The following is a 72089-nucleotide window of genomic DNA, read 5'->3' on the forward strand; positions in this document are numbered from 1 at the left end:
TGGATAAAGATAGCTTTATTATTTATTTAATTTTTCTTTAGAGAAGAAATATCAGATCTTGCTTGCATGTGAAAGATAGCTTTATTACTTGTTTAATTTTTCTTTAGAGAAGAAATATCAGATCTTGCTTGCATATGAAAGATAGCTTTATTATTTGTTTAATTTTCTTCAGAAAAATATCAGATCTTGCTTTTGCTTCCAAGAAGAAAGAAATTTTTTTTTTTCTCTTTTATTTGTGCAAGAAAAATCATATTCTCCTTATTTAAATTTCTTTTTTTCTGAGATTAAAAAAAAATCTTCTTTGTGTGATTAAATGATAACCATTTGTGTATGAATCATGTCCTTGTTTTTCTTCTCTCAAATTCATTACTGGATTGGGAATTTAAATGTAAATCTTTCTTACATTAAAATCTTACTTCCCTGTGAACAGAAAATGCATGTTAATAAAATATAAATCTCTCTGTGAATATTAGTTGAGAAAGAGGTATAAATCTCTCTGTGAATATTAGTTGAGAAAGAGGTATAAATCTCTCTGTGAATAATAGTTGAAAAGAGGTATAAATCTCTCTGTGAATAATAGTTGAAAAGAGGTATAAATCTCTCTGTGAATAGTTCTCTGTGTTATTCATCCCTGTGAATAAGTTCTTGTTCTCATTTGTTTTGCATTAATATTTCTATTACACACATACCTGGCTATGTATTTCTCCCTGTGCTTAAATAAATTGAAAATGAAAACTATATATATATATATATATAAAGAATTTATATTATCGTTACGAAGTTTATGCAAACACATTTTTGCGAAATCGTACGAAGCAAATTAACTTCGCATAGTGGACCAACACAGGAGGGGACGAGGCGGAGTTATTACCCGCATGGGAGTGGTACCGGGAGTGGTACCCTCCACTAACCTGCGGTCACTACTACGGCAGTGGCCGCAGGGTAGTGGAGGGGACCATGACGGTCCCCTCATCCCTGCAGGCCTACACCTGCAGGTCCGCAGTGATGATGGGACCTGTGGGTCCCTCCCCACTCCCCATTATTTTAAACAAAAAAAACCCCGTGCTTCTTTTGTTATTTAAATTTTTTTTATGAATATTAATTTACAATTTAAAAATTGTTAATATTTGCTTAGTTAAAATTTAAGTTTAATTGTTATAAATTTTAAGTTTGTAAAATTAAACTTAGGAAGTAAAATTTTAAGATTTAATTATTATAAATTTTAAATTAGTAAATCTAAACTTAGGAAAATTTATAAGTAATCAGGATCATTGTATAGTGAATTTGTAATTTCAAATTTATGTGTATAATTGAAAATCTCTCAACCCATTGGAGATTTGTTGGGTTACTTAATCGATAATATTTAGATTCATTTAAAACAATTAAGTCATAATATTATGATTTGATCCAAAATTGCCAAAAGTCTAAACTAATTGTTCATTTTGAACTAGTAATGCTATAATTAATTATTCTCGTGATAGAAGTAAACATTGCTTCATCTTGCATGTAAATGACACTATTGTTTTTACATCATCGAATTACTTATATATTAATTTGCATTCATGATCAAGTTACATTTCCATCATTTTTATGCAAATTACACGTTTTAATACGTGAGTTCATAATTGTCTTTATCGTGCAATCATATATTAAATAGTTTAGTTGTAGAAGAATGGTAATTCTATCAAGTAGTAATTGAATGCCATCAAAGTAGTTATTTCAATTAATTAAACCTTGCAATTACGTACATTCAATTCATAATTGTTTTCAAGCATGATGTTTTCATAGCTTATTAGTTAGAAAACTAAATAAAGGAAGTCAGAAAACCAAAACTTAGCAGCGTTCGATATATACAGTGCCTCTGGGTCACGCTTACGGGTAATGTCGTCTTGTTGAACTGCTGCACTTAACGCCTAATAAAGTTGCATCAACGACGTCTGTGGCATCGTCCCTATAAATTGTCGGGGAGTAATAAGGGACACTTGGAAGTTAAAATCCAAGGGGCGGGTAATCCCCCTTGGATCGATAATCTAATAAGATAATCCTTAAATGATTTTTACATCCATTGAGTTAAACCATAGTAAACCCCCTTAAGGTTGATTGAGTGAAATGCTTTTATGAAATTGATTTAATCTTGAAGAGTTGTTGATGATTGACAGTTTGGTCAAGGGTGATGCTTATGATAGGTATTAGGATCTAGTTGTTTAGGCCACAAGCAATAGGCCATCTTGAGCCTTTGCTTAAGTGCTACCACCGTGGGTAGCAACTGCAGAGAAACCGTCTGGGACATTGACCCTAGAAAGGGTTGCGTACCCACTAATCAGTTTATATCAAACCATAGAGTAGAAAATAGAACTACATACTTTACGCCTTGATCCTGTGCTGAAACGGGTATGTAGGCAGTCTTGGGACAGAGTTGTCCCTAGTACTCACGCGTTCATAGGTGGGGTCTAGGTTTGGTAAGAAGAAGGATTGAGTAGAATCCTAATTTGAAAGATAAGTATAATAAAAAGGAAAAAGTAATTCAATGCATACTCGGAAGGAATCACGTATGGATTCGCTTGACTTCCCGAGGCTTTAAGCCAAATTCCGAGGCAGAATTCAAGCTTGTATTATGTTATTTAATTACTCCTAAGGACAACGACCTCGGTGTACTCCTATTAGAAGAGTGTAGTACTTAGTGAGTGGCTTAGGACCCGAATGGTCCCGATGAGTCTAAGTCTCTGGCCAGAGCACCCCCTATCCTAATTGGATAGATGCCTACCCCATATGGGTAGATGCCTATCCCGTATTGGATAGATGAAACCTCCTGCCCCGTATGGATAGATGCCTAACCTATATGGTTAGATGCTCATCCTGGATGGATGAATGCCTAATCCTAATGGATGGATGCCCAGAGTATGTGATTGAATCAAACACAAATGATTAAATTAAACAAAAAAAAAAAAAGAATGGTCAATTTTGTTGGGTTAAACAAGGTGGGTTATTACATGTGGTATCAGAGCAAAGGTTCAAATCTAGGCCTTGTGCTCACTTCAATTTACACAACTAAGGGAATGTTTTACAATGGTAGAAATTAAATTTTAAAATCTTAAATCAAGAACTGACTACATAATTTAACTTTCAGGTAAAACCCTAGAATGGCTAGAGGAAGAGGAAGAGGAAGAGGAAGAGGAAGGGGTAATGGAAGCCATACTACCACTAGGAGACAAATGGAAGCTAACCATGAGGAAAATCATGAAGAAAACCATGAAGAAAACCATGAGGAAGACCATGAAGGGGATCAACATAACCCAGGGAATAACAAAGATGGGGTAGAGGCTATAATCAACCTTCTAACCGAACAAAGGGATAAAATCAACTTCCTGGAGCAATCAATGTAGGACCTTAGGGCAAGGCAGAATGACATTGAAAATCGAAGTGGTACTGAAAATGGAAACCTTGGTAGCAATCAAGGGAATATGATGGGCAATAGAAAAGAAAATAACATATTGGAACTCTCTAAGGACTTAAAGAAAATCACCCCTCCTAAGTTCGATGGGAGGCAAATTGGTGAAGGAGCTGAGAATTGGTTAAATTAAATGGAAAAGTAGTTTGAACTAAGAGATTTCAGCGAAACAACCAAGGCCTTATGGGGTTCCTATCAAGTCACAGGGGAGGTAGCTAGTTGGTGGACCAACACCAAGGAGCAAAATGGGTATAGCAGGGATACGATCACATGGGATCAATTTGTTCACCACTTCTGAGAAAGGTGGCTCCCTCAATTGTTCTTTGATGAGAAGGTGACAGAATTCCATAATCTACGTCAAGGGCCCCTGTCAGTCCAACAATTAAGTCATAATATTATGATTTGATCCAAAATTGCCAAAAGTCTAAACTAATTGTTCATTTTGAACTAGTAATGCTATAATTAATTATTCTCATGATAGAAGTAAACATTGCTTCATCTTGCATGTAAATGACACTATTGTTTTTACATCATCGAATTACTTATATATTAATTTGCATTCATAATCAAGTTACATTTCCATCATTTTTATGCAAATTACATGTTTTAATACGTGAGTTCATAATTGTCTTTATCGTGCAATCATATATTAAATAGTTTAGTTGTAGAAGAATGGTAATTCTATCAAGTAGTAATTGAATGCCATCAAAGTAGTTATTTCAATTAATTAAACCTTGCAATTACGTACATTCAATTCATAATTTTTTTTAAGCATGATGTTTTCATAGCTTCTTAGTTAGAAAACTAATTAAAGGAAGTTAGAAAACCAAAACTTAGCAACGTTCGGTATATACAGTGCCTCTGGGTCACGCTTACGGGTAATGCCGTCGTGTTGAACTACTACACTTAACGCCTAATAAAGCTGCATCAATGATGTCTGTGGCATTGTCCCTATAAATCGTCGGGGAGTAATAAGGGACACTTGGAAGTTAAAATCCAAGGGGCGGGTAATCCCCCTTGGATCGATAATCTAATAAGATAATCCTTAAATGATTTTTACATCTGCTGAGTTAAACCATAGTAAACCCCCTTAAGGTTGATTGAGTGAAATGCTTTTATGAAATTGATTTAATCTTGAAGAGTTGTTGACGATTGACAATTTGGTCAAGGGTGATGCTTATGATAGGTATTAGGATCTAGTTGTTTAGGCCACAAGCAATAGGCCATCTTGAGCCTTTGCTTAAGTGCTACCACCGTGGGTAGCAACCGCAGAGAAACTGTCTGGGACATTGACCCTAGAAAGGGTTGCGTACCCACTAATTAGTTTACATCAAACCATAGAGTAGAAAATAGAACTACATACTTTACTCCTTGATCCCATGCCGAAATGGGTATGTAGGCAGTCTTGGGACAGAGTTGTCCCTAGTACTTAGGCGTTCGTGGGTGGGGTCTAAATTTGGTAAAAAGAAGGATTGAGTAGAATCCTAATTTGAAAGATAAGTATAATAAAAAGGAAAAAGTAATTCAATGCATACTCAGAAGGAATCCTGTATGGATTCACTTGACTTCCCGAGGCTTTAAGCCAAATTCCGAGGTGGAATTCAAGCTTGTATTATGTTATTTAATTACTCCTAAGGACGGTGACCTCGGTGCACTCCTATGAGAAGAGTTTAGTACTTAGTGAGTGGCTCGGGACCCGAATGGTCCCGATGAGTCTAAGTCTCTGGCCAGAGCACCCCCTATCCTAATTGGATAGATGCCTACCCCGTATGGGTAGATGCCTATCCTGTATTGGATAGATGAAACCTCCTACCCCGTATGGACAGATGCCTAACCTGTATGGTTAGATGCTCATCCCGGATGGATGAATGCCTAATCCTAATGGATGGATGCCCAAAGTATGCGATTGAATCAAACACAAATGATTAAATTAAACAAAAAAAAAGAATGGTCAATTTGTTGGGTTAAACAAGGTGGGTTATTACATTATGCATATAAGAGGGAATATTAATAGGGAGGTACCTGAAGCAATATGATTTCACAAAGGGAGAATCACCTATCACACTCCTCACAAGAGAGAGAAAAGATTCACCTAATGTTGAGGGAATGCAGTGAAGTGTCCCTTGATTCCACTTGTTGTCCCATAGAATACTTTTCCTTGAGGATGCCAATCAATGGAGACTAAATGATTCACTTCCCTCATTCTTCACATTTTGAAATGTTATTTCTTGGGACACAAATATTTCATTCACTTGGGGATTTTCATTTTGAACATCTTCACGAAGGAAGAGTCTTTTAATTTTGGGCATAAACAAAATGACTTATGGATGAATGTGAGCAAGCTAGTATTTTTACCCATTCCACCTTCTTGGGGCGTAAAGGGAGAATTATAATAGTATTGGGAAACTCTACTTTATATTGGCCAGCATATATTTTTTTTTAGATATTCAACAATTGCCTTGTCAATCCACTCTTGAACTACAAACCCAATTTTGCCCCCAATGGATCCAATGGCTCCAATGGTGTGTGTGTGTGTGTGTGAGAGAGAGAGAGAGGGGGGGGGGGGGAGGTGGATGGAGAGAGATGAGAGAGAGAGGGGGAGGGAGGAGAGAGATGAGAGAGAGAGGGGGAGGGGAAGGGAGATGGAGAGAGAGGGGGGAGAGAGGGAAATTCCAAGATCTCTCCAAAAACTTCATCTTTGTGTGTGTGTGTGTGTATATATAGATACACACACACATATATGCATGTATATATTGTTGGATATTAGAGTTGTTGGGATATGTTGTTGTCATTTATGTCAACATATTCCTGTGTTGCAGATAATTGGTGTGTTGCAAAGAGTTGGTTTGGGTGATCTGTTATGGATGTGCTGATGCGGTTTATTGGATTTTGAGATACTTATCTCTAGTTGATTCAATATGATTTTCATGATGCTATGAGGTGATTTCATCAAGTTGTGTGGTCTCGTATGTGGATTGGTTTTTCAGTGTTATATGTTGCAGAAGTTGTGGTATTTGATTCATATTGCTCTAGAATGATGATATCTTGAGTTGCAGATTTGGGAGAATGTTTGGGACATTCATGTGTGTCCTTAGATTGAATGGTTCATGATTTGGAACTTCGCAAGCATATTTTTATGTTTGTCACTTAGTGTTCTTAAGCTCTAGTGATGGTGTTAATGATGATTCTTATTATCCGAATTGTTGCGGTGATTGTGGTGGAATTCACATTGCTTGTTGATGTAATATGATCATGTCCTATGTGTTTTGGTGGTCTGTGTTGATCGTGGTTCACGTTATTGAATATTTTATTGGTCCGGTGATATTCTTCATGTTATGTGACATATGCGGTGGTGTAGTGTGTTGCAGATGATCTTGGTGAATTATTTGGTGGTGTTGCATGTTTGAGGATTTGATTTGGGTCCATGTTATGTCCTTGCCAACATTGTATTCTGGTTATAGATTTGTGTATCATGTGATGTAATTTTGTAATTAGGTCTTATGTGTTGAGTCGACCTTAAGGTTAAGGTTGATGAATTGTATAAATAGGTGATGTAATCATGTTAATTATGTGTTTGTGGTTGTGTTTATGATTTGAGAGTGTGTTGTATGTGCGAGAAAGTGAATCTATCATTCGTAAGTGTGGAAGAGTAGAGAATAATTGTTGTGCAGACAGTGTGCTTAACCAGAACTCTAATCAGGCATTTGGAGATGCTATTCTTTCTATTCATGTAATCCGAATTTCCATCCGATCTTAGTAAGGCAATGAGCCTTTCTAGGGTTGTAGCCCTTTGTTGATTTGAGCAGTGAGCTATAGGCAGTGTGCCTAAATGCATGTGCATTCCCCATTGTAATATTTAAAATACTACTACAGAGTATCATCTTATTGTGGGTAGGTTCCCACCGTGGTTTTTCCCTTAATCGGGTTTTCCACATCAAAAATTTGTGTTATGTGTGTTGTTGATGTGGTGATTATTTATGTTATTGTTGTTCATGATCAGATCTAAATTTAAGGTTAATTTGGTTGAGTTTAGTGAAAACTGATTCGCCCCCCCTCTCAGTTTTCCTACTGCTTTGCTACCAACAATTGGTATTAGAGCTAGATCCTCTGGAAGGAGCTTGGTCGCTTGACGATATCCAGGATGGTAGTTGTTGTTTTCGAGGAGAGTCTGAGGTTTGATGGAACTAATTACTCTATATGGAAGCACTAAATGGAAGTTCACTTGAATTGTCTTGGAGAAGATTATTGGAAGATCACAAAGAATGCATACATTGTTCCTCCAAATGGTCGTGTTTACTGCAGTTGAGATCAAGGATGTTGAAAGTAATATAAGAGCTAAAGAAGCATTGTTGAGTGCCCTTATTGATGCAAAGATGACTAATGTGATGGGATTGCAGACTGCACATGAGATTTGGGTGAAGCTTGAAACCCTGTATGAAGGAGATAAACATGTGAAAGTTGCTAAATTGCAGAGCTTAAAAGGAAAGTATGAGATGCTGAGAATGGGAGAAGATGAGAATATTACATCCTTTATAGCTAAAGTGAATGATCTTGTGCCGAACATTAGATGTATCGGTGGAGTTCTTGAAAAGATGATATTGTGGCTAAAGTATTGAGATTTGTGCCTCTTGCTTATAAACATAAAGTTGTTTCTATTGATGAGATCCAAACTATGACAAGATATGTGTTGGCTAGAAAGTTTGCTACTTTTGAACTGAGCTAACTTGGTGAATCACATGGAAAGACTAAGACCTGCATTTAAAGCTACTGTATTTGGCAAGCAGAAGTATGATCCGAGAGAAAATTCAACTAGGGTGTCCAGATATGAAAGAGAAATGAGAGAGATGGAAAGAACAAGAAAGAGAGCTAGAAGAGCTTGAAGCACTTATTGCCAGAAGATTGCCTAAGGGAGTCGGTAAGTATGAAGGGAAGTTACCTTTGAAATGTTTTTTTCTTGCAATAAGATTGGTCATTTTGCTTCTAGGTGTCTTAAAAGAGCAAAACAAGTGTCAAAGTATGGCAAGCCTTACAAGCCTAACTGGAAGTATGGATATCAGAAGAAATGCTATTGTGCTGCTGATGAAGGTGTGAAATATGAGGAGTCTAGGAAAGGGAATTATGAAGATAAATTTGTGTTCATTTCTATAAGTGAAGATGATCTGATACCTACTGATTCTAGAAGTCGTACTATTGAAGAGAAAGCTTTGGCTGCTAAGATTGATGAGAAAGATGAATAGGTGATTGACAGTGGTTGTTCACATCATATGACAAGAGATAAAGGTAAATTTATAAATATGGAGAAATATGATGGTGGTTTGGTGAGATTTGGAGACAATAAAGCTTGTGTAATCCATGGTAGAGGTTCTATTTCTCTTGATGGTAAGCGTAATATTGATGATGTTTTATATGTTGAAGGTTTGAAGCATAATCTTTTGAGTGTTGGATAGATGGTTGATAAGGGATATGATTTGCAATTTAAGAATGGGAAATGTAAGATCTTGAATAGCTCCGATATAGAGATTGCATTAGGTACTAAAACTAAAGGTAACATCTTTCATCTGAATGTTGGTGAGAAAAGTTGTTTGATTGTTCAGATTGATGAGAGTTGGTTTTGGCATAGGAGAATGTGTCATGTTAACTTTGACTGCATGATTAAGATTAGTTCTACTCAAGCTGTTAGAGATTTGCCTAAGATAGTGAAGCCTACTAATCTGGTATGTAAAGAATGTCAATTGGGAAAACAAACAAGAATTTCATTCAAGAGCAAATTGTATGCGTCTAATGGATTATTAGATCTTGTGCATACTATTTGTTGGATTTTTCAAGAGATTGTTGGATTTGGTTGTTGTCATTGTTGCTGCTAGGATATGTTGTTGTCATTGATGTCAACATATTCCTGTGATCTATTCCAATGAGTTTGGGAAGATCTTCTGATACGATTTTGAAGTTTGGTTTTGCTGATCATTGTTTTGCAGAATCCGATATTTCCTCCGGTATATTTTGGTATGATCAGATCTTGTGCTGAGACTTTGGGATTTTTTTGGGATGATCTTGTGTATCTTCATTTCTGATGGTTCGTGATTTGGTGCTCCACAAGTTATCTTTTTTCGTGACAGTTGTCAATTGGTTGTGTTCTTGAGCTTTCTAGATGTTGATCGATAAAGATTTGAAAAGTGGTGTTGGTGCAGCCGTTCCAGATGGTTATAACATGTTTGTTAGTGTTTCCTATTCGTGTGCTATTTATTTTGGTGATCCATATTGATCGTTTGCGATTTTTTGGTGATTTATGTGAACCGGTGATTTTTGTGTTATGCGGTATTTCTGGTGGTGTAGCGTGTTGTGGTTGTTCTTGGCGTGATTTCTGGTGGATGTGATCATTTGGGAATTTGAATTAAGTCCATGCTAAGTAATGTAATCATTATATTGGTCCGGTGATCGATCTTTGTATCATGTAATGTAATTTTTGTAATTGTGAGTTGAGGGTTAGGGTTTAGGCGACCTTGTTATCAAGGTTGATGATTTGTATTAATAGGTGAGATACTTATGTAATTTAGGTGTCGGTATTGTGTCTGCATTATTAGAGAGAGGTGATTTTTTGAAAAAAGAGACTTATCATTTAGTGAAGTGTTGAGGTGAAATTGATGTTGCAGAGAAGACAATTGTGCTTAACGTAAACTGTCATCGGGCATTTGTAGATGCTATCATTACAGTTCATTTCTTTCAGATTGTTCTCTGAATCATATTGTAAGTTAGTGAGACTTCCCTGAGGGTTGTAGCCTTCTGGGAACATATCTTTTGAGCATTGAGCTCTAGGAAGTGTACCTGAATGCATGTGCATTCCCCATTGTAATATTTTCACATACTAATGCAGAGTATCGTCTTATTGTGGGTATGTTCCCACTGTGGTTTTTCTCTTAACTGGGTTTTCCACATCAAAATCTTGGTGTTGTGTGTTGTGTTATTAATTGGCTTATCTGATTCATTCTTGTAGTTGATCAGTTTATGTTTTCTAGTTTAATTTTCTTTGATTCGGTGAAGACTGATTAACCCCCCCGCCCCTCTCAGGCTTCCTTCTTGATTGTTGCTAACAATTGGTATCAGAGCTAGATCCTCCGATAGAAGCTTAATCACTTAAGAAGATCTAGGATGGCAGCTCAAGGTATTCTTTTCAAGAAAGATAGTTCGAGGTTTGATGGAAGTAACTATACTATAGGGTAAGTGCACCCAAGATGGTGAACAAAAAGGGGGGTATAAGTGGCCACTTTTTTTTTTTCTTTTTCTTTTTTTCTGAAAATAGGTAAACCTGAACTTCAAAGAGATATTTGAAGGTCATGCACTAAAAACTAGGAGTTGAGAAAAGAATAAGAATTGTAGTGCTCTGAATCTGTTTTCTAAACTACTATTTTTTAAAAAAATTGGATAAGATTAAGAGGGTCAAACCTTTCACGCACGAAAGACTATTCCTGATTTTTTCAGAAAAATATAACATAGTTGTTTTCATGCGCTGCACAAAATATATAGTTAGATTTACTAGTTTGCAAAACCCTTTGGTAGGATGATAGGTAAGAGTGAGATCTAGAAATTGTGTTTTTTTTTGTAATTTTTTGTTGAGTATTTTTTTTTTATGATTTTTTGAAGTGACCGCATCTTGAAAATTTGGTACCTGTTCATGCATTGGGTATAGCTTGCATCAAAATAATTGAAAATGAAAACTTCTTTCTTAAAAAGTGTATAGAATCTAGTGTAGAACATATCTAATTTATTTTGAATTTGGTCAAGTATATCAAAAGTTATTAAAAAAAATGGTAGACATGTGTTTGTGAGGACTGTTAAGGCATTGGTAAAGAAAATTAAAGTTTACTATGCTAATGTTGTCCAAAAATAGAAAAAATTATATGGTCAGAAAATTGAGAAGACGTCTGAGATTATGGTGGTAATTTTAGAGATACCCACTTGATCATTTGTAAACCTGATGATGACAAAGTCAAGAAATCATGTTGGAAGATGAAAAAATGTGTAAAGGGACAAAAATGGGGGGAAAATGGGCTTGCAAGCCTTAGGGTCATTTTCCAACCCTCTTACCAAGCCAAAACCCGCACGGGTTTTGAAAAACAAAAAGTACTATTCACAGTTCTTCATAACCTACACGGGTTTTGAAAAATAAAAAGTACTATTCATAGTTCTTCATAACTCGCACAAGTTTTGAAAACCAAAAAGTACTGTTCATAGTTCTACATAACCCGTACGGGTTATGTAGAACTTAAACCATTATTTTGTGTTTCACAAAACCCATATGGGTTATGAAGACATAATAATGTATGCTTCTAAACTTAGCATTTACTACACATATGTGCATACATACATATATAATATGTGTTTATGTATGTATAAATGCATATCTATAGCTATATATACATATATTAATATAGATATATATTAATATATGTTTGTATACATGCATGTCTCCCTTATTTTCCTCTCTCTCTCATCTTCCTTCCCCATCATTGTATTTGTCTAGTCTAAGCCCTAATTATCCTCCTTGAGTTCTATCTCATCTCTCTCCCCCTCACACTTCTCTCTCTATCGATTCTCTCACCCTTTTCTCCTTCCCGTTCTCTCTCTACCTCATGTCTCTCACCCTCTCATCCTTCTCTTTCTCTCTCTCCTTATCCCACTCTCTCTCTCTCTCTCTCTCTCTCACACACACACACACACACACACACACACATTATCCTATCCTATTCTCACCCTCTCCCCCTGCTCTCTCTTTCTATCCCCCTCCCTCTCCTTCTCCCACCTCTCCCTCCCCCTCTCCATATCTTACCCTATTCTCTCTCTCTCTCTCTCTCTCTCTCTCTCTCTCTCTCTCTCTCTCTCTCCCATTCTCCCCATCTCCTCCTTCCCTCTCCCTCTCTCCCAATCTCCTCTCTCTCTCCCCCTCTCTCTCCCTTCCCCCTCTCATCCCATTCTCTCCCTCTCTTCCTATCTCCTATTATCTCTCTCTCTCTCTCTCTCTCTCTCTCTCTCTCTCTCTCTCTCTCTCTCTCTCTCTCAATCAATCTCCCTCTCTCTCCCTCTCCCCCTATTCTTTTTCAAATCTCCCTCTCTCTCCCTCTCCCCCTCTCCTTTTCCCAATCTCTCTCTCTCTCCCTCTCCCTCTCCCTCTCCCTCCACCCCCCTCTCCTTATCCTATTCTCTCTCTCTCTATCCCTATCTCTCTCCCTCTTCCTATCCCCTTCTCTCTCTATCTCTAACTCTCTCTCCCTCTTCCCAATCTTCCTCCCTATCTCCTTATCCTATTATCTCTCTCTCTCTCTCTCTCTCTCTCTCTCTCTCTCTCTCTCTCTCTCTCTCTCTCTCTCTCCTTATCCTATTCTCTCCCTCTCTTCCTATCCCCTATTCTCTCTCTCTCTCTCCCCTCTCCTTTTCCTAATCTCTCTCTCTCTCTCTCTCTCTCTCTCTCTCTCTCCTCTCTCTCTCTCTCTCTCTCTCTCTCTCTCTCTCTTCCTATCCCCTTCTCTCTCTATCTCTAACTCTCTCTTCATCCCCCTCTCCTTATCCTATTCTATCCCTCTTCTTACTCCCTACTCCCTACTCTCTCTCTCTCTCTCTCTCTCTCTCTCTCTCTCTTAATCCTACTCTCTCTCTCTCTCTCTCTCTCTCTCTCTCTCTCTCTCTCTCTCTCTCTCTCTCTCTCTCTTCCTATTTGGTTCCTAGTTCTATATAACCCGTACGGGTTATGCAGAATTTAGACAAAAACTTATAGTTTTGCATAACCCGCGAGTTTCTAAAAAGTATAATGTTCCACGAGTTTTGAGGAACTTTTGATTTTTTATTATAAAATATAATGTTCCTCAAAACCCGTATACTTTTTATTTTTGTAATTATTTTGGGCTAGGCTTGGTGTTACCAAGCCTAGCACATTTTTGAATTTCCGGAACACGCACGGGTTATGAAAAAATTCTGTTTTTTTTTGCATGTGGCCACTTTTCTGTTCACCATCTTGGTGCACTTACCCTATATGGAAAAGCTAGATGGAGGTGCATTTTAAATGTCTTGGAGAAGATTACTGGAAGACTGTTAAGAATGTCTATGTTGTTCCTCATAATAGACCATCCACTCCTAATGAGGTTAAGGAAGTAGAATATAACATCAAAGCAAAGGAAGCATTGCTTAGTGCCCTGACTGATTTTGAAATGACAAATGTTATGGGACTTCAAACTGCACATGAGATCTGGGAGAAGCTTGAGATCTTATATGAAGCTGATAGCCAAGTGAAAGTTGCTAAGTTGCAGAGCTTGAAAGGAAAGTATGAGACATTGAAGATGGCAGATGATGAGAACATACATTCATATATGGCTAAAGTGAATGAACTTGTCCTTGGTATCAAGAATGTCGGTGGAAAGATTGAGGAAGATGAGATTGTTGCTAAGGTGTTGAGATATTTGCCTCCTACTTATAAACATAAGCTTGTTGCTATTGATGAGATCCAGAGTGTGACTATAGTGACAAGAGATGTGTTGGTTGGAAAACTTGTTGCATTTGAGCTAAGCGATTTCGGAGAATCACGTGGAAAGTTTGAGACTGCATTTAGAGCATCAGCATCGGTATCCGGTAAGCAGAAGTATGACCTTGATGAGTGGAGGATATCCATATATGAAAGAGAAAGAAGAGAGATAGCAGAGAAAGAAAATGAGGTTGATGAGCTTGAAGCACTGATTGCTCGAAGATTGCCTAAAGGTGTCGGTAAGTATGATGGAAAGTTTCCCTTGAAATATTTTTCTTTGAATAAGATAGGACATTTTGCTTCTAGATGGCCAGAGAGAATGGCTAAGTATGACAGACATGATAAGTTTCATAAGTATGATATGAATGATAGATATGAGAAGCATGAAAAGAATGATAAACCTTACAAGTCTAACCAGAAGTTTAGGAACCAGAAGAACTGTTATTATGTTGCAGATGAAGGTGTTATAGATGATGAATCAGAAGGAGATGAAGTTGTGTTTATTGCCATTAAAAAAGATGGACCTGTACCTGGTGATTCCACAAGTTGTCTTGTTGAGGAGAAATATTTGGTCACTAAGGTAGAAGAAAAGGGTGTATGGGTGATTGACAACGGTTGTTCACATCATATGACTGGTGACAAAAGCAAATTTGTAAGCATGGAAAGGTATGATGGTGGAATAGTTAGATTTGGAGATGACAAAGAGTGTGTAATCCATAGGAGAGGTTCTACTTCTTTTGATGGTAAGCATAATACTATGATGTCTTGTATATTGAAGGTTTGAGGCATAATCTTTTGAGTGTTGGACAAATGGTTGATAAGGGTTATGATCTAAAATTCAAGGATGGTAAATGCAAGATCTTGAATGCCTCTGGTATAGAGATTGCATATGGGATTAAGACTGAAGGTAACATTTTTCATTTGAATGTTGGCGAGAAAAGTTTTTTGATTGCTAAGATAGATGAGAGTTGGTTGTGGAATAGAAGGATGTGTCATGTAAATTTTGATTCATTGATTAAGATCAGTTCTACACAAGCTGTTAGAGATCTACCTAAAATTGTTAAACCTGTTAATCTAATATGTAAGGAGTGTCAGCTGGGTAAGTAAATAAGGATTTATTTCAAGAGAAAACCTTATACCTCTGATGGATTGTTGGATCTTATGCATACTGACCTATGTGGACCTACAAATGTTCGAAGTGTGCAGGGTGATAGATACTTTATGCTACTAATTGATGATTATTCCAGAATGATGTGGGTTGTCTTTTTGAAGGAAAAATCAGAAGCATTTGAGAAATTTAAAATATTCAAAGCTAAAGTTGAAACTAAGTCCGGATTAAAGTTGAAGTATCTGAGATCTGATAGAGGTGGAGAGTTTTGTTATGGTGAATTCAATTCAATATGTGAGATGTAGGAATCAAAAGACAACTATCTGCTCCTAGGATTCTGCAACAAAATGGGATTGTTGAAAGGAAGAATCGTACTATTTTGAATGTTGCAAGAACCATGTTGATTGAAGGAAATGTTTCGAGGGTCTATAGGGGAGAAGCTATTAGAACTGCAATTTATACATTCAACAGAGTTCATATCAAAGATGATATCGGTAAGACCCCTTATGAGCTTTGGATTGGTCATATTCCTACTGTGAAATATTTCAAAAAAATTGGTAGCAAATGTTATATTAAGAGAGATGAGGATCTTGGAAAGTTTGATGCTTGAAGTGATGAAGGTATCTTTTTGGGATATTCCACAAAGAGTAAAGCCTACCGGTGCTATAACAAGAGACTAAGAAAGATAGTTGAGAGTGGAAATGTGAAGGTGGATAAGAACCTTGGGAAGGAGATCAGAACTTATGATGATGGTCAACATGTTGTTTTAATTCCTATTCAGACTGAAGAGCCTAAGAAAAATGATCTGGTAGAGACCGTTAATTTGGATGTTGCTACTGTTGGTGATGATGTGCAGGAACCCAAGGATCAGAACAATCAAAATATTCTGAGGTATGTTAGATTGATCATTATGAGAATCATATTATTGGTGACAAGAATAAAGGTGTGATGACTAGAAGAAGGTTAGTTGCAAAAGAAGTATGTCTGATTTCTAAAGTTGAACCTAAAGATGTTGTTGAAGCCTGTAAAGATTAAAACTGGATAAGAGCCATGGAAGAAGAGTTGGATCGGATTGAAAAGAAAAACACTTGGGAACTTGTGAATAGACCTAAGGATAAAAATGTTATCAGTACCAAGTGGGTTTTCAGGAACAAACTAAATGAAGCCAATGAAGTAGCTAGAAATAACGTTACATTGGTTTGTAAAGGGTATTCACAACAAGAAGGGGTTGATTATGAAAAAAAATTTGTTGTGGTTGCCAGAATTGAAGCTATTAGATTGTTACTTGCTTATGCTGCTTATAAAGATTTCAAGGTATATCAGATGGATGTCAAATCTGCATTTTTGAATGGTGATCTAAAGGAAGAAGTTTACATTGAGCAACTTGATGGATTTTCACTGCCGGATGATGGAGACATGGTATGTAAGTTGAAGAAAGTACTTTATGGACTAAAACAAGCTCCCAGAGCCTGGTATGCTAGATTAGACAAATATTTGTTGAAATTGGGATTTACCAAAGGTGCTACTAATAGTAATTTGTACTTTAAAATTAAAAATGATAACATTTTGATTGTTGAAGTCTTTGTTGATGACATTATCTTTGGTGGTGATGATGATGTGAGTATGAAGTTTGTCACTAATATGCAGAAAGAATTTGAGATGTCTATGATTGGTGAGATGAAGTTTTTCTTAGGTTTGCAGATTGCACATATAGGAAAAGGTATCTTTATATCTCAAACTAAGTATGTAAAAGAACTATTGAAGAAGTTTGGACTAGCTGATTCCAAACCGGTTGGAACTCCTATGGTGACTGGTTGTAAACTGTCCAAAAATGATGAATCTCCTAAATCTAATTAGAGTTTGTATAGATCTATGGTTGGTGGACTGCTATATCTTACTCAGACTAGGGCTGGCATTATGCATGTTGTGTGTATGGTTGCTAGATATCAAGTTGATCTTAAGGAGAGTTGGGTCACTGTTGTTAAGAGGATATTCAAATATCTAAAGGGAACTATGGATTATGGTTTATGGTATCCGAAGAATGATGATTTCATGTTATGTGGTTACACTGATGTAGATTGGGTTGGTGATGTTGATGACCGACAGAGTACTACCAGTGGAGCATTCTTTTTAGGTAAGAAGTTGGTTTCATGGGCTATCAAGAAATAAGATTTAGTAACTTTATCTACTGTTGAAGCTGAGTACATTGATGCTACTAGTAATTTCACTCAGATAGTTTGGATGAAGCAGATGTTGAAAGATATCAGAGTTATTCATGATGAGCCCACTGTTATATACTATGATAATTCCAGTGCTATAAACATGTCAAAGAATCTGGTACAACATTCAAAGACTAAGCATGTGTCAATCAAATATAACTACTTGAGAGAGAAAGTCAGTGAAGGGAAGGTGAAGCTGGAGTATGTATCTACAAAGGAACAAATTGCTGATATTTTCACTAAACCTTTGCCTATAGATACATTTGTCTATTTGAGAGACGAGTTAGGGGTATTCACCCCTCCTGATGAGAATTAGATGCATTGAGTTGCATCGATCCAGTGGAATTCAGAGCCTTATTATTTTATCTAGATCAATGAGTTGACATTGCTCCTCTACTGGAGTGGTCTGTTGATTTGGTTGTGTATCCCAGGGGGGGAGATTCATGATTATGAATTGGGAGAGAGTTTGATTTTATGTTTTGGAGATCTTTGGCATTGTTGTCAAAGGGGGAGAGAGATCATGTGAAAAATTTCTTTATCTATTTTGATCTTAGGGGGAGTTTGTTGGTGATATCTTCTTTCTTTACATTGACTGTTTCTCACATTCATATATTGTCATCAATGCCAAAGGGGGAGATTGTTGGATTGTTGGAGAGATTGTTAGATTTGGTTGTTGTCATTGCTGCTACTAGGATATGTTGTTGACATTGATGTCAACATATTCCTATTGTATGTGTCATTTTTGGCATACATTATTTGGCACCTATCGTGGTGCTTAACCCCATTTTTAGACATTTCTAACTTTTTTCCGCAAGATGATCTACACGAATTTTTTAACACGCATTACCTCGGTTTAGCGCATATGCAATTTCTTCTAGCGCATCTGTTCTTTTCTGTAGCACAAATATTATATTTTATAGTGCACCTGTGACCTGTTTTGGTGCATATAAATAATTATGTGGCGCATCTGACACTTCTTTTAGCACATCTGGCACTTGTTTTAGCGCATACAACACTTCTTGTAGCGCATAAATCTATGTTTTAGTGCATACAAAATAGAGAGCAAAGGGGAATTGATTAAAAGGAAGAAAGGGGAATTAATTAAATAAAGTGACAAGACAACAAGGATCAGAACAACCAACAAATGGCATTAAATGTGGGATCAACCCGCAATAGAGAAGAGCACTTCAAGCATACACATGAAACATTGCATTAGAGTTAGAAATCAAAACAAAACAAAGCAATTTAATAAATCAAAACTCTTTCAAATCATTGCATTCTCCTCTATCTCTAAAGATCTCTAAGATTCAAGGTGGCCCTCACTTGGAAGAGCACTTGATCGTCAAGATGACAACCTAGAGAGCGAGATTTAAATGATTCTAGGATCAAAATGGATGCAACTATGATCCTAGTGAATGATCTAGATATGAAACTAGATAATGATATGGTGCAAGATATTGATATGAAGCTAAAACTAATATGAAAATGATACTAAAATGAAGCTAACATGATATGAGATTAACATGATGTATCTAAGATTATAATGCTATAAAAAATGATCTAAAATGTTATTCTAACAAAAAGAGATAATGTGCTTAATGTAATGAGACTATAATTTAGATGCATAAAAACTTGATGATGGAGAATGAAGAATGAGAGCTCTATTTATAGGGAAAATAGGACAATGGAGGGTTGAGATTGAATAATCTCAACAAGGGCTAGGATTGAAATTTATCAATCCATGTGAGGGATTCAATCCAATCCCAAGTTGACAAATGTCACCTTGAGAAGGCTTGAGAGGAGATATAAGAGGCATTAAATGCTTGAGGAGACATGGAGGTTACCTTAGGAGGTAATGTTATGGTTAGGTTAGTGGATAACCAATGGATAAAGCCTTTACCCAAGGGGTAAACTCTTGTCCAAGGGTTAAAAGGATAACTAGGGTCAAAGCCATGAATGCTTGACGAGACCCTTGGGTTAGCTGAGGGTTAAGTTAGAGAGAAAGTCTCTAACCATGTGGGAAGGTTGAGTTAACCATTAATGGTTAGGAAGACTTTGGGGACAAATTTTTAAGAGTCCTTCCAAATCTGGGGAACTCAACAATTTAGCTTCTTGAAGGAAATAAAGTCTTAAATGCATTTAGAAGACTTTCTTCCAAATTTGAGAAGTGACCTCCTCAAATTTAGGGAAATGAAATGATTAGAGGGATTAAAGATAATTAAGATAGTTTAGAAGAATCTAGAAGGCACTAAAAGAGGTTTAGGAGGCAAGTGGGAGATGTAGGAAAATGCAAGTGGGAAAAAGAATTTTAATTAAAATAAAATGTTTTATTTCAACTAAAATAGATGCAACTTGCATAAATACAAGTGGGAGGATTTTTATAAATAAATTAGATTTATTCATATGCAAGGGTCAATTTAATTAAATGTAAATTTAATTAAAAGGAAGAAAGGGGAATTAATTAAATAAAGTGATTTATTTAATTAAAGGCTAGAAAAGGTTTAGATGAATTTAATTAAATAAATTGAGTAATTCATTTAATCAAATAAATGAAAATGAAGAAATTAATTTACTAAGACTCAATTAATAGGGGGGATGGGGTTTAAATAAATATTAAATATTTATTTAATAAGGTGGTCAGATTTATACGTCTACATTTTGCCCCTCTTTGAAGTGACGTGTGTGCACATGTTGATTCAAAGAAAATTGTTGGATATGCTGCCAATTTGTTTTGATATGATGTTGTCGCCAAAGTTGTCGATATGATTCTTTGGATATGAAGTTGATTTCGATATGAAGCACTGATGTGGTTTTGTCGATATGGAGCTTATATGAGACTGATATGGAGATTCGATATGATAATGTTGTCGTCAAAATTGTCGATATGATGCCCTAGATATGAAGAATTAATTTGGTATGAAAAGTTGATGAGACTGGTGTCGATATGAGATTGATATGAAATTGATGTCGAGATTCGATATGATGCCCTAGATATGAAGAATTGATTTGATATGAAAAGTTGATATGAGACTAATGTCGATATGAGACTAATATGAAATTGACATCGAGATTCGATATGATGCCCAAAATATGAAGAATTGATTTGATATGAAAATTCAATATGAAGCTGGTGTCGATATGAAATTGACATAGAGATTCGATATGATAATGCCCCCTCAGGAGATTGTTTGTGCACTAAAGGCATGAATGATCTCTCGAAAGAAGAGGAATGTTATTTGAAAAATAGAAGAGTGGATAGTTGATGACATGCATGGGTTTGATAAGATTGATTGGATTGATAAGATTGATCAGATTGAGATTAAGTCTAGTTTCAGGAATGACACCTCCTGTATAAGACAAAGATGATCGAAACGTCTGGTTTTAGGAACGATATATCCTGTATAAGACTTGATCAAAACATCTAGTTTCAGGAAAGATACATCCTATATAAGACATGATAGATGAGAGTTGGATGAATGATTAAGATATGAAAGTGAAGAAAGATTCCATGATGATGCGATAGATATGCATGCGAGGGATGAAATGATGAATGTGACTAGATGATAATGATGAGATGTATCTTGAAAATAAGAAGTATGGTGTGAGATGTAAATGATAATGATACTGATAATGATAATGATAATGATATGAGATGTTTACTGAAAATGATATGTAATAATGACATGATGATTATAATGATAATGAAATGATACTAATGCAAGATTAAAATGATATTTAACCTAATGCAAGATTAAGATGATAATGATGTGCAGCTAATGCAAAGCTTAATATGCATTCTCGTTCTCAATGTTGCCATCTGTTTTGATCAAAGTGCCAGTGCTTCCTTTGTTTTCATCATCGAGCCTTGATTTGTTGAAAGTTGATACAAGCATCATGGTATAATTGAACCATAATGACTTGAGTATAACTTACATGGATTTTGATATTGCAAGATGACACAAGCGTTGAGGTATAATTGAACCAAGGTGACCTAAGTGTTGTTTGCGTAAACAGACAAGAGTTTACCTTTGTCCTATACAAATCCGAAATGTCTTTACTGATATGTTACCTTATCACATCGTAAGACAAATTTGCATAATAGAAGGCTTCACTCCCAAACAACAGACAAAGAAAACATCACATTCCTTCCTCGCTTCTCTAGTCATTGAGACATCCTTGAGTCACTTAGGAGATATGATAAGAAAAAATTAACAACCATAAGTAAGCATGCATGGTATTGGAAAAGTATTATTGTCAAGTAAAACATCTTGCAAATAGATCTTTTGTTCAATTCCATGATATCTAGTCTTCTTGCATTGTCGTTGTCATTTGTTGGTTGTTTTGATCCTTGTTGTCTTGCTACGTGTTTGGTCTTATGTCTAAAACCTCAAGGCAAAATGCCCCTAGCGAGGTTAGGATTTTGCCCCTTGCTGTCGATACTACTTCGATATGTATACTTACACTGATCACCAAGCCATGGCAGGATATGATACGGATAACTAATTCCGATAATCAAGGACATTGACTACGCTAAATATCTCCGGGATAACACTACGTGTACATGTGTTATGCGAAGGTTATTGTCTTAGATCAAATGGAGCCAAAGACATGATGCGATTATTAATAGATAGACGAGTTACTCTCTCACAAATGGTGCATGTTGCCAGGGTTTCACCACTTGTTTTTATTGCACTTTTTGATTTGCTTTTCAATTTTTTTGTAAGATGAAACATGTACTACCATCAATTGATAAAGATAAGGCTAACTAGGACAAAATCCAGTAGTCATACTAATCTATGCCATTATTTTTATTTGTTCAATGATTGATAAGAATGATTGGTTTCAAAGAGTGAGTACCTCGTATAAGACCGATCTGTTTGGTTTCGAGTGTACCTATCCCTGTATAAGACATGTTGATGTTGATGTTGATGTTGATGTTGATGTTGATGTTGATGTTGATGTTGATGTTGATGTTGATGTTGATGTTGATGTTGATGTTGATGTTGATGTTGATAGATGGATTGATTAACAAGACTCAATGATTGATAGGAATGTTTGGTTTCAAAGAGTGAGTACCCCATATAAGACCGATCTGTTTGGTTTCGAGTGTACCTATCCCTTTAAAAGACATGTTAATGTTGATGTTGATAGATGGATTGATTAACAAAACTCGATGATTGATAGGAATGTCTGGTTTCAAAGAGTGAGTACCCAGTATAAGACCGATCTGTCTGGTTTTGAGTGTACCTATCCCTTTATAAGACATGTTGATGTTGATAGATTTCGAGTGATGAATTGATTAACAAGGCATGTGATCAGTTTGATTGCAGAATTCAAGAGTTTTCCTGTTGTTGATTTGATTGATGGACCATGCGTTCATGCTTTGATTTTCAAAAAAAATTTGTCGATTTTTAGTTTTTGAACATTTATGATTTTGTTGGATTAGAAGAAAGATGTATTTGTTTGCCCCAATGTATAGCAAGACAAGGAATATTATGAATGGATGACTGAACCGTTGAGGTGGAAATGGATAGGAGAAAGACGAAGGCAGCTCATGAAGGGACACATCAAGAGCTTTTTAGAAATCGTGTTTTGTCCATAGTTTTGATCAAGATCAAGGATGGAAAAGGGGATATGGATAGAGATAGGATATGGATAGGAGAAAAAAGATCATAGATAGCACTGGATGATGGAACCAATGAATAGATAGGATAGATGGTATGGATAAAGTGAAGCAAGATCATAGATAACATTGGATGATAGAAGCGATAAATAGATAAGATAGATGGTATGGATAAAGTGAATCAAGATCGTAGATAATGACGAATTTAGATAGGGTAATGGATATTAGAGGAAGGATAATGGGAGATATCATAAGAAGAATAGAGTGGATGAACTTTGCCCCCAAGTACAGATGTCTCTATTCGCAAAAAAAAGTGATATGTGAGATTGTCACAACACCTAGCACCACCTGATAAATGTTCATGAACATTTCAAAGATAGAGACCCAACCCACACTTGGAACCTCCGAAAAATTCAACCGAACATGTCTAGATGCTAGGAAGCATATTCAAAAGGGAAGAAGAATCCCAAACTAGATCAATGTATTTAGTCTTTGATTACCCATGTGTGTGCAAGTGGGTTTATTCTGGCTCATATGATCATTGTAATCTTTAGAATCCAATGTGGCTAGCTACATGAGTTACCCTGACTTCAAAAGCATATTGGATAGAGCCTCTCTGCCAACGGGCGTCCATAGCCCTGATGAGGTTATCATTGTAATCTCACAAATATTGCTCCATTGCCAGCCAGGTGTCCATAGTCGTGATGGAGTTATTTGCATGTTCCCATAACCAAGCATTTTGATATTGCATTTCATTACATTTTTTCTGTTTTTATTTTTTTGATATTTCTTTTCTTGATCATGCTTTTGATATTTTGATATTGTCTTTTTGCGTTTTATTTTTCTTGCATTGGCTTGTCAGTGATGAAACTTACATGGGTCTGATAATTACAATGCCATTGAAGCAAGATTTTAGATTTTTCACTAGCCATGTCTTTGACTAAGAGATCACAATGATTTAGAGCAATTGATTAAGTGTATGAGATATAGTAATCAAAAGATGTTAGTACCAAGATACGATAAGTGGTTCTTTTCTGGATTGAGTGTGTATCCCAACCAAAAGAAAATGTTAAAGAGGAACAACCTTGGATTTTGAAGCATTTCATGAATAGATATCTAGGAAAAGGACTAAACATGAGATTCGAGCACGAGCAAGCATGTGACAAAATGACATAAATGCCTATTTCATAGATGAAGGATTTATGCAAAGGATTGAATGAAATGGATGGAAGGATAGAAAAGAGGTGTTGGGTAATAGATAGAATGTTTGAAGATTTGTGTGGGGATAGATGGAAATGCATTCAAGATGAGTTGGTGGCCCTCACCTAGAAGAGCACTTGATCCTCAACATGACAACCTAGAGAATGAGATTTAGTTGGTTTTAGGATCAAAATGGATGCAACTAAGATCCTAGTGAAAGCTAAGATGATGAATTAAGATGAAATGCAAGATGCGAGACTAAATGCTCAAGATGATAAAGATATGAAACTAGGTTAATTCCAAATTGAAGATTAAATGCTACTAGATGAGTTAATTAAGCTAGAAAAGGATATACATTTAAGCTAAATGAAACTAAAATGCTATGAGATGAATGCTTAATGCTTGAAGATAACAACGAGAGCTCCTTAACTTGCAAAATGACTATAAGTTTGATGCACAAAAGACTTGATATATGGAGAATGAGGAATGAGAGCTCTATTTATAGGGAAAATAGGGCAATGGAGGGTTGAGATTGAATAATCTCAACAAGGCCTGGGATTAAAAGTTATCAATCCATGTGAGGGATTCAATCCAATCCCAAGTTGACAAATATAACCTTGAGAGGGCTTGAGAGGAGATGCAAGAGGCATTAAATGTCTGAGGAGACATGAAGGTTACCTTAGGAGGTAAGGTTATGGTTAGGTTAGTGGATAACCAATGGATAAAGCCTTTACCCAAGGGGTAAGCTCTTGTGCAAGGGTTAATAGCATAACTAGGATCAAAGCCATGAGTACTTGATGAGACCCTTGGATTAGCTAAGGGTTAAGTTAGAGAGAAAGTATCTAACCATGTGGGAAGGTTGAGTTAACCATTAATGGTTAGGAAGACTTTGGGGACAAATTTGTAAGAGTCCTTCCAAATTTGGGGAACTCAACAAGTTAGCTTGTTGAAGGAAATAAAGTCTTAAATGCATTTAGAAGGATTTCTTCTAAATTTGAGAAGTGACCTCCTCAAATTTAGGGAAAGGACATGATTAGAAGTTGATTAGGCTAATTAAAAGGGTTTAGAAGAATCTAGAAGGCTCTAGAAGAGGTTGAGGCAAGTGGGAGATGTAGGATTTTGCAAGTGGGTGAGGGAAAAAAGAATTTAATTAAAATAAAATTAATTTATTTTAATTTTGGTTGCAACTTGCATTTGTAGGATTTTTCAAGTGGGGGATTTTTAAATAAATTTAGATTAATTCAAATGTAAAAGGGGTTTTAATTAAATGTAGATTTAATTAAAATGGCTAGAGGGGGAATTAAAATTTATGTAAATTTTATTAAATGGCTATGAGGGAAATTTTAATTAAATGGCTAGGATAGAAGAAGGGAAATATTAATCAAAACTTTAATTTGATTAATAGGCTAATTTAGAGAAGTAGGGATATTAATTAAATCTTAATTTAATTAATTGGAAGAAATAGGGATAATAAAATGAAAAAATTCACTTAATTCATTGTGCAACTTTTAGGTGTCTACAATTTACCCCTCTTTGAGTCAACGTGTGACCACATGTTGATTCAAAGAAAAATGCTCAATTTTTTGTAAAAACTTTTCAATATAATATTGTCACCAAAATTGTCGATATGATGCCCCAGATATGAAGAATTGATTTGATATGAAAAGTTGATATGAGATTGATATGAAATTGATATGGAGATTCTATATGATACTGCCCCCTCGAGAGATCGTTCGTGCACTAAAGGCATGAATGATCTCTCGAAAGAAGAAGAATGTTATTTGAAAGATAGAAGAGTGGATAGTTGTTGACATGCATGGGTTCGATAAGATTGATCAGATTGATTGGATTGATTGGATTGATAAGATTGATCAGATTGATAAGAATGAGATTAAGTCTAGTTTTAGGAATGAAACCTCCTATATAATACAAAGATGATCAAACGTCTGGTTTCAGGAACGATATATCCTATATAAGACTTGATCAAAACGTCTGGTTTCAGGAAAGATACATCCTATATAAGACATGATAGAATGGATCAGATGAAATGGATTGATAGAATTGATAAGATTGAGATCAAGTCTGGTTTCAGGAATGACACCTCCTGTATAAGACAAAGATGATCAAAACGTCTGGTTTCAGGAATGATAGATCTTGTATAAGACATGATAGATGAGAGTTGGATGAATGATGAAGATATGAAAGTGAAGAAAGATTCCATGATGATGCGATAGATATGCATGTGAGGGATGCAATGATGAATGTGACTGGATGATGATGATGATGATATGCCATGATATGATAATGTAGATTTTAATATGATAATGATAATCAAATGATACTAATGCAAGATTAAAATGATATGCAACCTAATGCAAGATTAAGATGATAATGATAATGAAATGATACTAATGCATTCTCGTTCCCAAATGTTTTTATCTGTTTTCATCAAAGTGGCAATGCTTCCTTTGTTTTCATCATCGAGCCTTTATTTGTTGAAAGTTGATACAAGCATCATGGTATAATTGAACCATAATGAACTGAGTATAACTTACATGAATTTTGATATTGCAAGATGACACAAGCGTTGAGGTATAATTGAACCAAGATGACCTGAGTGTTTCTTGCCTAAAACAGATAAGAGAAAAACCTTTGTCCCATACAAATCCGAAATGTCTTCAGTGATATGTTGCCTGATCACATCGTAAGACAAATTGGTATAGTATAAGGCTTCACTCCCAAACAACATACAAAGAAAACATCGCATTCCTTCCTTGCTTCTCTAGTCATTGAGACATCCTTGAGTTACTTAGGAGATATGATAAGCAAAAATTTAACAACCATAAGTAAGAATGCATGTTATTGGAAATGTATTCTTGTCAAGTAATACATCTTGCAAATAGATCTTTTGTTCAATTCCAATCAGTTAAATTCCATGACATCTAGTCTTCTTGCATTGTCGTTGTCATTTGTTGGTTGTTATGATCCTTGTTGTCTTGCTACGTGTTTGGTTTTATGTCTAAAACCCTCAAGGTGAAATGCCCACAGCGAGGTCAGGATTTTGCCCCTTACTGTTGATACTACTATGATATGGATATGTACATTGATCACCAAGCCATGGTGGTATATGATTTGGATAACTAATTCAGATAAATCAAGGACAGTGACTACGCTAAGTATGTCTAGGATTGATAAGCATTTGCAAATTTCTAGTTCAATGGCTCAGATGGGTGGATATGATATGTACAAATAGATGGAGGAACCACTCTATCACAAATAGCGAGCCTGTTTCTAGGTTTTCACCACTTGCTTTTATTGTACTTTTTTTATTTTTATGATTTTTGAAAGATGAAATATATACTGCCATCAATTGATAAAGATAAGGCTAACTAGAACAAAATCTAGCAGTCATACTGATCTATGTCATTGTTTTGATTTGTTCGATGATTGATAAGAATGTCTGGTTTCAAAGAATGAGTACCTCGTATAAGACCGACCTGTCTGGTTTCGAGTGTACCTATCCATGTATAAGACATGTTGATGTTGATAGATTTAGAGTGATGAATTGATTAAAAAGACATGTGATCAATTTGATTGAAAACTTTGAGAGTTTTCCTATTGTTGATTTGATTAATTTGATGGATGGGCCATGCGATCATGCTTTGATTTTCAAATTTTATTTGATTTTGTCGATTTTTTTTATTTTTATTTTTTTGGACATTTTGATTTTTAGAATTTTTTTGGATTAGAAGAAAGATGTATTTGGTTGCCCCAATGTATAGCAAGACAAGGAACATTATGAATAGATGATTGAACTGTTGCAGTGGAAATGGATAGGAGAAAGATGGAGGTAGCTTATGAGGAGACATGTCAAGAGAGTTTTTGAAATCATGTATTTGTCCTTAGTTTTGATCAAGATCAAGGATGGAAAAAGGGATATGGATAGAGATAGTATATGGATAGGAGAAACAAGATCATAGATAGTGAGGGATGATGGAAGAAATGAATAGGTAGGATAGATGGTATGGATAAAGTGAAGCAAGATCGTAGATAGCACTGGATGAATTTAGATAGGGTAATGGATATTGGAGGAAGGATAATGGGAGATATGGTAGGAAGAATAGAGTGGATGAACTTTTCCCCAAGCATGGAGGTTTCCATTTGTAAAAAGGCAATATGTAATATTGTCACAACATATAGCACCATCCGAATAAGTTTTCTTGAACTTTTCAAAGATAGAGACCCAACCCACACTTAGAACCTCCGAAAAAATTCAACCAAACATATATGTAGCAACTAGGAAGCATACTCAAAAGGGAAGAAGAATCCCAAACTGGATCAAGGTATTTAGTCTTTGATTACCCATGTGTGTGCAAGTGGGTTCATTTCGGCTCATATGATCATTGTAATCTTCAGAATCCAACGTGGCTAGCTACATGAGTTTCCTTGACTTCAAAAGCATCCTAGATAGAGCCTCGCTACCAGCAAGCATCCATAGCCCCAACAAGGTTATCATTGTAATCTCACAAATATTGCTCCATTGCCAGCCAGGCATCCATAGCCCCAATGGAGTTATTTGCATGTTCCCATAGCCAAGCATTTTGATATTGTATTTCATTGCATTTTGTTTTTCTTGATATTTATTTTCTTGCTCATGCTTTTAATCTTTTGATATTGTCTTTTTCCTATTTATTTTTCTTGCATTGGCTTGTAAGTGATGAAACTTACATGGGTTTGATAATTACAGTGGCACTGAAGAAAGGTTTTAGATTTTTCACTAGCCATGTCTTCGACTAAGAGATCACAATGATTTAGAGAAATTGATTAAGTGTATGAGATATAGTAATCAAAAGATGTCGGTACCAAGATACAATAAGTGGTTCTTTTCTGGATTGAGTATGTATCCCAACCAAAAGAAAATGTTAAAGAGGAACAACCTCGGATTCTGAAGTGTTTCATGAATAGATATCTAGGAATATGATTGAACATGAGATTCGAGCATGGGAAAGCATGTGACAAAATGACACAAATGCTTATTTTATAGATGAAGGATTTATGCAAAGGACTGAATGATAGGGATTGAAGGAATGGAAAAGAGGTGTTGGATAATAGATAGAATGTTTGAAGATTTGTGCGAGGATGGATGGAAATGTATTCAAGATGAGTGTTGGTACACAACTCGAGAAGTGATGAAGAGATGGAGGAAAATTGAATTTTGGGACAGGGGACCCAAAATAGATAAAGGAAATGATGGAAGAATAGTTTTGGAAATATGTTTAAATACATGATTGAAAGAAGTTCAAAGATGTGTTCCTTTGTTGATCATTAATATGGATCATTTGAGGTGATGGAATGGTGGATGGAGGGAGGTAAGGACCCAAGATGGATGGAAGGGATGGAGAGTTTGACTTTGTAATGAAAGGACCTAAAATGGATTCGGAGGATGAGAAGTTTGACTTTGGAATGAAAGGACCCAAAATGGATTTGGATGATGAAAGGATTCCTTAATCTTGATCTTGACTTGGAGTAGGATCATTTGTGATTGTGCTTTTCTCTTGATTTTGAATTAGATTAGTGAAGGAGATGGAAGGGATATCATGCTCTTGCTTAGGAGGTGGATGTTGAATGGGACTCTGCTCTTGAGATAAAAGGGGATCATCGTGGATGGAATACCAAAATCTTAGGGGATCATCATAAGATTCTTGATAGGTGGGATCTTGAAAAAAAATGGGATTAGATTAGAGAGCCATGATATCTTGATCTTGATTTAGGCTAGGACTCATTTCCTTTGAATAAGCTTTGTCTTTTTCAAGTGACAAGGGATGGTCATATGAGTGATCAAAGTTTCAGTTTGGATAGGTTGATGTAGAGAAATTTACTCCTTTTGGTAAGGGCCCTAAGACTAGGTCGTCTCTTCTTCAACTTCATCTTTTGATGAAGACTTCTTCTTCTCAAAATACGGGGAGTGGTCATACAAAATGATCAATGTTGATGTTGATGGTTGATATGGATACTTTGTTTCAGATACTCAAGCTTACTTATCAAGTAGAGGTTTAGTTTGATAGGCCCCTATGACAAAGCACGACAAATGATATGGATAAAGTCTCCTAATATGGAAACTTGATTCTACTAACTTGAATACCTAGCTAGGTATTATTGTCATTGAGATAGTTGGATGATAAACTCTTGATCACTCAAATGGATACTCCTTAATTTCGTTGGATGAAATCTTATCCTAAAGATAGTTGAAAAGTTGATAACCGCCTCAAAAAGGTGCTTTGTTGGATTTGGAAAGTCCTTTCTCTCTAAGGTTTCTCTTTGCTCTTTGTTTTGAATTGATTGTTGTATTGGTTGATTTGCAAGATATTTTAATGTTCATAACAAGAAGACATAGCACACATGAAAACAATGATCATCCCTATGGTAAACATTGAGTGTATGTTTTTGTGAGGATATTTTCAAATCCCCAATGTTTTCACTAGTTTGATTTACAATAAAGGACACATCAGATAGACACTTTATTCAAAGGTCATCAACAATATGATAACCCACTAGTCTCAATACTCCGTCAACTCAAACAACCTTGTCACCCACTAGAGGGCGCCCTCTTTTTTGGCTTTTTCCAGAAATTAACCCAAAGTGAATTGCTTCACAATTGGGTAGTTATCTTGGGAGATATATGGTGAGTAATATTGGGGGCGGATTCTTCCCATATTGCCAATATATGGCAACTGACTCGGTTCAAAGCTTCTAATGCTAAGGTTCATAGTAAGGATTCTGTTTGGCGCAACAAATGATAAACTTAATTAAGAGGCTTCCCAACCTTTAGAACAAAGGCTTTTCACATCACAAGGATACTAGGGGAAGGCTATCAAATACACACTTTCATTGGAGGGTATTTTCATCAGCCTCCACATTTGATTGTAATGGGTTGATAAACTTGGTGATAAAGTTGTTACCCACTTGGGTCGTACCCTTCTCACTAACCCTCTCAAGGCTTCGGGAAGGCAGGCCCTCTAAAAGATTTAATGCTTGAAAGTAAATAAAGCAATGAAAAAGTGGGTTTGGCTTTTTGATCACCCAATTAAGGGGAGAGCATATGCCTACCACTTAAGACAAAGCAATCAAAGTTCTTTTTAACCTTTTCAACGCAATTGTTGGCTAAGTCCTATTTGGAGATGTTGCTCCAACAAGCATGGTGTTCTTTTTATCCCACAAAGCAATTTGTTGTCTAGCTAGGAAATTAAAATCCTAGTCAACGTAAAGTAAAGCATGTTTACTTGAAATGGAAATCGCTTTGCAAAAAAAATGGAAAGATTGATCGTTCTTTTTACCTTTGCAGAAAAATGAAAATTTGTTGTTCTTTTTAAAGCCCAAATTTGAGGTGTGATCCTAATCTTGCAAAAAATCAAAATGTGAGATTTGTTGTTCTTTTTATCCTTGCAAGAAAGAAATATTTGATTCTTTTTAAGCACCAATTGAGAATGAGGTCTCTTTTAGTTGCACCAAATGAAAATGTAGTTCTTTTTACCTTTTGCAAAAAGAGAAAAATGAGTTCTTTTTACTAACTTAGAAAGAAAGTAAGAAAGAAAGAACTAATCTAATTCCTTTTTGAACCTGCAAAACACTGTTAAAACCCGCACAAAACTAGTTAGTAATCATCAAAGATCAATGGTGGGCTAGACAAGCCTAACTTTCTAACCGGTTACAAAAAAAAATAAAAAATTTAAAAAATATATAAATAATTTTTTTTCTCTTTGTTTTGTATGCGCTAAAACAAAGATTGTATGCACTAGAAGAAGTGTTGTATGCACTAAAAGAAGTGCCAGATGCGCTAAAAGAAGTGTCAAATGCGCTAAAAGAAGTGACAATTTTTTTATTTTTTTGTCTTCGTTTTGTATGTGCTAAAACAAAGATTTTATGCGCTACAAAAAGTGTTGTATGTGCTAAGAGAAGTGCCAGATGCACTAAAGAAGTGTCAGATGCGCCACATGATTATTTATATGCACGAAAATAGGTCATAGATGCATTATAGAACAAAATATATGCGCTATAGAAAAGAACGGATGCACTAGAAGAAAGTGCATATGTGCTAAATCGAGGTAATGCGTGTTCAAAAATTCCTATTGATGATCTTGGGGAAAAAAAGTTAGAAATCTCTAAAAATGGGGTTGAGCCCCACAGTGGGCGCCAATTAATGTATGCCACTAATGTGGGATCAACCTACAATAGAGAAGATCACTTCAAACATACACATGAAACATTGCATTATAGTTAGAAATCAAAACAAAACAAGTTAATGAATCAAAACTCTTTAAAATCGTTCCATGCTCCTCTATCTCTAAAGATCTCTAAGATTCAAGGTGGCCCTCACTTGGAAGAGCACTTGATCCTCAAGATAACAACCTAGAGAACAAGATTTAAATGATTCTAGGATCAAAATGGATGCAACTATGATCCTAATGAATGATCTAGATATGAAACTAGATAATGATATGGAGCAAGATATTGATATGAAGCTAAAACTAATATGAAAATAATACTAAAATGAAGCTAACATGATATGAGATTAACATGATGTATCTAAGATTATAATGCTATAAAAAATGATCTAAAATGCCATTCTATCAAACAGAGATAACGTGCTTAATGTTATGAGACTATAATGTAGATGCATAAAATTTGATGATGGAAAATGAAGAATGAGAGCTCTATTTATAGGGAGAATAGGGCAATGGAGGGTTGAGATTGAATAATCTCAACAAGGGGTAGGATTGAAAGTTATCAATCCATGTGAGGGATTCAATCCAATCCCAAGTTGACAAATGTCACCTTGAGAGGGCTCGAGAGGAGATGTAAGAGGCATTAAATGTCCGAGGAGACATGAAGATTACCTTACGAGGTAAGGTTATGGCTAGGTTAGTGGATAACCAATGGATAAAGCCTTTACCCAAGGGGTAAAATCTTGTGCAAGGGTTAATAGGATAACTAGGATCAAAGCCATGAGTGCTTGATGAGACCCTTGGGTTAGCTGAGGGTTAAGTTAGAGAGAAAGTCTCTAACCATGTGAGAAGGTTGAGTTAACCATTAATGGTTAGGAAGACTTTGGGGACAAATTTGTAAGAGTCCTTCCAAATTTGGGGAACTCAACAAGTTATCTTGTTGAAGGAAATAAAGTCTTAAATGCATTTAGAAGACTTTCTTCCAAATTTGAGAAGTGACCTCCTAAAATTTAGGGAAATGACATGATTAGAGGGATCGCAGTTAATTAAGATGGTTTAGAAGAATCTAGAAGGCTCTAGAAGAGGTTTAGGAAGCAAGTGGGAGAAAAAGAATTTTAATTAAAATAAAATATTTTATTTCAACTAAAATAGATGCAACTTGCATAAATACAAGTGGGGGGATTTTTATAAATAAATTAGATTTATATATATGCAAGGGTCAATTTAATTAAATGTAAATTTAATTAAAAGGAAGAAAGGGGAATTAATTAAATAAAGTGATTTATTTAATTAGAGGCTAGAAAAGGTTTAGATGAATTTAATTAAATAAATTGAGTAATTCATTTAATCAAATAGATGAAAATGAAGAAATTAATTAAATAAGATTTAATTAATAGGGGGATGGGGTTTAAATAAATATTAAATATTTATTTAATAAGGTGGTCAGATTTATACGTCTACACCTGAGATCTATTCCGGTGAGTTTGGGAAGATCTTCTGATCCGGTTTTGAAATTTGGTTTTGATGATCACTGTTTTGTAGAATCCGGTATTTCCTCCGGTATATTTCGGTGTGATTAGATCTTGTACTGAGACTTTGTGATATTGTTTAGGATGATGTTGTGTATCTTCATTTTTGATGGTTCATGATTTGGTTCTCCACAAGTTATCTTTCTTCATGACAGTTGTCGATTGGTTGTGTTCTTGAGCTTTCTAGATCTTGATCGATGAAGATTTGAAAAGTGGTATTGGTTCAGCTATTCTCGATGGTTCTAACGTGTTTGCTAGTGTTTCCTAGTCATGTCCAATTTCTTTTGGTGATCCACATTGATCATTGTGCAAGTTTTTGGTGGTTTCTGTGAACCGGTGATGATTTTCGTGTTGTGCGGTATTTCTGGTGGTGTAGCTTGTTGTATTTGATCTTGGTGTGATTTCTGGTGGATGCGATCGTTTAGAAATTTGAATTAGGTCCATGCTATGTAATTTAAATAATTATATTAGTCTGCTGTTTGATCTTTGTATCGTGTAATGTATTTTTTGTAATTGTGAGTTGAGGGTTAGGGTTTAGTAGACCTTGTTATCAAGATTGATGATTTGTATTTATAGGTGAGATACTTATGTAATTTAGGTGTCGGTGTTGTGTCTGCATTATCAAAGAGAGGTGATTGTGCGAACAAGAGACTTATCATTTAGTGAAGTGTTGAGGTGAAATTGGTGTTGCAGAGCAGATTGTATACACCGAAAAATGGTCTGAAGATAGTTAATTAAATACACAGTTATTTGATTAATTCCCCTTCACAATTAATTGAATTCACAAGCAATTTAATTGATTTCTCTATTCATCTACTAGTAAATAAATCTACATGATTTATTTATATAGTTCATTTCATACCCCCCTTTGATTAATTAATTCTAAATTAATTAATTTCCCCCCATATAAATCAATTCTTCTAATCCCTAATTAAGATTAACAAACTCAAGTTTGTTGAGATTAATTACCATTTTCAATTATTTGAATTTTTAAATTTAAATGAGCACATGGCTCCTAACTTTTAATCACCTAACCTAACCATCCCCTAACCTAACCCATTCCACCTAATCCTGGGTCTAACTAACCTTATCCTATCTTGCACATCCTAACCTCCTTATCCTAACCTCCCATGGTGTGGATATTCTCCCCTTGAGACACATGGCACTTTTGCCACATATCTCCTCCCTTGGACACTTGCCCTCTCATGAGAAAGGCTCCTTGACACTTGTCACCACAGAGATGACAAGTGTCCCTTCCTCCAACCTCTTCTCCAACTTCCTCAATCTTGACCCTTAATATCTTCATATCAGATCTGGACCGTTGATTCCTACCACCTTAGCTTTGGCCTTGGAATTCCTATAAATATCCCCCATTTTGGAGCAATAAGGATCCCATCTCATACCAATTTAGGCATTGTTACTATAGGCATATCCATCCCTTGCATTAGAAGCTTTAGCATCATTACTATAGGCAATTTCATTTCAACCATCTAGTAATTTAGCTTTTGGTTTAATCATAGCATTTTAATCTAGTTTCTTAAATCATGCATTTCATATCATCTCCATAGTCAATCATGATCAAATAGCTACTCAACTCCCGCTGGGAGCCCATCAATCCAACACCTTCAAGGTCCTTAAGAATAGAGGAAAATGGGAAATTTCAAGGAAGGCTTATGGTTTGCATTTCTAATCTAGTTTTTAATTAAGCTTTTCAATTACATTTTATTATCTCATTATATGTGTATGCCTTCTATATACCACATTTTTGGCATCACATTAATTGGTGCCCACCGTGGGGCCTAGCCCCTTTGATCTTTAACAAGTTTTCTTGTAGAAAATTTCATTGACAGGTTGATTAGCTCTTTCGAAGTGCATATTAGCTCTCTTGGGCTCCCGAATCGCGTTCTTGGTCTCTATTGTGGCGTTTTGACATCTCAAATGATGTTTTTAGGAGACTTTTCAACTCTGTTTTCATATTTTTCTGTACTTTAGCACTTTCAGTTTGTACTTTAGTGTTTTTGGTATGTATTTTGGCATTTTTGGAACATTTGTCAGCATTTTCAGTTTGTTTGACAACGTTTTTGGTGTGCAGAACAGTGTTTCTGGTGTAAAGTATAGCGTTCCTGGTGTGTAGAGTAGTGTTTCTAGTGTGTAGAGCAGTGTTCTTGGCACATATGATGGCGTTCTTGGTCAATTTGATGGTGTTTTTAGTTTTTTATTGATTTTGCAAATATTGTATGTTGCATTCCTCGTTTTTGCTTCTGGACTGTCACTTTCCCAAACCTAATTTGCAGATTGTTGGTTTTGCAGGTACTTATTTCACTGTGAAAGACCTGAGTCATAAACTATTACACCATCAAAGAATGCAATATAAACTACTAACTTTGTTTGCAGCCGTGGGATTTTGCACTTATATTTGTTAAATTAGGCACATAGACTAATTACAATGGAAATGAACAAACATGTCTTATGTGTTTTGATGATAGGCGAGTATGCTCTCACCTTTCTTAGGTGATTAGAAAGCCAGACTCATCCTTTGCTTTCAATAGTGCATATCTTTAGCTGGCCTGCCCTCTCAAGGAGCTAATAACTCTTAAAGCCCTTAAGGCCGGTGAGAGGGGAACGACCCAAGTGGGAACGGCTAACGCCAAGTACTCCAACCCACTATAAAATAAATGTGATTTGATGAAAATCAAGTCAATGACAATGCTCGAGAATAGCTCTCTTTCATACCTTCGGGTATATCAAACCTTGGTTTTCAAGGCTGGGAGACCTCTTAATTGAGTTTATACCCCGACGCGACAAACAGATCCCTTACTAGTTCCAAGTAAATTAGAAGCTACCCAGTTTACCTCCGAACATTATTAAATTCTTAGTGCATGGAGGGGGAATAATCTCTCCTTAAGATACTCACCATATGTCCCTCTTGAGAGTATGTGCGAACTCCCCTTTTGAGACCTTATTGCTAGGCTCATAATGGGACTCCACTAGCTCTCGCAAAGGCAAAAACACGGGTGCCCTTTAGGGGGTGACAAGGTTGTCTGAGCTTACAGGGTACCAAGTTGTGGGCTAAGAACTAATAATGAAGCCAATCTCCTTAAGATAGACTGATTGATGTGTTTTCAATTGTTCAAGACCCGTGAAAACTTGGGCTTTCTTTAAAGCTTCTTGAACATACACTTGATGTGTGCTTTGGGACAAAAATACAATTTGATTTCTGTGTTTGTAAGTCAAGTCAAGATCTCATCCATTGAAATACAACAAAAATTGCAAATTCAAACTTCAAATTGTCAAACGCACAAGTTTCATAGCAGATTAACTCTTTCAGTCCAAACAGTCGCACCTACGGTCCAAACAGTTGCATTCACAGTCCAAACATTAGCTCTTTTGGTCCAAACATTAGCTCTGTCGGTCCAAACAGTCGCATTCACAGTCCAAACATTAGCTCTGTCAGTCCAAACATTAGCTCTGTCGGTCCAAACAGTCGCATTCACAGTCCAAACATTAGCTCTGTCAATCCAAACAGTTGCATCTACAGTCCAAACAGTCACACCTACAGTCCAAACGGTCGCATTTCCAGTCCAAACATCAGCTCTCTTGGTTTGAATGTCAAATTTCTCATATTTCAACATTCTCTCCAAGGTTGAGCACATTAGAGTTTATGGTCTAAACAACAGAGTTCCTGGCCTAAACAGCAGAGTTCCTAGTCTAAACAACATAGTTCTTAGTCTAAACAGTAGCTCTCTTGGTCTAAAGGTCAGCTCCCTTGGTCTAATCAACAACTCTTGTGAGTTGAATGTCAAATTTCTCATGTTGCAGCATTAGATCTCCTAGTTTGTACTTGCTAGGTCTAAATATCAATTCTCTGAGTCTGAAAATCACAAAGTTGGGTCAAAATTGCAATCTCCTAAGTTCAAACACTTAATTTACTAAGTCTACACATTATCATTTGAACTTTAGAGTCACTCTATTGCAGAACAGAGTTCCTGGTCATTCTGCCAGCGTTACTGTTCTATCTCTCAGCGTTTTTGGTCTGTTTCTCAGTATTTCTGGTAAGTTTGTCAGCGTTTCTGGTCAGTATAACAGCGTTTCTGGTAAGTTTGTCAGCGTTTCTAGTCAGTATAGCAGAGTTCCTGGTCATTTTGTCAGTGTTTCTGGTAAAATACATCAAAATCAGAAAACAAAAACAACCCATTTCTCAGACAGCCAAACATAGAGAGTAGGTCATCTTCTTGGGTCATTCAATTAGGTTATCTTCTGTCAAAACATATTCAAGAGCTAGACACACAAAGGTCTCAAGTATTCACCTCAAACAAGTTTAAAGATCTAACACCTTAGAGTGCAACATCACATTTTCTTTGATAAATTGATCATTCAAACATAGTTTCTCCTCAGGATCTATCATCCTTTAATCATGAAACTACAACACTTGATCAGAATAACCTCATTCTTTATCATAGGATATATCGTTCCTGTTGAACTTGGTCATATCAGAAATCATAAAATCTGCACTCCAAAACTAAGATCGAAAAAACTTGTAAACAAGCAAATACTTGAAAAGATCATTTCCTCAACAATTGACCACTTATAACGACACACTACTCAAGATTTAAATCTCGCAAAACATTCAAAACACGTGTATGCCCGTTCTAACCAGGGCTCAGAGATGAAAGATTGCAGAAACAGAAATAGAAATGTTTGAAATAACTGAAGACTATAGAAACATGGAACATGAAGATGAAATACAAGTTGAAGAGGAATTAATAGAACAACATGTCAGAGACATAAAAAAAGATCCTCAATTTGATAAATTTATGCAGAAAATATTGGAGGGAGAAAAAGAAAAATATTTCCTAATGTTAGCAAAATCTGGTGCTAAACTCCCCCAAGATTTTGATGTGAACAAATTGACACAAAAGAGAAATGACCCCCCCCTTAATAACGAATAATACGAGGATATTTTTGGTCTCAAACTTAATGACACATCAATTCCTAGTAACACTAGAACCAATGAGGAAACTTACATTCCCACAAGGAATGAAGTAGAAATTCTAAATAACGCTCAATCCAACGAGGATACAAGAAGGGGTGGAGATGATACAAGAAGAGATCAAGATCCTCCTAGAATGCAAAATCATGGTTATGCAAGAACAAATCATGTTGATAATCCTATCACAACTCTCGCACAACAAATACAAACACTGCAAACACAAATTCAAGATATGCAAAGAGGAAATGTTAGAAGATACTCACTTCGAGAATCTAAACATGAGACCATTTCCTATAGGTTTTGAAACTCCTAGATACGAAAAATATGATGGAAGCACTGACCCCCAAGATCATATATGAGAATTTTGCACAATGAGTATGGAGTTTGCACATGAGGATACCTACTTGATGAGATTATTTCCAAAAAGCTTAACTGGACTAGCTATGGAATGGTTCTCCAAACTTACACCTGGAATCAGATCATTCTCAGAATTGGTGGATAAGTTTGTTTCACAATACTCTTACAACATACAACATGAAGTAACAATGCTAGACCTATGTAACGCTAAACAAAAGAGTGGAGAACCTTTCATGATATTTTTACAACGATGGAGACGGTTAGCTTCGCGGTATCCTCGTATAGTGCCAGAGTATGAAAAAATAGACATATTCATCGACAACTTAAATGATCAAATGAGTTATTACTTTAAAATGCAAGGAAATCAAAGTTTTGGAAAAATTATTGATAATGGAATCAAAATGGAGGAAGACATGATAAAGAAAGGTGAGTTGAAAATATTCAAAGAAGGAGTTCACCCTCCTAACAACACTAACAACAAAAATCAAAATGATAAGCCAAAGTTCTGGAATAGAAATCGCAATGTCATCAATGATGGGATAGTGGATAACAATAATGTGAAACCAAAGTAGCCAGTTTTTAATTTATCCAATCACTCATCAACAGCTCAACAAAACAACAATCACCAAAAAGCAACTATCAAAAATTTATTTCGAAGACAATTTACAAACATTGGTGAACCTCTTGGATCCACATTAAAAACACTTATCGCAAACAAATTGATTACTTTGGCAAAAGAAAGAAACTTTGAACCCAAGGTAAAACCTGCTTGGTGGAATGACAACAATTATTTTGATTTCCATCGAAACAAAGGACACCAAACAGATGCTTGTCAACGATTAAAACATGTCATCCAAGATTTGATTGATAATAGAATAATAGCTGTGGATGGACATACAACAAACGAATCTCACACAGCTTTCAAAACTCCACTTCCTAACTATGAGAAGGGTGAATCATCAACAGGGCAGAATGGTAAAGGTAAAGCAAAGGTAAACTATGCTCATACATATGACAATGTGGTAAATGTGATCATGGTTAAAGAGAAACAACATCAAGAACCCACTCATGTCATCACACGAAGCAAAGCCAAAGTGGTTTTGCCAGGTCCTACAACTAACACGTCATCCACTACCAAACAATACAATCTAGTGGATCAATTACAGAAAACACTCGCACAAATATCCATCTTAGAACTTTTAAAGCTTTCACCTGCACACAAAGAAATTCTAGAAAAAAAACATTAATCGATACAACAATATCCAAAGATCTTGATATAGATCAATTCCAAACCATGGTGGGACACCTCACAACCCCTCACTGCTTATCATTTACCAAAGAAGACGACATGTCCTTGCAACATCCCCACAACGCTCCTTTGCATATTGAAGTCCTCATTCACAAAATGTGAGTTAAACGTGTTCTAATAGATAGTGGAGTTGGCCTAAATATTTGTTCATTGAATCTTGTTCGTGCCTTAGGATATTCAGAAGATGCAGTTGATGTCCGAAAAAGGATCACCATAAAAGCCTATGATGAAGAAGAATGTTCCTGCAAGGGAATTGTGATACTACCCATCAGAGTGGGACCTTTGCAGAACGACACAGCATGCCAAGTTCTAGACTTGGACTTGTCAAATAATGTACTCCTGGGAAGACCATGGATACATGACTTGGAAGTTGTCCCATCAACATATCATCAGTGTGTCAAATTTCCCTACAATGGAAAAGAAATCACAATCTTTGTAGATTCAAATCCATTTCAATACTGTAACAATCTAAAAATGGCTCAAGAAGTCATTGTTCCTCATAACAGGGAGGCATCATCTTTGAACACACAATCCAAGGAACAATCGTTTACCTCTATTTTACCAAGTATGGAAAAACAAATGCAGCTACGAGATCGAGGGAACGGAGAATATTCAATATCACAATTACCACTCTCTCCTAAATCCTTTGGAAAACCATCAAACTCTAAACAACAACCAATTGTGAAACATCTTCCGATATTTGATGGAGCATTCATTAGTGTTGGAACCTTATCAGAGGAGACAAAAGACAAAGATGTGCTACAGTGGCTATACAAAGATGAAGAAGTTCAACAAAAGGTCAACAATGTCAGAATACCTACAAAAAAATATGGAAAAGGATTCAACATTCTTCAAAGGGTGGGATACACTGGAACAGGTCCTATAGGAAAAAGAAAAGAAGGTATCTTAGAACCTATCCAACCTCATACTCAGTAGGCTACAGACAAAGCAAGCTTAGGGTATGGACAAGTTACTCTACCAGAAGACATATTTTCTAACCAACAATAAGAAGAATATGAAAATAGACAAGAACAACTTGCAATTGAAATGGAAGAAGCATCTGCTAAGCAACAAGCACAAACAAACATGAAATGGCAAAAGAAACAATCCTCAAATCAACAAGAGAAACAAACCAATGACACCTCCCAAGCATCATTAACTCTCAATCAAAACAAGCATGAACCTAGTACTAATCAAGGAGAGTTGATAGTAAAGTTGACAGAACTCAATCTCAGTCTAGAAGAAGTTTAATATGAAAGAAGAAAAGATATAGCCAAAAAAGAAGAAGAAATTCTATATGAACAAATCTGTAGATTGTAGGTTGCAAGTGATACAAATTCTAATGAATGGGAATGGGATTCCTATCACTCTGAAAAATTAGCTGAAGAAAATTGCTTTGAAGAAGTTGTAGGAGTCGATGTAGTTCACACGTATGCAGGGCAAACGTTAGGAACTAGTTCACTTGAATTAGAATCATAGTCGGCTGACTTGAACTTAATTGAGGACGATCAAGAACTTCTTGTATAAGGTTTCTCCATGTTCTCTCTCATGGATGGTTTCTCCGGATACAATCAGATTAAAATAGCACCCGAAGATCAAGAAAATACAACTTTCACATGTCCGTGGGGTACTTTCTGCTAGAACATCATGCCTTTTGGACTAAAGAATGCAGGTGCCACATATCAGAGAGCTATGACAACGATATTCCATGACATGATGCATACATTCATGGAAGACTATGTGGATGACATCTTGGCCAAATCATACAACAGAGAAGAACATATCAAGATACTGGAAAAGATCTTTGATTGGTTAGAACAGTACAAGCTATGACTAAATCCTAAGAAATGTGCCTTTGGTGTCGCTTCAGGCAAGCTATTGGGATACATTGTTTCAGCTAGAGGTATCGAAGTAGATCCAGCTAAGGTCAAAGCAATCATGGAAATGACATCTCCCAAGAATATAAGTCAACTCAGATCACTCCAAGGAAGACTCCAATCAATCAGAAGATTTGTGGCTCAACTAGCAGATAAATGTCAACCATTTACTCATCTATTGCATAAAAATGTTCATTTCAAGTGGGACCATCAATGTGAGGACGCATTCAACAAGATCAAGGCATATCTCATGCAACCACCTGTTCTAATATCACCAATTCCAGGAAAGTCGTTGTTACTCTATGTATCGACCACTGAAGTATCATTAGGATTTTTGCTCGCACAATAGGATAATGAAGGAAAAGAGCGAGCCATCTACTACATCAGCAGAACACTAGTCGGATACGAGCTCAACTATTCCCCAACAGAAAAAGCATGCTTGGCGGTAGTTTTTGCTTCTAAAAAATTAAGACACTATCTATTATCTCACTCCATCAAGTTGATAGCTAAAATCGATCCATTGAAGTATTTACTTAGCAAGGCAACATTGACAGGACGACTAGAAAAATGGATCATGATTCTAAGTGAGTTTGATGTTGAGTATGTAGATAGAAAAGCTATCAAGGGACAAGTCATTGCAGACCAACTAGCTGAGGCACCACTTCAAGATGATCATCCTTTGCAAATTGAATTTCTCGATGCTAATATCCTAACAGTCACCACAAAAACATGGCATTTATACTTTGATGATTCATAATAACAACATGGATCAAGAGCAGGTATTCTATTCATCACACCACAAGGTCATACAATTTTGAAAGCATACAAATTAAGCTTCCCATGCACCAACAACACAACAAAGTATGAAGCTTTGGTTACAGGTATCAAAATGGTTGTAGAATGGAACATTACACAGCTTCAAGTCTTTGGAGACTCTCAGCTCGTCATCAATCAAATTAATGATTTTTACCAAACAAAGGATGACAAATTAATGCCTTACAAAAAGATGGTAGATGATTTCAAGAAGTATTTTGTAGAAATAACTTTTGAGCAAATTCCAAGGAATGACAACAAAGCAGCAGATGCCATGGCAACACTTGCTTCTCTACTTCAGACACAGGAAAATCAAGAGCGTTATGAATTCCTAGTAGAAGAGTTTTTTTACCCCGCTCATAATTGTCTTGATTCCCAAACTATTTGTCACCTTGTTGGGCATGATTACTCCCGCTATGGCCAAACTTACACATACCTGAAAGATAACACCCTACCTCCCAATTTATTAAAGAACCAAAAGAGGAACTTTATTCGCCAATCCTCCCATTTTAATCTTGTCACAAATACCCTATTTAAACGAGGTCTGGACAGTACTATTTTAAGATGTCTCGAACAAGAAGAATCTGAGAAGGCCTTAAATGAAGTCCATAACGACATTTGTGGCACTCTTTCAAGTGGTCTTGCCCTTTCAAAAAAACTCATACGCTTGGGCTATTATTGGCCAACTATGGAACAAGATTCTTTTCAGATAGCTAGAACATGCAAACAATGCCAGATCCATGAGAATTTGATTCATGCACTGACACAAGAACTTCATGCTTTGGCAACATCTTGGCCTTTTTGCCAATGGGGTCTTGATCTAGTAGGAAAAATAAATCCTTCTTCATCTAATGGTCACAAATTCATCCTCGTAGCTACAAAATATTTCACAAAATGGATTGAAGCAGTACCTCTCACAAATATCACAGGGAAACAAATTGTTGCATTTATCTTGAACTACATCATCTGTCGCTACGAAATACCCATGACCATTATCAGTGATAATGGGCGACCGTTCAAGAATCAGGATGTATAAGAACTATGTGATAAATTCAAGATCCAACACATATTTTCAACACCCTACAATCCACAAGGGAATGGGCAAGTAGAAGAATCAAACAAAACTATTCTGAAAATCCTCAAAAAGACAGTGAATGATGTTGGAAGAGATTGGCATATTCAATTAAACCCTGCTCTATACCATACCAGTATTCGCACGCCAACAAGTGCCACACCTTTATCTCTGGTTTATGGATAAGAAGCAATACTTCCAATAGAAGTAGAGATACCTTCTCTACGAGTATCATTAAAAGGTCTTATTCCAGATGAAGAACACTGAGTATCTAGACTGCAAGAGTTAGAATTGATCCATGAATGAAGACAAAATGTCTTTGATCATTTAAAGGTATATCAACAAAGAATGTGCCCAAGTTATAATCACAAGGTCAAACCACGAATCTTTCAAGTTGGAGAACTAGTACTAAAGGAAAATCCACGAAACTAGTCAGATCAAGAAAAGAAAGGAAAATTTGAACCAAACTGGTTAGGTCCGTTTGTGGTCACAACAGTATTTGGGTCAGGAGCATATCATCTATCAACACAAGACGGGGATTAGCTTGAGGAACCCATCAATAGCATGCATCTGAAGAAGTTTTATGTCTGAAAAAGAAGAAAATCAAAAAATAGTGAAAAAGCAGAAAATCCAAAAACAATAAAAAAGCAAAAAATTCAAAACAGTGAAAAAGCAGAAAATACAAAAACAGTGAAAAACAATGAAAACCAAAAAAATCAAATATGAGAAAAAGTGCAATAAAAACAGATGGTGAAAACTTGGCAAATAGGTGTTATCTATCAACTAGCTCTTCCATCTATTGGTTCATGCATCCTTCTGCTTGCATTCTTTTCCTTCAGCTTTGTTCATATCCATCATAAATCCTTTGTACATACGCAGGCATCCTTGGTGATTTCTCGTCATGGTTTGGATCTTTGACTATATCATAATAAGGTTTGTTTCTAGGCTGGGGGCAAACACCTGAACCTGGCTGGGGGCAAAAAGTTTCCATCATTTTGAGCTTAATCAAATAGGTAGAACAACAGTTAGACAATGCTTGTCAAGCGAAAAACTGGGACACATCGAACGTTGAACATAAGATCACATTGTCAACCATTAACTATCACATATCAATCTAAACATGACAAAACACATATCAATGGATGATATATCTTGACTCATGATTTTAACACTTTGGCAATAATGGTTCAACTATTTTATTTTCATTTTTGCTATCATGATTTCTGAGTAACTCCAGGATGTCTTTAACTAGAGGAACGAGGAAGGAACGTGATATTTTTTTGTCTATTGTCTGTAAATTAATCACTAATATGTGAAAAGTTGTCTTAGGAAATGATCATCAAAGTATCATGGAAGACATTTCGGACTTGCATATAGAAACGGTTAATACTGCCTGTTTTACGCAAGCAACACTCAATTCATCTTGGTTCAATTATACCTCTATGCTTGTGCTAACTTGCAATATCGAAACCCAGGAAAGTAGTGCTCGAGTCATCATGGTTCAATTATACCATTGATGTTTGCACTCACTTCCCACATTTTAAAGGCTTAATGATGAAACAAAGCAATGACTCCATGACCGGTCTGATCACTGCATTTCATTTCATTTTTGCATTTGCATTTTTTAAGTAGATTTGCATTTCATTCTACATGGGATCACAATGCTCATATTTTCCAAGGCCAAAGACTGACATGGTGTTATCTCTCTTATTACGTGATTGAGTACATTGGACAATAACAAAAAAAAAAAATCAATTCATTCATCCCGCATGATAAGTTAGTTCATCTCATGTAACCATTGTATACTAAGGCATCATTCATATAAAGCATCAAATCATTCATTCATTTAGTTAGATCATTGCATGGCATTCATCTAATCTCAAATCATATAAAGTAGCACCATTTCATTGCATTGCGTCCATCTCATATTAACATGCATAAGAAAATCATAAAAGTATCATAAATATAGAAAGCATTGCAATGCACATACATCACATAACACTTATAAGCATCACCATACATATTTGCATTTGCATACATCATGTAAATACTGCATCATCATGTATCCATCATCTAGGATTCATAAGCATATAGAAATTAAAGCATACATCATGAAAGTAACCACACAACATAATCATATATCAAATAGAATGCATCTATCATCTCATAGGTCATGTAGAGCGCATAGGATCAACTGCATATCATATCATAAAAACAAGATCAATGTCCAAGGTACAATGATATCACAAAATATATGAGATACATCACAAATATACATCACGAGAATCATCAATATCTCGTCACAAAAAGGTGTGTACATAAATGGATCAATGTCCCATATCAGTGTGACCACTAGGACGCGAAGCAGAACTCTGTCCTGATGCGGCAGGTAGAGTAGCACTAGCTGGTACCCCTGTACCTGAGTCCCCACCTAGGGGAGCTCTTTGAAGTGGCCTTGTCACTCCTCGACTCTTAGTCTAGCTCTGTCCTATAATACTCAGCCTCTCGGATCCCCTGGCGCATCATCTTTAGGGCAGTCTTCTATGAAATAGATTCTCTTGACAACTGTACCTTTGCCTCGGCCTGCCGACGCCTATCCCTAGCTGTGTCTCTCTTGATTATAAGAGAAGCCATCTGAGTCTCTAGCAGGGCCATCTGAGAGTCCCTCTCTACTAGTCGACTCTCTAGTTGTTGAACTTGAGCCTGTAAGTCTGTAATCTGAGCCTGTTGCTGATGAGATGACATCCTAATGAGGATCCGTCAAGGTGCCTCTGCTTGTGGCTACTCAGCCTATGATATTGTCATAGGTACCTGCTCAACCGGGGGAACCTCCTGCTCTGGAACCTGATGCCCCTGATCCCTTGGACCTGATCTCTTGTGTTTGACCACCTGGGCCATCCAATCTATATATACATCTTTGGCAGATCTAAAACTGCTAGCTCCTAGTGTTCTTGTTGCTGCCATTGACACTGCTCGACCATCTCCCCCATCACCATCTCCCCCATCATCATCTCCTCCATCGTCCAGCACCATGATCTTCTACATCTCCTCCATATCCATCTTCATCTCCGCTATCATCTTTGCCTCCACCTCCTCCCTCCCCACCATCCCTTTGTCATCTAGGGGCTCTGCGTCGTGGTCTCTCATCATCCTCATCTAAAACTGGCTCTAGGTCATCTGGATGTGTTAGCCTCGGAAACCTGTGTACAGTAAATGCACGACATACTCATGTGCCATCCCATTATCCATCACACCTAGAAGATAATCCCAATTCAGAGGCCCCAATGATCGATACTCTACACATGCCTAGTCATATGAAATAAAAGGCCCCGAAGTAGCCACATCCAATCTTTGGCGAGTATAATGAGTTGTACCCTGTGGTATCCCCTATATCCTGCCATACTATCTCAACACCCTCATACAAGGAAATCGCTCGATGACATAGGGTGTCGATCCAATCAGATATCACGTCATGAATACATACGACATCTCCACTACATCCTTGAGCCAAATTTCACAATCCTTGTATGGTCTCCATATCACAATATCCAGATCATCCAAGGTCCGTCGCCAGTACTCTAATTTTCCCAGCTTTCGCTGGACAATGATACCTGGATGCCCGTCAGCATAAGGCCTGCCTACAGGTCTCTCTTTGTCAGCCAATGGTCATGTGATAGGTAGGTGCTCCCAGACCCATATCTGAAGCACGGTCACCCCTGTTGATAACGCAGTTGATCTCTGGTACACAACTCGGTGCAGGTCATGATACAAGTGCGCCAACATACATGACCCCCATCCAACAGATAATCCCTTTGACCTTTGATCAAGACAAAGGAAACCTCCAATAAATCCAGCAAGCACAGTCGGTAATGTGGCATATCCTAGCTCTAGCATCTCCTGCCACGCAATATCGTATCCACCTATCTCATCATCCTCAAACACTTGACAAAGTGCATCTGTCCCACCCCACTAGCTGAGATCGTAATACACTAGCTCGCCCATCACAGGAATGCGCAATATCTGGTAGACATCCTCGGGTGTCACCGTCATCTCACCCGTCAGCAAATGAAATGTGTTATGCTCACTATGCTAGCACTCTGCTAAGGCTGTCAATAATCCCTGGTTTATCAAAGGTCGAGGCATGTTAAGAAGGGAAGATAAACCACACCTGCCAATGTGGTCTCGCTCTGCCTGGCTAAGGCGAGGTATCATCATCCATGTCTTCGGGAAGCGCTCCTGAGACTGAAGAACAGTAAAGTGCTCTTGCAATCAAATCATCTCATTATATCAGTTTCTTGATTTATCTATCTATCAAATCAATCTATCTTGCTCAATCAAGATTTTTATCAAATCTCGTTGGGTCCCTATCAATGACACTCATCTATCATGAGGTCATTATCAATCCTATCTCATCTCGCACGTACATCAAGATAATCAAAACTGATCATCAAATTTATCAATCAGGAGCGTCTACTTTTATCAATTAGATAGCTAATCAAATCTTACTCTATCAAAATCAAATCAAATTGACAGCAAAACCAACCTCTTTATCAAATCAATTCAAAAAATGACACAAATCGATAAATCAAATCATCTTCTCAAAATCACCCAAATCAAATCTTACCCTATCAAAATAAAAAATCAAATCAAATCATAAAAAATCAAAACCTTGTCATCAAAATCCAACATCCAAAATCAAATCAAACTCGCCAAAAATCTAAAAATCGCCAAAAATCCAAAAATTGCCAAAAATTGGGAAATCACCAAAAATCGAAAAAAAAAGAGAAAAATTTATAATCCCCCCCCCCCCCCTTGCGGTGGTGCCCAAGGTGTCGCCCGCGACGCCGACGGCGCCTGCGGTGGTGGCCACCGCCAAACCACCGCCCCTCCCCCCAAAAATCGACATTTTTTTAAAAAATTTAAAAAAAAAATAAAAAAGCATGCATAAATAAAAAAAATTGAGATAAGAATTGAAAATTTTCAAAAAAATTGGAAAACCCCATCTCAAAAATATAATTTTTTTCCCAACCCATCTAGCGAAAACGCTAAAAAATGATTTTTTATGCAAACAGCTAAATTTTTCAAAAATCAACTAAAAATTAACAAAGTTGGGTTTTCTTGAAGTACATATTGGTGGACCATATGCTGGAGGACGCTTGTATCGCCGAACTCGCTCAAACCTATGCTAGTGGTACGGATCGCCATTCCTTCCTCCAGAACAATTTTTCTCAAGCAACTGAAGTGCACAAGTGAGGAGTGGTAAAAGGAATTCACCTTTTTAAACTCATAATGGGGCATTTAAGTGGGTTTTTTATTCCACTGAACTTTAATTATTTAATCAACTAATTAACCTAGCAGGGCAGCGTTTTCAAATTTCTTATCGGGAAATGAATCAGATTGACTCTGAAAATCTCTAAAAAACGCAAAATCATTAAAAATAGAAAAATTGAAATTTTTTCAAAAATTTCAAAAAAAATAAAAAAATCGCGGAAAATTCAAAAACATTCAAAAATTATCCGATTCATCTCCCAAGGGGGCATCCTCACATCAATATCTATCAATCAGCATCTGGGGCATCATATCGAGATTTATCATCTCAAAGATCGAAACCGCATCAAATCCGCATCATATCAAGATTTATCATCTCAAAGATCAAATCCGCATCATATGGAGATTTATCATCTCAAAATCAAATCCGTATCATATCGAAACCAAATCCGCATCAAATCAAAATCAAATCTGCATCCTATCGAAATCAATATCAGCAACATCATCAATCGAGTTTTCTTTGAACCAACGCGTCATCACACATCGCTTCAAAGAGGGGCAAAATGTATACACCTAAAAATGGTCTGAAGATAGTTAATTAAATACGTAGTTATTTGATTAGCTCCCCTTCCCAATTAATTGAATTCACAAGCAATTTAATTGATTTCTCTATTCATCTAACTGTAAATAAATCTACATGATTTATTTATATAGTTCATTTCATATCCCCGTTTGATTGATTAATTTCAAATTAATTAATGTCCCCCCATATAAATCAATTCTTCTAATCCCTAATTAAGATTAACAAACTCAAGTTTGTTGAGGTTAATTATCATTTTCAATTATTTGAATTTCTAAATTCAAATGAGCGCATGGCTCCTAACTTTTAACCTCCTAGCCTAACCATCCCCTAACCTAACCCATTCCACCTAATCCTGGGTCTAACTAACCTTATCCTATCTTGCACATCCTAACCTCCTATGGTGTGGATATTCTCCCCTTGAGACACATGGCACTTTTGCCAATATCTCCTCCCTTGGACACTTGCCCTCTCATGAGAAAGGCTCCTTGACACTTGTCACCACAGAGATGACAAGTGTCCCTTCCTCCAACCTCTTCTCCAACTTCCTCAATCTTGACCCTTGATATCTTCAGATCAGATCTGGACCGTTGATTCCTGCCACCTCAGCTTTGGCCTTGGAATTCCTATAAATACCTCCCATTTTGGAGCAATAAGGATCCCATCTCATACCAATTTAGGCATTGTTACTATAGGCATATCCATCCCTTGCATTCATAGCTTTAGCATCATTACTATAGGCAATTTCATTTCAATCATCTAGTAATTTAGTTTTTGGATTAATCATAGCATGTTAATCTAGTTTCTTAAATCATGCATTTTATATCATCTCCATAGTCAATCATGATCAAATAGCTACTCAACTCTTGAGTTTCCACTTTGGAGGTCATTGCTCCGCTGAGATCCCATCAATCCAACACCTTCAAGGTCCTCAAGAATAGAGGAAAATGGGATATTTCAAGGAAGGCTTATGGTTTGCATTTCTAATCTAGTTTTTAATTAAGCTTTTCAATTACATTTTATTGTCTCATTATATGTGTATGCCTTCTATATACCACATTTTTAGCATCACACAGATAATTTTTCTTAACCGGAACTATCATCAAGCATTTGTAGATGCTATCATTATAGTTCATTTCTTTTGGATTGTAGTCCGAATCATATTGTAAGTCAGTGAGACTTTCTTGAGGGTTGTAGCCTTCCGGGCATATATCTTTTGAGCAGTGAGCTCTAGGCAGTGTGCCTAAATGCATGTGCATTCCCCATTGTAATATTTTCACATACTTTTGCAGAGTATCATCTTATTGTGGGTAGATTCTCACCGTGGTTTTTCTCTTAACCAAGTTTTCCACGTCAAAATCTTGGTGTTGTGTGTTATGCTATTAATTGGCTTATCTAATTCATTGTTGCAATTGATCAATTTATCTTTTGAAGTTTAATTTGCTTTGATCTAGTGAAGGCTGATTCATCCCCCCTCCCCCTCTCAGTCTTCCTTCTTTATTGTTGCTAACACTAATCTATGTGGACCTTCTAGAGTAAGAAGCTTGCAGGGAGACAAATACTTTATGTTGTTGATTGATGACTATTCTAGGATGATGTGGATAACTTTTCTAATGGAGAAATGTGAAGCAATGTAGAAATTCAAAATATTCAAAGCTAAGGTGGAGACAGAGACATGATTGAAGCTAAAGTGCCTAAGGTTTGACAAAGGAGGAAAGTTCATTTCTAATGAGTTTGATCCTTTTTGTGAAGAGCATGGAATTCAGAGACATTTTTCTGCTCCGAGAACCCCTCAGCAGAATGAAATTGTTGAAAGGAAGAACATAATAGTTTTGGATGTTGCTAGAACTATGATGATTGAACGAAATGTTCTACATATCTATTGGAGAGAAGCTATTAGCATTGTTGTATACACATTCAATCGGGTGCATATAAAAGGTGATTCTAATAAGACCCCTTATGAGCTATGGTTTGGTCATGTTCCTACAGTTAGATATTTCAAAATCTTTGGAAGCAAATGTTATATATCAAAAGAGATGAGGATATAAGAAATTTTGATGCAAGATGTGATGAAGGAATCTTTTTGGGATATTCTACTAAGAGCAGAGCCTACCGATGTTACAACAAGAGACTGAGAAAGATAGTGGAAAGTGCAAATGTGAAGGTAGATGAGAATCATGGGAAGAAGATCAGAGCATATAGATATGAGTTCGATGATCAAGATGTTAATTAAAAACAAGTGCAGAGTCCAAGCGTGATGTAGAGTGATCTAGTAGAGGTAGAGATAGTGAATGTTGATGTTGTTGTTAGTGAAGAAGTTCAAGAGCCTAAGAATCAAAATAATCAGAAGACTCTGAGGTATGTAAGACTAAATCATTTAGAGAATCAGATTACTAGTGATAAAAATAAAGGTGTGATGACTAGAGAAGAATTGTTGCTGAAGAGACATGTTTTATTTCTAAGATTGAGCCTAAAGATGTTGCTGAAGCCCATAAAGATTAAAATTGGGTAAAGCTATGGAAGAAGAGAGATTAGATTGAGAAGAACAAAACATGAGAACTTGTTCTGAGACCTAAGGACAAGAATGTAATTGGTACTAAATGGGTGTTCTTAAATAGCTAAATGAATCTAGAGAAGTTGTCTGAAACAAAGCAAGACTGGCATGTAAGGGATATTCACAAATGAAAGGTATTGATTTTGAGGAGACTTTTGCTCTGATAGCTAGAATTGAAGTTGTTATAATATTTCTTGCATATGTTGCTCATAAGAAATTCAAGGTATATCAGATGGATGTGAAGTCAGCCTTTTTACATGGTGAGTTGGAAGAGGAAGTCTACATTGAGAAACCAGATGGATTTTCATTGACAGATGAAGAATATATGGTTTGTAGATTGAAGAAAGCATTGTATAGACTTAAACAAGCCCCTAGAGCTTGGTATGCTAGATTGGACATGTATTTTATGAAGTTGGGATTTTGTAAAGGTACTGCTGATAGTAATTTGTACTTCAAGATTGATAATGATAATATTTTGATTTTTGAAGTTTTTGTTGATGACATTATTTTTGGAGGAGATGATGATTTGAGTAAGAAGTTTGTTGATGATATGCAAAAAGAATTTGAGATGTATATGATTGGTGAGATGAACTTTTTTCTGGGATTGCAAATTTTACAGACTGATAAACGCATTTTCATATCTCAATCTAAGTATGTGAAAGAATTGTTGAAGAAGTTTGGGTTAGATGATTCCAAACTTGTTGGAACTCCTATGGTGACTGGATGTAAGATGACAAAAGATGATGAATCTTTGAAGGCTAACCAAACCTTGTATAGATCTATTATTGGTGGACTACTATATTTGACTCGGACTAGGCCTAACATTATGAATGTTGTATGCCTTATTGCAAGATTTCAGGTTGATCCTAAGGAAAGTCATGTTACTGCTATCAAGAGGATATTCAAATACTTGAAGGGAACAGTTGATTATGGTATGTGGTATCCAAAGGAAGATGATTTCACTTTGAATGCTTATACTGATGTTGATTGGGCAGGTGATGTTGATGACTGGAAGATCACTACCAGTGGAACTTTCTTTTTGGGAAAGAAGTTGGTTGCTTGGACAAGTAAGAAGCAAGATTATATTTCTTTATCTACTGCACAAGCTGAATACATTGTTGTTGCTAGCAATTGTACTCAGGTACTTTGGATGAAATGAATGCTTAAGGATGTTAGAGTTGTTTATCATGAGCCTACTATTATATATTATGACAATTCTAGTTCTATCAATATTTCTAAGAATCCAGTGTTGCATTGCAAGACAAAGCATATATCAATCAAGTTTCATTTCTTGAGAGAGAAGGTGAATGAGAAAGAATTTAGACTGGAGTATGTATCTACTAAGGAACAGATTGCAGATATATTTACAAATCCTTTGCCTGCAAATACATTTGTATATCTGAGAGAGAAGTTAGGGGTGATTTCCCCTCCTGCTGTGAACTAGATGCATTGGGCTGCATCGATCTGGTGGACTTCATTGTCTTATCCTGTTATCTGGATTAATGAGTGGGTGTTGTTGCTCCAAGGAGTAGTCAATGTATGGTTCAACTATTCAGATTTGTGAGTATGTAAAGGGGGAGAGATTATCAGAGGGAAAGAATATTTTTTGTATTTGTCTTTGGCATTGTTGTCAAAGGGGGAGAGATGAATGTGAAAAAGTACTATATCCTATGCTGATCCTAGGGGGAGATTTTTTAGAGCTATGAAAGATTGTTGGGGTTGTGTTTCTTTCTTTGCATTGATTGTTTTTCACATTCATATGTTTCCATCAATTCCAAAGGGGAAGATTGCTGGATATTAGAGTTGTTGGTATATGTTGTTGTCATTGATGTCAACATATTCATGTGTTGCAGAGAGTTGGTTTGGGCAATCTGTTGCAGATGTGTTGATGCGGTTTATTAAGTTTTGAGATGCTTATCTCTATTTGAAAAGCATCTAGAGATAATTATGATTTTCATGATGCTATGAGGTGATTTGGTCGAGTTGTGTGGTCTGATATGTGGATCATTTTTTCAGTGTTCTATGTTGCAGAAGTTGTGTATTTGATTCATATTGCTCCAGAATGATGATATCTTGAATTGCGGATTTTGTAGAATGTTTGGGATGTTCATGTGTGTCCTTGGATTAGATGGTTCATGTTTTGGAACTTCACAAGTGTATCTTTCAGTTTATCAGTTCCTGTTCTTGAGCTTCGATGGTGGTGATAATGATAATTCTTATTATCCGAATTGTTGTGTTGATTGCGATGGAATTCACATTGCTTGTTGATGTTCTTTGATTGTGTCCTATGTGTTTTGGTGGTCCATGTTGATTGTGGTGCACATTATTTATGTACACACACACACACACACACATATGTATATGTATATGTATATGTATATGTATATGTATATGTATATGTATATGTATATGTATATGTATATGTATGTATATGTATGTGTATGTATATGTATGTATATGCATATGTATGTATATGTATACATATACATACATATACATATACATATACATATGTATGTATATATACATATACACATACATATACATATGTATATATATACATAAATATACATATATATGTATATGTATATACATATACATACATACATACATACATGTATATATGTGTGTGTGTGTGTGTGTGTGTGTGTGTGTAGAGAGAGAGGGGGGGGGGTGCTATACATATATACATACTTATATTTGTTATCACTAAGGTTTACACCCTACCTAAGCCTAGAACCTGTGACACATGGGACTACCTCCAGGTTGTGGGTACCCTATGACAGAAGCAGACCTCCAAAGAGGGCTGGTTCCATTTGAAATTTTCTAAAAACTACTGATTTTCAACTGAGGAAAGGGATAGAAAGATGGTTTTAAATAAAAATATACTCTACTAAAGAGGTGATGCACCAAGATGTTTTGTTTTGTTTTTTTGTTTTTAAATGATTATTGAAGGATTACTAGTTGGTTCAACTAGGCTGACTGCATTCACAACTCATACACTCCTAAGATGATCATAAACACTACATATGAAGGCCTTTCTTTTCAGTTTTCATGAAAGTTGAAAATGACCATACAATGACACTTAACTGAAATGACAATTTTAGCACAACATATGCCCTGATCTAATCAAAGGATACTTGTCTAACATTGCGTATATGTGCAAGAAATCAAAGGATCTAAAGTATATCACAATGAATTTCCAAAATGATCATATGGATGCCATGAAAAGATAAATAAACGAGCAATACCAACAATATTTTTTATTGATTTTAGAAACAAAAGCTCATGCAAAGTATAGATACAACTCTAATTTCCATTCAAAAGTAGGTTAGTAATTGTAACACAGCTAATTACATCAAGAAATTAGAGAAGAACTAATAAAACTCAAAAGATGTGAGTTACAATACTGATCTCACTATTGTACATACAGGGAAAATCAAGAACTATTGTACAAATGAATGAGAATGCCTTTTTTATTGAAAGCTTCTTCTATAATTTAAAATTTGAATTACTAGCTCCTTTTGGCTTGATGACTTAGCTAACTTGTAGGGATGTGCTGGTTGTTCATTTCCTCAAAATCAGGTCCAATTGGTTGTGAGCTTGAAATCGAACCTTGTTGGGCAAGCCTACTTGAACAATCCACAAAATCAGGGTCAAAACTAAAAATTCTAAGCTGATTTAGCTCCCAAAATTGCCTCAAGTTGAAGACTCATCCTTGAGGCCCATAAATCAGGTGTAAGATTGTTGGTAAGGCTTCAATAGCCACCCTCAAAATGAGGGATTTTTCTTTGGCCGACCCCCTTGCCGCATTTTGAAATTTTAACTCAGTTTTGCATTAATGACATTAGGTTATATTATAGTTATCTCAAACCTTGTAACTGCAATCACTACCTTAGATAAGAAAATTGAACAAGGTTGCCTAGCTACTGATTGTAAGGACATGGGCTATCTTTTGTTTATATACAAAACAAGGGTCTACAAGTCTTGATAAACCTTTCTTGTGATTGAGATGTGTCTTTATTGTTGTACTATTACTATGATATAAGGTTTATCCTAATCTTATTGCATTACACTATGATTGTTTTATAATGCCCTAATTGACTACCCTTCAAAGACTGTCCTCTCTAAGACTTGTGACCATTGGTTGATACACATTTCCTTATGCAAAATGTCTCCTTCATTGCCATAACAATATTTTCTTACCAACACAGTGGCAACCTCTTATGACTATATATGAAGATATACTATTTTCTAGTCACTGTTCTGACTTCTAGACTGGCCCTTGAAAGGATTATATGCTTGGAGTGTTTCTCCTACTCATGAGTTTATTGATGCTAACTTTTTATCTTTTGTCACATACATTTGTCATTATTTATAATGACTTATCCATCTCACTATTCGCAATCCCTTCTTTTGACTATATCTTGCTTTTCTCTTCATAGTTTCTTTATTTTCAATCAATGGACTACTCTATTTTTTTGTGACAGACCTGTCATAACTTCTTGTTTAGTCATTTCTATTGATATGCTCTTTGGATCGAAAATAATATATATGTACCAAAGAGAAAATAGATGTCATCTTTGTTGTCTTATTTCTTCATGTTACCAAAGATAGTGATTGTCATTTATCGGCAAGTAATACTGTTCTTCCTGAACTATGGATTTTGACTCTTTATTACTTTGTTCCAACCTACTATCATAGTCCTTTCAAGATTCTTCTATCATACCATTCATGCTCGCTGCTCACTTATTCTTCTAAAGATTTGATGTTATAACTCTAGCTGGGGTTTGCAAATATTTCTTGAAACCCTTGGCATATATTTTCGAGACTATGTGTAACCATCTTCTTCGTTTTGATTTTGTTGCCCTTTAAGATAATGGACTGCTCCAAAAATTTGAGCCCTACCATTGCTCAATTCACTAATCTCTAGGGTTGTACTTCATGGATACAATACTTTGACAGTGGCTACCATACCTTAGATGATTGTCAAATATGAAATTAAAAATAGATGTGACTTTTGCCAAATAGAAGAGGATTACTTATTTCTCTCATAACTGTGTGTGTAAAAAGAGGACCTGTATCTGTATCTGGAATACACAACACTTCAATTAAGTCATTAGATGCATGGTTAGTAAATCAATAATCAATGAATAATAAACCATTACAAAGCGACCCATTGCCTTCTAGTAGATGCGAGTTTAGATTTCTCTCAGATTGCTAAGCTATCTAGTGACTAGACAACAATATATGAATATTTAAACTAAATGGTTTAAGCAATATGAAATAACTAATATCCAATATCTCAATGCAAATTCTCAATGAACCTAGAGCAAAAACAACATAATAACAATATATTCTCCAGGATTTTTTGAATGAGATATGAGAGCCTGAATTTATAGAAAATTCAGAAAGAAACCAACGGCTGAGATTAAATGATGATGAGCAGTCAAGATTTTCCAAGAGGAAGCACAATCCAAGTGAATTGATGTGATTGGATGCTTTTCTCAGTTTTAAAGGAAATTGAACTAAAATTAAGATAAAATCAAGAAAAAAACTGATTTATTCTCCATTTCATTCAATTTTAAATTGCTTTCTTTGAGATTATTTATCAATTTTTAATTTGTTTTTCACGATTATCTCCAATTGATTTCTTTTCTCAATTTTTAATTCTTTCTTGGTCAATTAATTCATTTTTTGATTTATTTCCTTTTTTGAAGATTTGATGGCAAATTGATTTATTTTATTAAATATGCTAGGATATTCAATAAAATAAATAAGACAATTGTTTAAAAATGATTTACTTGGAATGATCAATTAATTAAATAAATATTTAATTAATATTGAGTGATTGATTTTGCCATGTGACATTGATGATTTTAGAAATTAATTGTGTGCTCAAGATTTATTTTAATTGCCTTTGGTTAGGACCTTGGTGACGTTGTCGAGATTAGGGGCTCATGGTTTAGATGACCATTTTTTAGGGTATTACATTTGCCCCTCTTTGAATTAATGTGCAAGCAGCGCGTTGGTTCAAAGAAAATTTGATGTCTAGGAGATGTCAGTTCTGAACTTGATTGATCACGAACCAGATGAAAAGCGAGGTGTTTAGCTTGATTTGCAGCAACAAAGCTGAATGAAGTGTGATTAAAGTGATACCGATCCCGAACTTGATTGAACTTAGGAACGATAGAAAACAAAACATACCGAACTTGAACTTGATTGATCAAGAAGCAGATCTTACTAATCTAGAACTTGATTGATCTAGACATAGCGAGCGAAGATAAAAATCGATCTTGAACTTGATTGATCAAGATACGATGAGAGAAGATAAACTGTCTAGCTTGATTCGATGTGATGAAACTGAACACCTGCTTAGATTGAGTGTGATCGAAGATACTCTTTAAACCCTTGATTGAGTTTAAACGAATAATCAACTTGATGAAAAGAAATGAAACTGATTAACGTTAAGAGATTGATTCAGACGAAGACAAATATCAGCTTGATATGAAGCGATGAAATTGATATGCCCCTAGAGATTGATTTGATTTAGATGATCAAGAGATCTCAACTTGATATAAATCGATGAAGTTGAGATGCCCCTAGCGATGAGGTCTTAATTGATTTCTTTAGTTGAAAAGTTTTTTTTAATTTTTTGCTCGATTTTTTATGAAGATTTGAAAATTTTCTCGACATTGAAGATGTGAGGTCATAAGATCACGAGTATGCCCCCTCGGGAGCGAAATCGAAAGATAGCGAGGGTACATGATGATAGACAATTACTTTAGCGATGATAAGTTGTTTTGAGCACAAATTGATTCAGAGGAATTTTTGAGAATTTTGCGTTGATTGATAAGAAATTGAGCGCAAAGTTGATTTAAATTGAGATTCAGCGTTGAAATTGAGCAAAATTTGAAGAAAGAATGAGCATTTGATGAAAAGAGCGCTAAGTGGCCCAAATTGTGAAATTGACTAGCAAAATGATCTCAAATTTTGATTTCGATCCCGAAAATGGAATCAGAACGATCGAATTAGCTAAGGATACTGTAAAGCGGAAAATCGCGATCGAACCCTAGTTGTTCTCCCCTCTTCCAACTCCGAAGAGAGAGAAGGGAGGTTCGCTAGGATTCGATGGTTTTCACTTAGGGGAGAGACTTTACATTCAAAAGAGGGGTTGAAACTCATAAGATTCAATCCTACACAATGTAAGATTGGATGCTAAATGAATTTCAAGGGTTAGGAAAGCAAGGCTACCCTCTTTTGTAAAGAATGTGCATAGAAGAATTAAGCTAAGCATGCATAGAAAGTCATAAAGATTCGCTTATAAACTGAGTTTAGGTTATAGGATGAAGCTGCGGACCTGGAATTAGCAGTAAAATGTCGATACGGCGCTGTCCTGCAAATTTGAGCAAAAGTTATCGGGACGATGGCGCCCGGCGCCACGGTCCTCCGAAAAATCCGTCAAACGAAGGGGGATTGGTTCGTCTCTGCACAAGGATTCCAGATCTTCAATCTCAGCCGCGTACCTACAACCTACACACAGAAAAGCGAAGACGATGGGGGGTTAGGGATTAGGGGTTTGCCTTTAGGTCAAACCCCAGTTTTGGAATTAACCAAGAAATGAGCAAGTGCTGTAAATGTAAATGACTGTAATGTAAAACAAGTACTAATACCTTGTTCTAAGGATGTTTGTATCCTTATGTGCAAAGGTTTAGATGTTGTATGTTGTAGTATGTAGCATGTAATAAGTGATCTCCTCTTCAATGGTTGAATCCTTGTCTTGAATGCAACACTTAGCCTTGAATGGAGACTTAGAAGGAATGCTTGAATGCTTGAATGCTTGAATGCTTGAATGCTTGAATGCTTGAATGTTTGAATCTTGCTTTCGCCTTTTTTCCATCTACCCAAATGAGAGAGGAAAATGTAGTTTATATACTTGTCAATTAGGGCTGATAGACTGATTTTCCCGACCTTAGGCCGACCAGGGAAGTATATTTCCAAATTGCAATCAAAAAGACCCGATATCACTTAGGAAACCGGGCCCAAAATAGGACCCAGGGACCAGGGCGCTGGCCGCCCTGGTCCTGAGGGACCAGGGCACTGGGCGCTCTGGTCCCACCTCCGGGACAGCGGGGTGCAAGGAGGTTCAGGCCAAGGTGCTTGAAAAATGCAGTTTTTGGTGTCGTGAGCAAGTTTTGGGGTCTCCATTCAGGTTGCGTGTTGCGTCGCCATCGTAAAGACCAAAATGCCGTCGAAATTGCAAGTGTCGCAATTTTAGGACGCTACAGATACAATTTTCATGTCCATCGAAGCAAGTTGAAAAATTAGGTTTTTGGCTATATATGGGACGAAAGTGTCATTTTCAAATCATTTTAACCCTCCAAGTTTGAAAATTCAAAAAGCCTTCTGCGAAGAAAATGGTGGTCCCTACTCGTATGCATCGATTCGAGCGCAAGAGACATCATAATCGACCTTGAAACTATGAGCCAGCTGTAAGTGATCGATCTTAAGCCTCTTTATGTTTTCAATTTTGAATTTTTTTGCTCATTTTTCAAGTTTTTCGCATGTTTGGGGTCGGGTTTCATGTTTTATCGTGCGAGATAGGATTTTGTCTCGTACGAGTAACTGGTAAATTTTAGTTTGTCGTTTGAAGCCATTAGAATTGTCGTTCAGACCCTACCCTCGTATCGTACGACATGTCTGTAAAAAGACCATTTTGTCGTGCGACGTCCTATATTTTGTCGTTTGGGAATGTTTTATTGTACGAAAGCTATTCCTGACTCATACGAGATGCTACCCTTCTGTGTTTTGTCATTCGGGAAACAGTGAGCTTTTTTGAAGGTCTAAACTTGAAATTTTGATTTTGTATTTGACTTAGTTAGATTTGCATGATGTTTTACTTCTCTTGTAGGCTCATTTGGAATGTTTTCTGATGTTTGTTGTTGGGTTTTTTTTTTTGCAGGTTCGATTACCTCCTGTGCTTTTTAGATGCGTTTATCCTCCCACCATGACATTAGTACGATAACTTTCAAAGGTTGATCAGGCTCATATTGACTTGTGCGGTTTGACTCATCTTCTTGGTTTACCAGATATCCATGTAAATCATAGTATGCTCACAACATTGGTTGAGCGTTTCCATTCAAAGCATAACACGTTTCATTTGCCAGTGGGGGAGTTGACTATCACTCTCGAGGATGTATATAGGATCCTCTATATCCCTTTTGTTGGGGATAAGGTGGATTACGATTCAGGACACCTTCCTGGATTACGGGCAATGAGGCATGTCTTCAGGGATCCAAACATTTTGACCTGTTCCATTAGTTGGGACATTATGATGAGCAAATACAACTGTAAAGCGGAAAATCGCGATCGAACCCTAGTTGTTCTCCCCTCTTCCAACTCCGAGGAGAGAGAAGGGAGGTTCGCTAGGATTCGATGGTTTTCACTTAGGGGAGAGACTTTACATTCAAAAGAGGGGTTGAAACCCACTAGATCCAATCCCACGCAATGCAAGATTGGATGCTAAATGTGTTTCAAGGGTTAAGACAGCAAGGCTACCCTCTTTTGTAAAGAATGTTGATAGAAGAATTAAACTAAGCATGCATAGAAAGTGACAAAGATTTGCTTATAAACTGAGTTCGGATTATAAGATGAAGCTGCGGACCTGGAATTAGCAGTAAAATGTCGATACGGCGCTGTCCTGCAAATTTGAGCAAAAGTTGTCGGGACGATGGCGCCCGGCGCCACGGTCCTCCGAAAAATCCGCGAAACGAAGGGGGATCTGTTCGTCTCTGCACAAGGATTCCAGATCTTCAATTTCAGCCGCGTACCTGCAACCTACACACAGAAAAGCGAAGACGATTGGGGGGTTAGGGATTAGGGGTTTGCCTTTAGGTCAAACCCCGGTTTTGGAATTAACCAAGAAATGAGCAAGAGCTGTAAATGTAAATGACTGTAAAACAAGTACTAATACCTTGTTCTAAGGATGTTTGTATCCTTATGTGGGAAGGTTTAGATGTTGTATGTTGTATGTTGTAGCATGTAGTATGTGATCTCCTCTTCAATGGTTGAATCCTTGTCTTGAATGCAACACTTAGCCTTGAATGGAGACTTAGAAGGAATGCTTGAATGCTTGAATGCTTGAATGCTTGAATGTTTGAATCTTGCTTTCGCCTTTTTTTCCATCTACCCAAATGAGAGAGGAAAATGTAGTTTATATACTTGTCATTTAGGGCTGATAGACTGATTTTCCCGACCTTAGGCCGACCAGGAAAGTTAATTTCCAAATTGCAAACAAAAAGACCCGAGCCCCTTAGGAGACCGGGCCCAAAATAGGACCCAAGGACCAGGGCGCTGGGCGCTCTGGTCCCACCTCCCGGGACAGCAAGGTGCAAGGAGGTTTAGGCCAGGGTGCTTGAAAAATGCAGTTTTCAGTGTCGTGAGCAAGTTTCGGGGTCTCCATTCAGGTTGCGTGTTGCGTCGCCATCGTGAAGACCAAAATGCAGTCGAAATTGCAAGTGTCGCAATTTTAGGACGCTACATTTAGCCCCCACTTTAGCGGGAGTATGTATACTCATACTTCCGGTAAAGTACAAGGAAACAATATTGAAAGACTTTCACCATGTCAAGGAGGCAAGATACACCAAGCCCCCAGTGGACTAAGGATCTTACGACTTCGATTGACAAAGTAAAAGGGAAGATCACGAGGGAGAACCATGACTGTTAGTAGTAAGGTTCCCTCACTATGAGTCATGAAAGAAAGATATCAAAAAATTTCAAGGCAAGGCTAAATTTGTCAAGAAATTTTCAAGTATCTTGAAAAGATATGAACGGGATGTATGCCCCCCTACGTTAAAGCGATCGCACACGCCTCACCGGGGGTGATTGTTTTAACGTAGTGATACACATAAGAAATGAGAAAGGAAAGGAGCACGTTATTGCAAGGATTTAGCCCCCAAGTGTGAGATAAACCCAAGGATAATAGACACAAAACATAAAGCACAAGGTGACTTCACTTTCCTCGGGGTCAGTATGCTGTATGATAATTCATGTATATATATCATATGTATGTATGCATAATTGTTCTTCATTCCCCAATCAAGGAAGGTCACCTAGAAGAAGGGAACACATGTGTCTTTTGAGTCAACATGAGAGAGATCGAGAGATCTCAATGCTTTGCATCGTCCTCTAGTAGACAACACTAAGGACAACAAATAGAAGAATGAGAATAACATATAGAAGAAGTAACAAAAGAGAGGAGGAAAGAATCTGCTATGTTAATGTAACAAGTCTAGCACGTCATCTACCCCCCGATCTTGCTGATCAATGTTTCGGGAAGGCAGGGAACACGCTAGAGGAGGAACATCCAACACAGCAGATGGAGCTATCACAAGATCCAAACAAGGGCTATGTTCATGTTCCGAGCCACATTGTTCTTGTCTAGGAGCTAGGATAAGTGCTTTAGAAAATTCATTAGATAAATGGTTATCAACATCAACAAGTTCATATTCACTATCAGAAGCAAGAGGAGTAACATTTTCATCATGAATAACATTTTCATCTATATCATCATCAAGATTTATAAAAATAGGATCTTTAACTCGCACCGGATCAAGACCGTCATGCATCTTATGTTTAGGAGATTTAGGCTCAATGTCCGGCTGAGGAGAAAATGGAATAATGCTTGTTGAAGGTGTTTTTGGAGATTGCAAAGTTTGAGCTCTAAGACGACGCTTTCGCCGGCGTTCACGTGCAGAACGATTTCGTCTAGTCTTAGTAGGAAGTGGAGAAGATTGAGGAGGAGGAATGTTCTCGTCCTTAGCACTTGGGTGTTTAGGTTGTGGTCTCTTAGGCTGGATAATAGGAGAAGGAGAAGGTCTCTTCTCTCTATAAAAAGAAGGAGGAGGAACTGCTCCATATAAGGGAAGAATATTTGGTTTAGGGAGAAGACCAAGTCCATCATGACGAGGAGGTATAGGTCTACTCTTAGGAAGTTTATTAGGCATAGACATAGTCACATCCATAGGGATGGGTTGGGAATCTTCTTGAGGAAAGACATTAGTTTTATCTTTCAAAGGAAGAACTTCCTTCTCAAGAATGATAGGAATGTCAAGTTTAGGTGTTCTAGGTTCACTTAGAGATAGGATCATATCTGTTTTCCACTTTTGATAAGATTTGAAAAGATGGTCACTTCGCGGAGGAAGAGATTGGAATTGTTTAGGCCAAAAGTAATCAATAGGAACGCTAGAAGTTCTTTCAGCTGGTTGAAAGAGACTATGATTGACAGTAACAATTTCACCATTATGGGGAAATTTCAAACACTTATGAATAGGAGAAGCAATAGCTTTCATGGAAGATAGACAAGGATAGCCAAGCTTCACACGAAATTGTTCGGAAGATGGAATAATAGCAAAGTTCACATCAAGAGATTTGTTATGGACCTCAATAGGCAATGTAATAGAACCAATTGCAGGAGAAGAAAATGCATCAAATAATTTCACAATCACATTTGTTTTGTCATATATCACTTGATTCAATTGCAAAGTAAAAAGGAATTCTTCAGTAATAACATTAATCATGCACAAAGGATCAATAAGCACTCCACGGCAAGGTGTGTTCTTGACTTTTGCAACTATGTATAAAGGACCATCAGGTGCCCTAATGGTTTCACTAGAATCAAATGTGATGGAAGGTTCTTTAGGGATTTCTTGCTGCTCTACAAAGTTAATCACATTCGGAGTCATAGACACAAGACCATCAGATGAGAGAGAGGAATCATTAGCCTCAATTGCATTAGAGGTATGAGAAGGCAATGGATCAGTGAAAATCTGAAGATTTTGGTTAGGAGGAGCTACAGATGTGTTGCCTTTATCATTCACTCCAGAAACAGAGATAGTATTGTTATCAATCAAATCTTGAATTTTACCCTTTAAAGAAAAACATTTTTCAGTATCATGCCCAGGCTGACGGTGAAATTGACAAAAAGATTTGTTATCAAAATAAGGTGAAGTAATCTTTGCAGGATCAATTTGCCTTATAGGAGGAAGAGTAAGCACATTTTGTTCCAATAACTTATTCATAATACTATGCAATGATTCATTCAAAGGAGTATACTTTCTTTCTTTCTTGAAAAATTTAGAAATAGGAGGCACACTTGATGCTGCATTCACATTGTTGTTGATGATGTTTTCATTGAATTTGATGGAATCTCTGTTCGGTTTAAACTTCCCAAATGGTTGTTGACTGCTATCACCCTTATCACTCGGAGCCATAGGATGTGATTGTTCCATTTGACTCACAGTCAGTTGATAATTGTGAAGAGTGGCACACAACTGTTGGAAAGAAGTAAACTCAGAAAACAGAAGTTTGTCTCGAATATCTTTTTGTAAATTAGAAATAAAGATTCTTTGAATATCATTGTCAGGCACTGGAAAAGAAATTTGAGCATACAAATGCTTATATCTACCAATGAAATCAGTCACTTTTTCTTTAACACCTTGTTTACAATGCATTAAATCAATCAAAGTAACCTTAGGACTTATATTGTTTTGAAATTGTTGAATGAAAGCATTTGCAAGTTGTTCGAAAGAAGTAATAGAATAGGAAGGCAACGAGCAATACCATTGTAGGGCTTTGTCTCTTAATGTTCTAGTGAACAGTTTTGCAAGCAACCTTTGGTCATAAGCAAAATCAGTACATATTGTTTGAAAAGTCTTAACATGTGTTAGAGGATCTCCTTTACCATTATAAAGTTCCAAATGCGGGATTTCAACATGTTTAGGAGGGATAGCTCGAACAATGTCAAGAGAAAGTGGGCTTGCAACGTCAAATGTGGGCACACTAAACTTAGATTGATTCATAGAGGCAATTTGTTGCTGTAAAGAAGAGACAGTTTGTGCAAGATTGTTAATGGTCGCTTCAGTCGAAGAGTTCATATTAGATGTGTTAGATTGAGATGGAGGTGTTATGTTATTGAAAGAAGGTAAAGAGTAAGGTGGTGGGACTCTATGATAATTAGTCATAGGGGATGATTGAACAAGAGGAACACTACAAGGAGGAATGGAATGGTTAAATGAGTTGCCCCCTTGCGTCATGTTCATTTGTGAAGATGTAATAGGCACACTCATTGAAGGAAAGAATGAAGAAGTCGGATTGAATGAAGGAAGAGGGTTAACTGAAGAAGAAGGGTTGCCCCTATGACTGGTGATCACAGGAGGAATGTCTTGTGTAGAAGTAGCCATTATGTTAGATGTAAAAGTAGGTATGCTAGCAATAGAAGTCATCAAAGGGATAGAATGATTGACTTGAGTAGGAGGTTGTGTATAACCAATTGTTTCGGCACAACTTTTCATAGGCATCACATTCGAATCCACAATGTGTGCGATACCACGCAAAATATCAATTCCATTCTTATTACTTTGAAGCATATGTTTTAGACCCTCAATTAAAGGAAGAGCTTGACTATCAGGGTATTCTTGAGACATCCATTGTCGAAAATCGTCAAATTGGTTATCCAATTTCGAAAGTTGTTCTACAGAAACCTCATGGAGAGCTTCTTCATCATTAGGAGGATTAGAGGAATTACCCATGTCCTCGTTAAAAAGGCTATTCAAATTAGGTTCCATCTCCTCAGTAGTTAAACCTCGGAAAGACTTAATTCTACGGCTTCGTCTAACGGGAATAGTGTAAGTAGGGCTTATTGTTGTAAAACTCATGCACTAGAAAGAGAGAGAAGATTTTGAATTTAGAGGTAGCAATTTTCAGTAAAGTCAGCCAATCTTCTGGATTTAAGTTGTTAAATGCAATCACGACAGTCTCCCGAAATTTCGGAAAAAATGTCCGGGACCGTGGCGCTCGGAGTGCAACACGGTCCTTGCAACTTTTTTCGAAATTTGCAGGGATGAAAGGTACGATGATTTTAGAGCTAATCTGAAAAAATTGAGTGATTTTACGATCTGTAGATAGGCCAAATTAAAGTTGCAATCTCGAAATTGAACCCTACCAAGATTGTCAGAAAATGCAAAATTTGAATTTTGAAAAAGAGAGGGAAACTGAAATTTTGAATTTTATGATTTTTAGAGGGAATGTCAAGAGCAATGCAAATTTTGAAATTTGAAAATTGACTCAATTTCACGCAAAATTCAATTTTGAAAGCGGAAATTAAAGTTGTTGTAATTAAGCACTTAATTTCAAAAGTCACAAAATGCAAGAATTTGAATAAAGCACTGAAATTTCGAATGAATGATAACACACTTTTCAGATTTAGGACAGTAAGAACACAATTTTGATACAAAATTTCAATTTTAATGATTTTTAAATGTTTAGAAGCCTTAATCCATGCAATCACAAGACCAACTTTGACTGTAATTTTGAAGGTGTTAAAATTGATAAAATCAGCCAAAATTCTGAATTTTAGCAGAAAAACACAGTAAGATCTTGCTCCCGAAATTTCGGAAAAAATGTCGGGGACGATGGCGCTCGGCGCCACGGTCCTCGCAACTTTTTTCCAAATTTTCAGGGATGAAAAATATTGTGATTTTATTGCGGAATCCAAAATTACAGCTGATTTGGAGATGTTTTGATCAATGAAATTGTCGGACAAAGGTTGAATCAAGAGAGTTTCAAAAATTAGGGTTTTGACACTTAACCACTTAATTTTCAAAATTAAAGCATAGATATGAATTGCAAATTTGTAATAGAAGGGCAGATCTGAAACAAGCATTAACATTTAGACATTTCGCAAGTTTAATTACTAAAAAGAAAATTTAGGGTTTAAATGCAATCACCTCTAAAATTTTGCAAAAGATCAAACATGGAAATGTAATCAATTTTTTCAGATCTAAGCATGAAAAATCAGAAAGGATGTTCACGTCGGGTTCACCAAAATGTAAAGCGGAAAATCGCGATCGAACCCTAGTTGTTCTCCCCTCTTCCAACTCCGAGGAGAGAGAAGGGAGGTTCGCTAGGATTCGATGGTTTTCACTTAGGGGAGAGACTTTACATTCAAAAGAGGGGTTGAAACCCACTAGATCCAATCCCACGCAATGCAAGATTGGATGCTAAATGTGTTTCAAGCGTTAAGACAGCAAGGCTACCCTCTTTTGTAAAGAATGTTGATAGAAGAATTAAACTAAACATGCATAGAAAGTGACAAAGATTTGCTTATAAACTGAGTTCGGATTATAGGATGAAGCTGCGGACCTGGAATTAGCAGTAAAATGTCGATACGGCGTTGTCCTGCAAATTTGAGCAAAAGTTGTCGGGACGATGGCGCCCGGCGCCACGGTCCTCCGAAAAATCCGCGAAACGAAGGGGGATCTGTTCGTCTCTGCACAAGGATTCCAGATCTTCAATTTTAGCCGCGTACCTGCAACCTACACACAGAAAAGCGAAGACGATTGGGGGGTTAGGGATTAGGGGTTTGCCTTTAGGTCAAACCCCGGTTTTGGAATTAACCAAGAAATGAGCAAGAGCTGTAAATGTAAATGACTGTGAAACAAGTACTAATAACTTGTTCTAAGGATGTTTGTATCCTTATGTGCGAAGGTTTAGATGTTGTATGTTGTATGTTGTAGCATGTAGTATGTGATCTCCTCTTCAATGGTTGAATCCTTGTCTTGAATGCAACACTTAGCCTTGAATGGAGACTTAGAAGGAATGCTTGAATGCTTGAATGCTTGAATGCTTGAATGCTTGAATGTTTGAATCTTGCTTTCGCCTTTTTTTCCATCTACCCAAATGAGAGAGGAAAATGTAGTTTATATACTTGTCATTTAGGGCTGATAGACTGATTTTCCCGACCTTAGGCCGACCAGGAAAGTTAATTTCCAAATTGCAAACAAAAAGACCCAAGCCCCTTAGGAGACCGGGCCCAAAATAGGACCCAGGGACCAGGGCGTTGGGCGCTCTGGTCCCACCTCCCGGGACAGCAGGGTGCAAGGAGGTTCAGGCCAGGGTGCTTGAAAAATGCAGTTTTCAGTGTCGTGAGCAAGTTTCGGGGTCTCCATTCAGGTTGCATGTTGCGTCGCCATCGTGAAGACCAAAATGCAGTCAAAATTGCAAGTATCGCAATTTTAGGACGCTACAACAACGAGGAGTTTCCTCTGGCATGCGTTCTAAAAGGATTTATCAACTATTTTCTGATGCCAGATAGAGGGCAGCAGGGTTTCCAGTGTGGATGGGGTAGGATGCTGATGAGATTGATGGAGACCCCTCAGAGGCTTGGCTGGGGTTCTTGTATATTAGCCCACATGTATCGTGAGATGCATGAGATTGTATATAGAGATGGCAAGAGCATGGTCGTAGGTGTATTTATTTTACAGATTTGGGCTTGGGAGCACCTCCCAGTTTGTCGGTCGATAGTTGATGATAGTAGAGAGCTTGGGCAGCCGATTATATATAGGTATGTCGGTTATGTCACACAGCCCCATCTGGGCAAGACAGATTTTTGGTGGCGGCAGTTGGATGACCTGATAGCCATGGTATGGAGGACTTAGAGCCATGGGATGACTGGAGGCTGGTACGTAGGGACCTTTTTGTTCCTCGCCCTCTTATTGGCAGATCGCGGACGATAGTGGAGCGGTTTGTAGTATCTCGGGTGATGAGGCAGTATGGCAAGTCTCAGGGGGTGTCACAAGAGTATACAGCTTATGCGCGTTATGCGGATGAGGAGAGACAGGGATGGTCTCCACGGTTGTCCTACGCTTTGGCTATGCAGGAGCTGACTGGTCTACAACACCTTAGATGGGACTATATGGATGATGTTGCAAATGCGGGGGTATTGCCCCATTACAGAGATTGGTTCCAGCAACATCCATTTCCTAGGTTTACAGATCCAGCTGAGCAAGAGCCTCGCATAGAGGATATTGAGGATGATGCTCCCACACAGGGCCATGGACAGGGTCAGAGGCAGGGCCAAAGACAGGGACAGCGATAGAGAGCCGAGGCTCCGAGGCGAACAAGTGGTGATCCTGGTGCTAGTAGCAGCAGGGTTCCAGTTGAGGGTGGACAACAGAGGGGTGAGGGTGGATCCCTAGGGCGTGTAGGAGTGAGATTGGGTGGAGCTGAGGAGGAGCGAGCAGCTCCGAGACAGGTTCGGTAGCGGAGGGAGGAGCAGGGTGGAGCTGGAGGTGGAGATGGGGGTGGAGAGCCTGCGAGAGTGCAGGGGACGAACTTCGGACAGTCGATGAGAGCACGTCTTGCAGAGCTGCAGTCACAGTTGACAGTGGCTCAGACTCAGCTGGAGGAGCGAGACTGACAACTTGCCAATCTTAGGGTTGAGCGCGATCGCCAGATCTCAGAGATGAGAGCAGAGATAGAGCCCTTGCGACAGGAGGTCCTTCACCAGACTAGTAGGGCAGCTTACTATGTTACAGCATACAGTGTCACAGTTCCAGTTGCGCAGCAGGTTATACCCTACTCGTAGTATATGGCACGTTCAGAGGGAGCTTGGGCACCTCGTTAGGATCCCGGTCATTAGGCTCTACCTTCTCCACCAGGCGATGAGGGAGAGGCCCAGAGCTAGATATTTTTTTTGTAGTTGTGATATTTTTTGTAGACATACCCATCTTTTTGTAGCCTATACGATTCTTGCTTCGATGGGAGTTTGTACATGTCATTGGACATCATTTTATACTCTTAGACTTGATATGATATATATATATATATATATACGAGATCGATTTGACCTCATTGTACTTGTGTTGATTCGATTATGAGATGTTTTCTATATGCTTCATTCTACATGTATGCATTTCTTTCCAGCATGAATGTATTGAATGCAAATGATCATGGATGTCTATTGTTCTTTCTTTTCATATGCAAATAAATGAATGTGAATGAGTAATGCAAATTTTTCTTTTTTTTTTATGCAATAAGATGAATGCAAATGAGTAATAAGGAATGTATAAATCTATATATGATGCTTATGTATGCCGCTAACATCTCAAAACACAAGTATTCGATCGGAGAAATGATGAAAAGAGACCACTTGACTAAGAAATGATGATGCTCCAACTCTCATTCAGAAGATAAAGAAAGCATTGTTACCATATTGAAATCACTCTGAATTCACGAGATGCAGAATGAAATGCAAAATGAGATGCAACTGAAACCTAGTCACTGGATTTGAAAAGCTTAATTTTCATCATTGAGCGTTTTACAAACATAGCAGGCAGATTAGAGTTCCTTTCTTTTCATGTGCAATATTAATTATCTTGTCCGCAATGACCCTTTTTTCGTTCATATCCTTGGACAGATTACGCATGGACCCGGATTGCATAATGAAGAAATTCCCTCAAAACAAACAAAGAAATGATATGGACTTCCCTATAGCATTCATATAAGCAGAGTCGAGGTATGTGAGACGATTTCACCTTAATGTGAAGGCTCTTATCACAGACACCCAACTAATTT

This window comes from Cryptomeria japonica, chromosome 9 (genome assembly GCF_030272615.1).
Source record: "Cryptomeria japonica chromosome 9, Sugi_1.0, whole genome shotgun sequence".
Taxonomy (NCBI): Eukaryota; Viridiplantae; Streptophyta; class Pinopsida; order Cupressales; family Cupressaceae; genus Cryptomeria; species Cryptomeria japonica.